We start from the raw sequence: 72,089 nt of genomic DNA on the forward strand, positions 1-72,089 counted from the left end.
CTGCCCTGAGCAACCTCCTGAAGTACAGGCACATTCCCCGCTTAACTGCTGCCCTCTTGGACAAATGTGCCTCAGGCACAGGGCTTCTGGCTATTTGTCTTAATTAGCAAGGGGTGAAAGAGATCCAAAAGGAACTTTCTCTTACTTCACAACTCTGGTAGGAGCAGTCTTCATAAGAGGAAAAACTCAACAGGTTGTCTATCCTCTTCTCTGAATTTCTTCTTTTTTTTTTTTTTTTTTTAAAGAGAGAGTGAGAGAGGAGAGAGAGAGAGAGAGAGAGAGAGAGAGAGAGAGAGAGAGAGAATTTTTAATATTTATTTTTTAGTTCTCAGCGGACACAACATCTTTGTTTGTATGTGGTGCTGAGGATCGAACCCGGGTCGCACACATGCCAGGCGAGCGCGCTACCGCTTGAGCCACATCCCCAGCCCTGAATTTCTTCTTGAATGTGCTTTGACTCTACTTAATACTAATCTAAGTAAATCCACATAGGCAAATGCTTAAAAGCCACAGTCTCATCTTTCACATAACACTAACCTGTGGCCACATTGATTTTGGTCTTAATTTGTGTGATGTGATACCAAAGGTATGCATTCAGGTATCAGCTTAGTCTTATTTCTTGTCAATAAAATTGTCAAAAAAAAAAAAAAAAACATAGGAAAATGGAGTCACATGGCTAAACATATTGCAAAATTTGCTCTCTCCACCCTCGAAGAATTTATAAAGGCTATAATATATCTGCCTTAAAATATAACTGTTTATATTTATATCCCTATGTAACACTGATCCAAGGACTTCTTGAAAGGACTTGGCCTTGAAATGTTTTATCCCTTACCTCTTCTGGCAGAGGATGTGTGCTCAACTGTAGATAGCAGCATTCTGAGCTCCTGCTGTTCTGGTGAAAACAGGAAGGAGCATAAATGTTTCACACAACAAAAAATAGGGGTCCTATTTTATGGATAAATGTGTGCACCAGGAGCTCCAAGTCAGCCTTTGCTCTGGTACCAGATCATCTTGTGGAACAGAAAGCTTCAGGTATTTGAGAGAGGACCCACCTGGCTCAATGGCAACTAGACTGAAACCTAAAGTGACAGCACACCCCGTGTTCTTCCAACAGAAGTCAGCAGGTAAAAGAGGCTGATTCAGGAAGACAACAGACACCTGGAGATGGACGTCTTTGAACATTGGTCATGTATTCTGCCTTCTTTACACAGTGGGCATATATATGCAGGCACATACACACCCATACTAAAACCTTGATTTGGAGAAGGGGTTATTTTGTTTGTTTTCCATGCAATTTGTGTATTATGTAAAAATGAAGATGAATATTAACTGCTTTAACCAAACTATTAGAATTGTTTCCTTTTCTACTTAATCTGAATTTGTATCTCTAAATAAATAAGATTTTTCTACCTTTAGGAGCCATTCCTTACAAATTTCAAAATTTCTTTTTCTTTTTCCTTTACTTTTCTTTCTTTTTCTTTTAAATCAGCTTCAGGATACATTTCAGCACTGATATATTTCCCAATTTTTACACTTTGTTTCCTACGTAAGGCATAATCTTTTTTTTTTCAGTGTAGAAAACAGGGGATCATTATTTTCCTAGATTGTCTTTGGCCTGTGGATTCCATTAGACCTTTCTCTTGGCTAAATAATCCCAGTACTTTTGCTAAAGCTTTCCTGTTTATCAATCCCTTAATAGCTCTCACTGAGGTTCTCTGTTGATATAAATATTCATTTTTACTGCTTGGTTATTTAAAATAGTATTTCTAAAAAAATAAAAACAAATAACATAACTTTAAATGGTTTTGCACTACGTGCATTACAAGTTATAAAGAAATATTCTCAAGATTCAAAAAAGACTGGTGATTACCATTAAAAACTTAGGCTAAACTAGGTAGGTCCAAAAAAATGGGATAAAATAAAACATGTCAATTTTATTTGTCAGAACAAAAAGATTTGCCTTGATAATTATAATTTAGTAAGTCTATAGTGAGGCCCCTGGAGAGGGAGAAAAAAAATAACCTGATTGCCCGATGGGATAATGGAAACAAGAGTAATAAGCAGCATGGGATTTTCATAAGGAACAAAGTAACTCAAAAAGCCTTCTATAACAAAATTAGTAGATGAATAAAATGTATTTAGTTTAATGCACCTGGTCAGCTATAAGGATTTTAGTAAAGTTTTACCTCAAAGCACAATTCAAATTATCTTCTGAGAAAGGAAGTATAACTTTCATAACAACTGAAAACTTTTGCCCAGTAAAGTGCCCACCAAAGATTTTGAAGCTTAATGTTAGGTAAAAAAAAAATACAAAGGGGAACTTGTTTCAGTAGTTAATGGAAAGGAGGGCAGCTGCCACACAGCTCCTGGCTACTCCTCTTCAAAGGCTGTCCTTTCAAAGATAAGAGATTTATGCTCTTGGTTGAGCATGGTAGGGGCAAGGGGGTCACCAAAAAATGTTAGAGTCCTGTCCACCTGGTACATGGGAGGGAGAAGGACAGTGGATGTGGAGAACCGCCCCTGTTCCCTCCTACTTCCCTCCAGGTTTCATATAACCAATCTTATACCTATCTGCTCTGCCCTGCCTACCTACCCAAGACATAGATAAGATTCAGAAAGAAAGAAAGAAAGAAAGAAAGAAAGAAAGAAAGAAAGAAAGAAAGAAAGAAAGAAAGAAAGAAAGAAAGGAAGGAAGGAAGGAAGGAAGGAAGGAAGGAAGGAAGGAAGGAAGGAAGGAAGGAAGGAAGGGGGAGGGAGGGAGGGAGAAAGAAGAAAGAGAGAGAGAAAAAAGAAAGAAAGAATTAAAATAGCTCATAGACTCTGACACATAAAGTTCCCCTTGCATAAATAGCCATGTTGTGAGTCTTCAGCATACACCAAGAGGTTTCAGCCAGGTGTGTGTATGTGTGTATGTGTATGTGTGTGAGTGTGTGTGTGTGTGCACATGCATGTACACATTTGTGGTTTTCTTTGTGTGTATGTATATTTAATTTGTAATTGTGCCTCTTGGTTTGAATGAAAAAACCAAGTAACACCCAATACTTGGGGAAAGCATCCAAGGTGAAACACAGAGTGAAATAAATAAAAACAAAAACTGAAAGAAAGCCAAGGCAATATAAGGCACAAAGAAAAGATCATCCTTAAAAAGTTAAAAAAAATTATTACAATCTTGATGAAAAAAGATATTGCACCTATAAGAAATGGAATGTTATTAGAAAATGTAATAAGCAAAGAACCAGGAGAACAATTAGAATTTAAAATGTGATTACTAAGAAAGACTTTCAGAAGGTTTGGAAGAAAGTATCAAGAGGTTCCAGAGAGTAGAGGAAATAAATGACAACTGAACATTAAAGAAGCTTTTGGGAAAAGCAGAATAAATTTAATTGATACAAAACACAGAAATGAAGACCAAAGAAAACCTAAGAAACAAAATATACATATATATAAAAAATCAATTTAGGAACATTTCTCAGAACATAAGGGCATTTATCTCTAATGGAAAGGATGCACTGAGGCCCATGTACACCAAGGCAGATTGTTATTTTAATAAATTTATTTTGAAAATACTATCTAGAAAATACAAATGAAAAATCCTTCCAGAAAAAAAAAGTGAGGCAATATTAAATCAATGGAAAACAAAAAACTTTGATAGAAAGGAATTTCATAACTGATTCTTGGGCCCAGAAGTGAAATATACTCATTAGTACTTAGGTAAATACTAATGAGTCTTTTAACTAGAAAATTATAACTTCATTATATTGAGAGGGCAGAAGAGAGCAAGTAGATGCGGAATATAAGACAGAGATAATTCTTTACCTCAAAAACAAACAGTCAATATATAATTTGTATGATTATAAAATTAAGAAATGCAACACATACATATTTATGTGGGGGTAAACACCATAAGAAACACCAGAGACATATTTAAAATAGTTGTTTGCAGAATAGAATGGTTAGTAGACTTGGTAAAGAAAGCTATATTGTGGTGTAAGCATTTTAGTAATACAGTCATGAATATTTTCCCAAGAGTTGACCATAATAAAACTAATACATGCTAATAGGAAGAAGTCAGTTGAGAAGATTATACTGATTTCTTTTCAAATCAGGTAAAATAACTGGGTAGGTTAAGTTGTGACCCTTATCTTTTGATGAGTCAGTGTTTCCTTATTTCTGAGACTGGTCATTAATTAGAACCATCTGGACGAATTTAGACTTATCTGAATTTACAATAGGTACATAGATTAGGTCACAATTTGTGAAGCATGCTTTATAAATATGATGTCATTTTATTAGTTATATGCACACAATTTTATGATGTTTAACTTGGTTCTCTGGAGTGGTTTTGTTTGGCATGTATAGAAATACAAATCCCACTTAAAAATTAAAACCACATCAAATCCCTGGAGGTATTAGAAGAGTATATTTTTCATGTAAAACTTTATGTCTTTATATTTTAATGGCTTCACATCTCTACCCAAGACTTTCTTCTTCAGATTTCTGCCTCATTTTTGATTCCTGCTCCTTTTGGCCCACATGGTGACTCTAAATTTCTTCCAGTCTTTCAGACACGTTAGGGCCTCACATAGCTACCGAGAAAAGTTGCCACTAACAGAGGCCAACTGGGGTAGCAGCTGGAAACGTGATTGTGCACTTCACTGCAAATTCCAACCAGCATGAAAGCCTTTAAGACACCCTGAAGATAAGCTTCCCAGGAATGATCTGAGTTGAACATAGACCCAGACCGTTAGACAGATGTCTGCAGGAGTCAAAAAGTAAAAGACATCGTAATTTGGTGGAAAATAAACAGCCAGTCATTCTTGGTCTCTTTGATGGAACAGGAGAATTTTTCACCAAGAATTGCATGATACAGGGCACAATTTAAGAAGCACACAATTAGCTGGTCAATTTTTGCAAACCAAATTAGAAAATTCAAGTTGTCATGGAGAGCAAAATGGTAACCAAAAAGAAAGTGGGGGAGGGCCCAATTCTTTTGCTTTTCAGCTTTGTTTTATTCTCAGTTCAGACATCATAAAATAAACTACTTTATCTCAATTTCTGGAACTGTCTGTGTTCTTTCCAATGACTTGAAAGGCAGCATATCGTTCTGAATTTCACACTGACCGATGAATTTGCAGCACTACCCTACTCTTTTATTCCAGAAAGGAGCTGAAAGCAATTGGGGAAGACTGTATTCATCACAGCAGAATACAGCCTGTTAAACTAATGGGGACATTATGCGCTACAATCTTGGCAAAATGTATCAACTCTGAAGAGATGTCACCATCTTAATGACTCTATGATGGCCACAGGAGGACAAACAGTTGTTGTTGACAAGTGTTTGATCTTCATAAGTCTGCTGCTGTGACAAACTACAAACTCTATTTTACCCTCTACTTCTGTGATCCTTCACCCAGATAAGAACCAACACCTGGCATCTTTTCAAATTTTCTTTTCTTTTTTTTTTCCTTTTACATCAGTGGCAAAAGTTAAAAAGGTAACATGAAAAGAAAGATGAAAAAGGAATACTGTTCAAATTGAAGGACTGTAGTTTCAAGTTTCAATCCTGTATCAAAACATCTCCGCCTTATCTTCTTTTCCAGTCATCACAAATGATAAGTACAAAGAGTATACAAACATCAGTACAATGCTGTGTGTGTACTGTGATCCAGAAATCACAGCTACAAAATTATACCTGACATATCAAAAACTGACAGTCACATCCTCAAGATTTCCTCCTCTCGTTCCCATGGACCTTCTTTATTAATAAATCTGACACATAAAAAGCATCTATATGACTAAAGTGTCAGTTACTGGAAAGACCGTTTTGATCTATTTCTCAACTTTTAGAAGAAATATTCTCTTTTTCATGAATATACGATCCATTCACTGACTGCCAGCTTTCAAATGACCACCTCTTGAAGTTTAATTTTAAGTTTTAAATAAATATTGTATGCATGCAGAATAATTACGATGCTCTAGAGAGATACTGTATAATGACATTGATTCTTTTTATCTGAAAATGCCAAGCCCTTAAGGCAACAGAGTGTGCATATGCCACAGATGTGGGGAGGTTCATTCCTTGTGTTATATTTTAGAAGGGGCTTGCATGGTTGCCTGGTACTTTTATTAAGACTCTGGTGGTATTTCCCAAGTAAACTAGATTTTCATGACTTCAAAACATTTTTTCCTTTAGGTTCATCTGGTGTAAGTGTAGAATGGAACTTGCTGGCTTTCAAATGAATGTTTTACACTTACTTATTTTCCTAAGTGAACAAAACACTTCTTCATTCTAAATTGTAATAATATTACATTTCAAAGTGTGATGAAATCCAGTTTGTGGGTGTATGAAAATCTTCACACCCTTCTGTCATCTTGCATCTTGGTAATTTGCAAACGATGCTTGTAATGCTGCTATTTAAAAGGTAATATATTTGTTAGGTTTGTTTCTGTATGGAACATCACAATGACCTGTCAAATCCATGAGTGGATACTATTGTGAATCTTTTTCTCATATTTAGAAACATGATGAGAATAGGGCCAAAATCTGAGAGAGAAATCAGCATTCAGTCTTATCTTCCAGGTCCTCTGTCAATCTTCTTCAAAACACTGATTATTTAAATGCTGTCCACTCATAAGTGAGCAGGCATAACTTAGGAAAGATGATTCTATGCTGAGGTTACATCCAGATTCAGGAACCTGCTTAAATATATTGGTTCATCAAAATATTTTGGTTAAATCAGTTTGAACATTACTCAGGGAAAATTATTGTTTGTCAGTTTTTAAACAAACTTCATTTGATATATGATGTCTCACAACTTATTAGGGCTGAGCCTTTCCAGTCCATTAGCAAGTCTCATGCCTCCACTCTGAACGCTTTTCTCCAATAGTACTGCTGGTCATCAACTCCATCACTCCATCCTGGTGCAGCCCTAACCTTTGGTTACCAGGACTATACTTTTGGCCTCCTCATTGGTCTTCCTGCTTTCAAACTTGCACCATTATAAGCATAGTTCTTCTGCAGATAGAATTGGTTTAAAAAAATACAGCAGATATTTTTACTGTCTACTCTCAACCTTCCAATGAATTTAGGTTATACTCAAACTAGAGAAAAACCCACACTGCTCTCAGTGGCCAATAAACCCCTAAAATATCCAGCTCTGCCATATTCTCTGAGTTCATCTCCAATAATTTCTCCATCCTCCACTCTCTTGGAGCCTGTGCTGTGTTTCTTTCCTTCAATGTTGGAAGCCAGTTCCTGCCTCTGGGTCTTTGAAATTGTAGGTCCTTTGGACTTGAGTATTTTTCTCCCATATTTTTCCATGACTCCCATTTTTTATCCCTTCCACAAAGACTTCTTTACTGACAATCATTCTTAAAATAATCATTTTTCATACTCTCTTCATCCTTTGTTCTTTGCCTTTACTATGTTTTCTGCAATCTGACATTAAGAAATATTTATCTGTGTGCGTGTGTGTGTGTGTGTGTGTGTGTGTGTGTGTTTGTGGTGAATCTCAACTGCTATAAACTCCATGAAGCCCTGAACTTTCTGTCTTGTCTGATGCTATTTTCCCAGCATCTAAGATAGTACTCAAACAACAAAATAAAGGAATTTATATGTGAAGGAATGTAGGGAAAATAAGTGGTTGAGTTTTGGGTTGACCGGTTTGTATTTCCCAGACAGGTAAAGTTAGTTTATATTGGCACTGAGATAAGGAATCATTTGTCCATGCATATGGCTGCTAACATATATCATCTCAAATGCTTGATTTTCATACTTATAGATCTCTGCTGTCTTTGCAATATTTATCACAGATGCTTTTTGCAGTTTTCCCCCAGGGGCAATATTTTGCATACTAAAGATATTAAAACCCAAAATATGTCTATGTATACTGATTAAACATTACAAAACAGATATAATGTAATTAATGCCAAAATTCTGATTTGGGCTGAATTTTTGAGCCCCACAATTAAATATGCAACTGTGTCTGGATCTTTTCATATATATCTTAGAAGTGCATCAATTTCAACATGTTCAAAGCTAAAATCATCTTTTTTATCCCAGTCTTTTCTTCCTGTATTTTTTAAATTTTATTAAAAGATATTGCAATATGACAGGTTGACAAATCAAGAACATAGGAACTATTCTATAAAACTGTTAGGACATTCCTGCTATATTCCACTAGCCCCTGCAAACTCAAATCACTGTTTATTGTGAAGTTTCCACCTCTCTCTTAAGCTCTCTTCCTATCTTAGCTGAGGGCCTCAAATTCTGGGTAATATCAGATCTCACTTAATTGTCTCCCCATCTTTGACTCTGATCCTTTCTGATATTTACTCCATCTGTATACATGGTTGCTATATAAAAATATAAAACTGGTTTAATTGTTCACCCACTTTGAATACTTCAGTCCTTTCCAGGGTTTAAAAGTTCAAATTTCTCAGCTTGGTCTAAGTGGCCTCTATTGCATGCCACTAAGGTCATCTCCCAATCTTTGCCTTTCATCCAGAGTGGTCAATATGGAGTTTTCTGAAGACACTACTCTTTCACGTGCCATGTCACTATGTATGCTCTCCTTCAGTTGTGGTTTGTATGTAGTTTCCTCTGAAGAGCTTATGTTAGGCAATAAAGTAACGTTCATAAGTGAAATTATTACAGTATGACCCACCATCAGTGGGTCAATCCATTTTATGGATTAATAATCTGAATGGATTACTGTGTGATGACCATAGGCCATTGGGTATAGCTGGAGGAAGTAGGTCACACAAGGAGTCAGAAACAGATATTGTCCAAGTGGGGTATTGGCCATTAGCTGTCCTTAGCGTGCATTCTCCCTCCCTTCCGCTTCCATGAGCTGAGCAGCTTTCCTCCAGCACACCCCTCCACCATGATGTTCTGCCTCACTTCAACTCAGTCAGCTAACTATAGACTGGACCTCTGAAACTGTGAGCCAAAAGTAAAATTACCCTCCGCTATGTTGTTGCTTTTTAAGTTTTAAAATTTATTACTTTTATTAATATTCACCTAAAGTAATATATATATATAATTGGTTCAAAATCAAAAAAAGGTCTTTCACCCCCTTTTGTGAACACACATCTTCTTCTCTTGGAAGCCGTTATAGTTATGGATCCCATAGGAACCTTTTATTAGAAGGTTTGTACATTTACAAACCCATACTGTACCGTTGTTCTGCACCTGGTGATTTTTCACTTAATAAAATATCTTGAAGATCTTTTCAAGGCAGCATTCACAGTCTTCAGTGTAACTTTTTCCACATCCTTTGATCACCAGCTGGTTTCAAAAGTCTCTATCCATGCTCATCTAACTCCTTCACTCTGGGCTCAAGGTGCAGCAGAACATCATGGCAGCAGAGAAGAGACACAATGCCTCTACATTGTTCTTATCAAGTATTTTGGTCAAAGTGATGAAAAGTTAACTAATACACCTTCCATCCTGAAGTAATATTCCACTTTTTATGCCTCTTTAAGGATTTCATTTCTTTGAAATACATTTCTATATCGCTCATAGTCTCCCCAATCCACCTCCTGCCCAACAGAACTGACTATTCTCTGGGTACATGATTCTTATTATAATAGTCCCAGTTTCACTGATTATAATTATGTAATAATGTGCCTCTCTGAACTAAGTCTATGAACAACTTATAAGTAGGTAGCATATTTTACTATTTCAATATCTGGTGTCTAATAGCAGGTGAATAAATACTAGCTAAGTAAATGAAATGAGTGAAAACAAATATATACTCAGGTTTCATGTACTTTAGTGAGTTTGAAATATTTGGCAACTGATAAAAACATGCACTTTAAAAACAGACATTAATGAAGTCAAATAGATAAATGTATATAATAATATATATTCATATATATACATATATAATCAGTTTTAACATTTTCTTGGTTTCTTTAATAAAAATCAGCCACTATTGTTATTCATATTGAAGCTTTCAACATTTAGGTCTTTTTTTTTTTTGAGCATCCCTAATTCATTCCATATCAATTTAATGCTGATTATAATTAATTGTTTTGATCTTCATGTAGATGTCACATGGACTTTTATAGTCATTCCATTATAATTAAGTATACATTAATGGACATGCCACCATTTAAAACATGCCAACATTTTTTAATAAAGCTTATATCTGTGGTCCACTGCTGGTGAAATGACCCAATAATATATCAGAACAGTAGTGTGTAATTTTGATAGAGAACACATTTGGCTCTCAAGTTTTTAAATCAAGGCCCTTTTCCAGTTGGCTGAGTACCAAATGCATTACAGAGATTCTCTTTACATATAAGAAAGTTATCTATTGTCGTGGGCAGATTTAAGTGTAGTGCTAAAGATGGCCTAACTAGATTAAGTCTGGGGTTATTGGCATATGTTAAAGAAGTGTGTTAAATTTCTGTTGAAAAATACAAAATGTAATTTAAAATATTTGCTAATCCACTCTCAAATAAATGTCGTTTTTTTTTCTTTTAATTTTTATCTTCTTGCTATCATTGAGAAAACTCTGAAATTTTCTTAAATATTCTTCATATATTCTATTTAAGATTTTCCTTCATTGTCTCAGATTGACCTAAGATCACACCCAGGTATTCAGCCACTGTCCTCATTTGGGTCTCTTTTATATTTTGAGAATCCATTTAAAATTTCTCTGGGGACAAAAACAAAGGAAGGAAGCGTTATACATCTAAATGGCGTTTTTGAACCATTATTCAACTCTTTGGAAATTGTTTTACTCATTATTTTATAAATTTTTAGAAGGAGTAGAATGGCTGTTATTAATATATATTTCAATAAAGATGCAATAAATTCATCTTTCATTTGGTAAAGATATCTTTATTTTTCATGGTATACTGTTTACTAAATATAATCATCACTTTTCTAAAGTATGTATAAACACAATGTTTGGGCTGGAGATGAAGCTCAGTGGCAGGACACATGAAAGCATAAGGGCCTAGGTTTGGTCCCTAGGATTGCAAAATCAATAAATAATAAATAAATACCTAAACAAGCAAACACAGTGCTTCTTAAAGTCAAAATACTTTCACTCCCTTCATTCATTTGGAAAAATCAAGTTCTCTAATCATTGCTGCAGAGACAAGTTTCAGTATAAGTGGTATTCCAGAAGAATAAGAAAGGATTATCATTTTTTAGTATATCCAAATTCTAGTTTCAGAGAAAAAAAAAACTATATTCAGTTGTCAGAAAAATTGTATTATTTCACCACAGGGTAAAAGAACTAGCTTTTTACTTCTTTTCTGTAAGCCCCACAGAAACTGACTCAAAATGGCTGATATGGATGTGATATTACTGTGAAAGAAGCCTGGGTACCTTTTGTTGGAATTATCCTTCTGCATCCTAGAATTCTCCAAACTGTGGTGACCAGTCAGTTCCAGTGGTCTCAGTTGCTCAAACTTTAAAAGAAGCACCCAGTATGAGGTATGTCTAAAAAGCAAGAAGGCTAATTCTATACATGGATGGGTAGATCAAAAGATATAAATTATCTCTACTTATCTATCATCTGCATAGAGATTATACAGAATGAAAAATGTGTTTCCACTTTTCAGGGGTCTATTTGCCCATACTTAGTGTAGTGGATAGTAACATGACAGAAAGAAGACAGATACTGGATTTAGACCGAACTACCTCTAATTATATGCTTCTGCAATATGACTTTAGAGAGTTTATCTAACTTTCTGAATATTAGTTTTCTCATCTATGAAGAATGTCCAGTACAACATTCTTGTGAGCATTAAATAGGTTAATTTTATTTAAAGATTCTGTTATGTTTCCGTGTGAACTAAGCATCACTCAAATTTATGCAGTCATTGTAGAAGTGGTAAATAGTTGTGGTAACATGCTATAATGAAAAGAACTTGTCTCACTGAAGCACAACTAGAGACAACATATAAATTAGCACATTGCTGAGAAATTAAGCCAGAATTAAAAGATCATATAGTTTCAGGATGAGCTTAGTGAGATATTACACCCATGTATTCTTTTTGTGAAAATAGACTGCTCAAATTATGTACATATTTCTTTAAATATCACCACATGTTCACAAGTCACTTTTTACCAGCTATTTCCAAAAGAATAACCAATTAAAATATTTTATATGCTTGGTTCAATATTTATTGTAATTTTACCTCAGCTCAGTGGACAAAGTTCATGAAGTTATTTAATTTAACTAAATGTTATTGAAACTGGAACTCTGACATGATATTATCTCCATGAAATTAGAAGGATCTTCTGAAAACTATGAAAACATCATATTTATATTTGTGATGGTAAGTTTAAATTTCTAGTATTTATTCTAAATTTTGAAACCAGTCACTGGTAGTGCTTAAGTTTTAAAACACAAAAGCACCTCTAGTCCCTCACAAAAAGCTTCTTGATTAGCAAGACTATTTTGAGTATAAAAATAGAAATAAGAGCTATTAGTAAGAGGTTGTATTCAGTTCTTGACCAAAAACTGATCAATCCTTCCAAATTCAAAGATTCCCTTTTCTCAGATGTCCAGGACTCAACCCATTGTAACCCTGGAAATATTTTCTCAACAAGCAATGAGCTATTTTATAACCACCTACACCTCTTCCTCACCTCATTTACAACCTAATCTCCTGAGACTCATCTTCTCATAGATCCCATGGGTCACTAGTAATAGCTAACTAAAATCTGGAGTAGGTTATGTGATTCTTTTACCCCCATAATACAACACATTATGATGAATCTGAACAGTATTTCCCAGTTTTAGTCCTTATTAAAATTTTATTGTTCAAATAACATCTTACCAAAAGTGTGAGACATTAAACATGAGCTGTTAAGTATTCGAAGCCATTGTACCTTCACTAAGTACTTTTGAGATTTCTCCCCTACTTCAGGAATCTTCTGTTGTACAAGAATCATAGGATATCTTTTCTCTTGCCTCCACACTCCTTAAGTATTTCTAAGAAACTGTTAGATTTTAAAAAATGATGAGCAGTATACGACTGAAGTCATGAAAAAGCGATGTAAGTTTAAATTTGGGTATATCTTCAAGGATCATTGAGGTATTTGTAATATTTAAAGGCTTTACTAAGGACTAAATGAACTATTACTTTATGCTTACTTCATAAGAAAACAAAACTTTACAAACACTCATACTAAAATTGTTATCTTTTCTCCAGTTAATCCCTAGTGACCTCTATCATTTAATAAAAAATTCAAAGCAATTGGGTCACCTGTATGTAAATTACTTATTTTATCTCGAATATTCTTGTTACTAAGCAACATATTTATTTTTTCACATTTTACCACACTAAGAATTTTCTTACACATAAAATGCTTTGAACAACTATTTCCTAAGAAACACCTCTTTTTGTTGTATTTTCATGGAATTTGTGTCTGTCATTGAAATAATACCCTATGTAATTCATCAGAACACACTGAAGAAGAGGAGGTATTGGAGTTCTTTGCAGAAAGGGATTTAGAGCTTGTCTGTTGTGTTTGTGACCTTACTTTTAAAAGAAAGGTATGCTGAAAATAGAATAAATGTTAAAATCAGCTATTCCAGTACTTAAATGGTAATTTGCTAACTCCAAGATATACTACCTTGGAAAGGCTACTTCTAACTTCTGTGCTTACCAGTTTCTATATCTGTGAAATGGGAAGTAAAATGAATACTCCTCAGGAGTTCAATAGGCAGTGTGCTTGGCTTGTAGTAAGCAATTTAAATATGTCAGTTTATTCTCACTCTCGCCCCCTCAAATCCAATACTAATCAACTGACAACAATTAAGTACATTTAATGCTTAAATTTGCCAAGGAATTTAATGTTTTTCAGCTACAAGCTGAAATCATAATTCATAAATGTTTCATGATTAATTTAATATCAATCAAAACATTCTAACAATTAAATTCCCATGGTGACTGTATTTTATTTTAGATGTCTTTTTAACTATTATAGAGTATGTGTATGAAAAATATTCTAGAACTTTAATTATGTTTTCTCAGTTCAAGTGGATTTCTACTGCAACAGTCTCAGTTTTGGCCTTTCTTCTGGATTTCTATGCAAAACTCCCCAAAGGGTCACTTGACTCATCCTCCATACAATAGCCAGTAATTATCCTAAAACATATAGGTTCCTCTCTCTACTGCACCCAAACATTTACAGTGGCCATATACTGCCAACATATTGAGTCCAACTCCTTCATCTGTTATTTTGGAAAATTATTAGCCATTGAGTTCCTATCTAACTTACCTCCATATTCACATTCTCCCTCTTAGCTACATAGATAACCAAATACCTACGCTTCCTGGTACACTGTGCTACCAACTCAACATGCTGAACCTTTATTTCTCAGTATCATTGTACAAACAGCTCCTCTGGTATACAAGTCCTCTTTTACTCACATACCACCATCACCAGCACCCCTTATGTGCCCATGACAAACTTCTCTGGGTTATTGAAATCTTACTGTTCATAGAAAGCTTGTGTTGAAGATCAAGTAAATTCTCAAACTAACCCTCTATTCACCATTAACTTTAGATAACCTATTTAAGAAACATCTCACAAACTTATGGCATTCAAGAGGAACCCAAAGCAGGAAGATCAGATAGGAGGAGTAGGAATAGGAGATTGTAAGTGGCAAGCAACTTCCTGAGCCAATCTTATTTTCCAAGGGGAAAAGAGACAGCACTTCATTACTTTCTTTTTGCATGGCTACCAGCTGGCCAGAGCATAGGCTCTGTCTGTACCTTATGTGAGCATTAACTCTGATAGAAGATTTGTAGTTATGGTATGAAGAACCACAAGATGGAATTCAGAGTAACCATAGCTACTCAAGTGAGGAGGAACTAGGAGGGGAAAACGCCAGAGAAGAGGAACCCCAAATTTTCTATGTGTAATGTATTTGCATCGCTGGTTGAATCATAATCAATTCATTCACTGCAGACTCAGGCAGCCGAGCAAAGCTTTAAAAAAAAAAAATGATATCAGAGCTGTTGCCCACGCATATTAGCTTATAGTTTTGAATCTAAACAAGTTCATTTCCGGCAAAGAAAAAAAGAAAAAAAGTAAAAACTGAGAAAAATATGTTGATAGTCATAAGAGGAATATAATCAAACCCAGAATGTACAGAATATGAAATAAGATATCATGACCCATTCTCAAAAGAAAAAGACATTTTACAAAGACTGACTCTGAGATAATGCAGATCTTAGAATTAGTAGACGGCATTTTGACAGCTGTTATAGCACTTGTAACAACATAAAGAAAACAAACAATGCATAAATTGAATTAGAATGTTTTTCAAAATCTTTGAAATAGAAAATATTTTGAAAAGGGAAAATAGGAAGATTTTATACTACAAAGTAAAATGTATGAAATCAATCTTGCTCTTCTAGAAAACTTTACTAAATCCCTGTTCTTTACTTAAATTAATCTCCTCATTAATAGGTGATCTTTGTATCTTTATTACATCAATTTTCAGGCTGTTTTGAATTAGTTACTTATGTGTATCTCTATTTAATTGACAATAACATGAAATAGTTACCATAGATGGCACTGGAGTCACACACACTTGCATTTGAATTATGGCTCCAACAATTTTGCTTAACCCATTTAATCTTCACAATAGGTATATATTATTATGGTGATTTTCACCATAATAATATATACCTATTGTGAAGATTAAATGAGATAATGCATGTGAAGCACTTAACATTTATTCATTTATTCTACGAAAAAAGGTATTGATCACCCACTATCAATTAGGAACTCTGCTCAATGTCAGAGTAGTAAGAATTATAAGCTCTCCACTTTCTTGGAGTCTATAAATGAGAGAGAAGAAATATATTAACTGAGTTAAGAAATAAACAATTTCATGAGAACAGCAAGGGAAATAGACACAACTGGATAGGAGGAGCTAATTCAATAACAGCCCAGTGAATAGTGGTTATTTTTGCCATTAGTTTATCATAATTGCCCCCATGGAGTTACACCCACAGCAATACAACCATGCTGTGTAAAAAGTACATGCAGAATGATCATTTGCTAAATTTACATTCCTGTCATTTAATTTGCACTGACCTAACCTACAACTTGGGCCAAGTGTTACTCTTTCCCTTCTAAAAGCCTCAGCCACTTTAATAGAAAAAAAAAAAAAAGAAAAGAAAGTATTTGTTTAAATGAAATGCAGTAAGTTCATTAATTAAATCTAAAAGAACCAAGATGTGGCACTCAAGGGAGTGACAAATTGGAATTTGACTAGCCAGATTGTTTTTCCTGGGAGGAGGCTTTAGCAGCTAATCTAGAGAGGGAAATTTGTTGTTAAAAGCAAACATTAGAATATAATAACTAAACAAGTGGTTTGGCATGTGGTGAATTAATTGTGCTAATTGTAGGTTAAGAAGAGGTAGATCTCACACTGCTAAGTGTTGATTACAAGCTGGAAATTGCTGCATAGGAATTGAGTTTTTGTGCCTTAGCCAAGCAGTTTTTGCTTTTATTTAAATCTGTTTGGGTATGGGGTAGAGAAGCATTGCTAGAAAAACAATTAGATTAGGGCTGGGGATGTGGCTCAAGCGGTAGCGCCCTCGCCTGGGTTCTATCCTCAGCACCACATACCAACAAAGATGTTGTGTCCGCCGAGAACTAAAAAATAATAAATATTAAAAAATTCTCTCTCTCTCTCTCTCTCTCTCTCTCTCTCTCTCTCTCTCCTCTTTTACTCTCTCTTAAAAAAAAAAAAAAAAGAAAAACAATTAGATTAGTTTGTGACACTAGACCCCTTAGGGAGAGTTTTAGGGAACTGCTGTGATTAAGCCCTTAGGACACAATTTCAAACAAACCTTCATCTAACACAAGTCCCTAGCACCCAGCCCAGCCCAGCCACAACCCAAGCACACAGTCATGTGCCTAAACCCACAGAGACACACACAGACTTTTTTTTTTTGCAAAATATATACAAAACCTGTGAATGGTTGAGGAAAGTGTAAGCACACATGAAGAAACACAGGAAACACTAACCACGTTTGTTGTTTGTTTGTTTTTTATTTTTCAAAAAATATCAATTTGAAAGCACAACTGCATTTTCTCTGCCTATTTCTCTTTAGATCAATAGGTCTCTGAAAGGGTCTTTATTCGTTTGTTGCTTCTTGTTTGTTTTGTTTCTGGTAGCCAGACTACCCAGAAAATTTATAATGTAAATGTGTGACTAAAACTTTAAACTTTAAAATGGGTCTCAAGTTTCTTCCTAGTTTGTAAGTGCCCCTTTATGCTCTCTGGTTCACAGACATATCTATTGTTCTAAGGGTTAAAAACTGCAGGATCACAATGACAAGCCTTATTACTCAGTCGAAGTAAATGGATCACCATATAACCTTTCAGAAATGTTCTTCCTTAAGCTATTAAAACATTCCCTGCCCTTAGATGACAACAATTTCTCTGCCTTTTGAAATTTCTTTTCTATCCTGCAGAGTTCATAGAGATATGCTTGGTTAAAATCAACTTATATAAAACTATGCACTGTAAATTCTGACACTTCTGTTTGAATCTCTTTTCAAACACTTGTCTTTGCTCACCATAATAGATGTCAGTTCTTCTGATGTAGTTCAAGCATGAGCTTCATATGAAGACTCAGCTATGTCTATTGCATTTCTGAAGCTACTACTCACTGAAGTTTTGTGCGTTTGACATCAAAGATAGGCAAGAATCACCTGCTGAGTTCACATGCATGGAGCAAAACATCTTCAAATCACTTTTGCTAGACAAAAGTTTTTTTTTTTTTTTTTTAATATTAAGCTTTCACTATCATGTGGACTTAAAGACAAATGCAGCCCTCGTTAAGACCGCAACATTGTATTGTTAAAATATGCATCAGAAGCTCTGAATTTAGCTAACTTTTAAACTAAAAGTAATTTGTGTAGTTGCTTCCGATGTGAACTTAGCTGCAAAGAATCCAGTATCATTCAGACATTCAAAATGTGATTTTTATTCAACACGCAGTTATTTTGCTCAAAGGTAAAAGCACTTTGAACAATCACAAATCAAAAGAGACTCTCCCAGTATTTCCAACTTTAATAGATGTCCTTGACATTAATTTGAGTGTTAATTCTATTCAAAATAAATGTGTATAGATTAATAGTAGATTTTTGTTTTAAAATATTCTTTAAATTTTAATTACTATAAATAATACTATGTATATTTTAGAGGAGAAACAAAATATTTTATAATTTTTACTAAGGAATGTAATTTAGTGTTAACTCTTATGAAACATCAACATCGTTCATGATGGTATAAAAGCAATGTTATTAAAAAGACGTGACCATGAAAAATATATTTGCTTTCAAATTTGTGATGTTTTAGATAAAAGTTTTAAAATTTTGTCTACCAAGGACTCAGTAATATATACTCAATAAAAAGGATAAGTGAGTAATATAAAAAAAAATGAGAAAAAGGCCTGGACTTGACCAGGGACAGCCTTTTGGGGTACTTTGCTTTTTATGTGTCACTAGTTCTCAGATTTTGGCATTCATAACACAGCAATGTTTCAAAACTTTGGTGGGATATCATAACATCTCTAAGTTTCTATTTGACATATTTAGTATATGTTTTTAAATGCATGTGGTTTTCCATGAACATTATATATGCAAATCAGTGCATTTTAATAGAAAAAGCTGAAATGCTCTAATTTGTTTTGTTTTGTTTTGTTTTAAGTCACTAAAGTGCTTTATTTTGCCTTGGATGAGAAGTTAGGAATTAATACTCATATTTTTTGCATTCAACCTGCATGTGTCCTGTGCTAATTTGTAATCACAAATATCATGCAGCTCAAATTATTTCAATGAATTGGAATATAGCATACAGGCAGAAGAGAAATGTGCAGGGATTTCTTTTTCTATCTATAAAAAAGAAAGCAATGGAGGAAGATAGAGATAAAATGTCACGTCACTATAATCTCTTAGCTAACTATTCAACCAGAGAATGGCCACTCAAGTCCAGAGTACCTATGCCTCTCTTCATTTCAATCTTATTTTGAGTTATCTTTCTAAGCTATGAAAGACTGATTAGAGAAATGTTCTCAGCTTTATATCCTGAAAGAATATGTGGTTAAGAGTGGAATCATTCAGGCTTTAGCAAAGGCTGTAACAGAGCAAATAGAGGAAGAAAAACACCAGAAGAACTACTATATAACACTTAAATTCTACTTTTAATTTTCTAAACTATCATTAATAGTAAATATATTAAATTCTATTTAAATTTGTGTGTGTGTGTGTGTGTGTGTGTGTGTGCATGCGTGTGCATGTTTGTTACAGAGGCTATTTGCATCTCATCAAAATTTAGGGTTTTCATTTCTTTTTGGGTCTACAGCTATGCTACTGACTCCCTTGCAGTTAAATGTAGCATATTGAGTTGGAGAAAATAAAGTGTGACCAGAAGTAATGTGCACTACATTTTGGCCCATAAAATCCTCCCTTGACTTGTTGCCCGTGATCTTTTTTGGTTCCAACTTGAAAGGCTGTGTTGAAAATCATAGAGTCTTTAGAAGTCTAGGTCTCTGAATGACTGCATAGAAAAAGACCACTCTCCCCCCACCGCCTGCATTTTGACTGACTTACTCACCAGAATAGTTTCATGAGCCTGAAATAGGTTTCTGTTGTGTTTGCCTCAATATACATTTGGGTTGTACTTCTTAAAACTGATTGTCTACCATCTACCTGCATGTTGAGATCCGATCATGACAACAGTTAGCTTACCAGTAACCTACACTGGTCATTTTTATTTTAAAATTATCTAATAAACTTTTACTATTTTATTAGCAAATATGTGTATTTTGTATCATACTGTCTACAAACATTAAGCTGTCTGCCACATAAATATTCCCTTAATCTTCTTCTGTGAAAAAAATGACTTTTGATATAACACTCTACTGACCACAGCTGAGTGAACTGGATATTGATATAATGGGCTAAATCCTCTAAGAAACTTGTCACTTAGATAAATGAAGGAAAAGAATAGATGTTAGCATAGAAAGAAAATTAACATATATTTAAAAATTAGCCTAAACTATCATGCTACTCAGATAGATACCCACTCAAAGTTAAAGTTCAAGGCATTAGAGAAAGTTTCATTTTCTGTTGCTATTGCATCTTAACAAATCACCCCAGAATTTAAAATAATAAAATAATCATTTTATTATGTACATGGATTATGTAATCTAGAATTTGAACAGTCATAAGAATGGAGGCCATTCTTATGTGACTCAGGACTCACACAGAGGGTGTAAAGACTGAAAGTAAATTAATAGCTAGGTGTAAGAATCATTTAGTGGTATATTCACTCTCATATATAGTGACTGCTGGTGACTGTTAGTTGAGATCTCAGTTGAATAGTCAGCTAAAACATTTTCATGTGAAGGCTTTTGTCGTGGGCTTGTTTGGGTTTCCTTCCAGAATGGTGGTTGCATTTCAAGAGCAATAATTCCAAGAGAATCTGGTGAAAACTATGCTGTCTTTCATGATTTAACCTTGGAAGTTACATAGCATCACTTAAACCATAGGCACAATTTTGTCTAGGCTCAAGGAGAGGAAACAAATATTTTTTTCCAGTAGACCGAATAGCAAAATCACATTATATAAATACCATGTTGAAAGGGAAATATTGCAAAAGCTATCTTTGAAAAAATCTGCCACAAGGTCATTAGATGAAAGATTAATACATAGAAATAATACACAGTAAAGGTAACACAGAAGAATTTATGCAGAACAGCTAAGTTAGAAGAATGGAGACAATTTTGCTTCTACTTATGTTGGAGTAACTACAATGAATGAATGGAGTTAGTAAAGTCCTTGGGTACTGAGAATATGTGTATGTGTATTTATGCATGCATTCTTATATGAACACATATGCATACACCCACATGTACATACATATGTATCTATTCGTATATACACATGCATATGTGCTTACATGTGCACAAAATTTATATTCATGATGAATAAGGAACTCCCACAAATTAATAATAAAAATACAATCAAATCAATTTTTAAAAGGAGAACATCACAAATGGGTACTTTTTACAAATACCCAAATATCAAATGAGTCTAATTTTATCAGTTATTAGAGAAACGAACATTAAAGCCATCCATGCAGCCACCTGAATGGCTAATATTTTAAAGAATGACCATGCAAGTTTTGGTGGAATTGCAAAGCAAACGATGAGCACATAGATTGATAGCACATCTGTAGAACATTGTTTGGTAATATCTACTAAAACTAAGCATACATACATTCTATGATTCAGAAATTTCACCCACTGATATATACTAAGTAAAATGCAAGAACATAGTTTATCAAAGATACAAGAAAAACATTTATAGAAGTATTATTCATATTAACTAAAATTTGTGAACAGCTTAAAAGTCCATCAACAATGGAATGGAAAATAAATCACAGTGTATTTATGCAACCAATTTTTATAGCAGTAAAAATGTCAATTATAATTACAAAATTAACAGGATGGATTTCTTAGACATCACATTTACCAAAAGAGGACAAATGAGAAGGTAATGCATGTGATATGACCCTAATTATGTAAAGTTCAAAATGAGGCAAAGCTAATACATGAAAAGGATGGACTTGGGGTATATACCTTACATCTTAATCAATTTTAACTACAAAAAATTAATCTGTACTGATGTAGCTAGAAGAAGCCTTTTTACTTTTGTAAAGATGGAGCAACATGATGCTTCTTTAGTGCTTAATGTGGATGGTGCTTATATGGCTGTATTTCCTTGTAAATTACCTTAAGATTTACAAACTTTTTGTATACTGTATTGCAATAGAAAAAGTTTTAAAATGTTTAAATAGAGTATCACCAAGAGAAAGCAACAGAAACTAATGGAAGCTGCATTCTTGATGGAAATCCAGATGCCTAGGTTAAAACTGCAAACTCAAAGATGGGCTAGACCTCTGTGGGTCTCATGTGCCTCCAAATATGGTGTCTTGTGCTTGTAAAGTAAACCTATAGCTCCCCACATCTGTGGTGACTAGAACACTGCATTGTTTTCTTAAGTTGAAAAAAGCATAAACAAAAATACTATTTTAGGAAATCATGTAAAAAATTGTAAGAGGAAGGTAGCAAAATAATAAGAGGTATAAGCAGCAACTTAGAGGCATAGTCCACAATATTAAATTGCAGCTCTACAATTCTTTTCTGTTTTTTTAACCAGGGATTAAACTCAGGGGCACTCAACAACTGACCTACATTCCCAGCCCTATTTTGTATTTCATTTAGAGACAGGGTCTCACTGAGTTGTTCAGTGCCTCACCTTTGCTGAGGCTAGCTTTGAACTTGTGATCCTCCTGTCTCAGCCTTTCAAGCTGCTGGGATTACAGGCATGCACCACCATGACTGGCTTCTACAATTCTTTGTGGAAATCTAGCATGGTGCTTCCTGATGATTCCACTTGACTTGATACAAGGAGAATATTTACCAACAATGAGCAATATTTCCTTCAATAACAATAATTGCAGTAAGGTACAAGGGTAGACTATGCTCTCTTTCTTTGAGGCATTAGCCATCTAGGTATGAGCTGAACTTACACTTTGAACTTAATATAAAATGTGGCCATGAAGAAAAGGCCAAATCCAATTAGGGGACTGTCAATCATACAATGTATCTAAATGTCAAAATCCCCCCCCCCAATGCAGTTTGCTTGAATATTCAGCTGTGTTCTGTTCACACTGGCCAATTCGTTCATTATTAATTTGGAGCTCACTAAATACCAGGCAGAACACTAACTTTTGGGAATATAAGAATGAACAAAACTGAAATTCTCTGCCTTTAGAGGGCTTGCATTTTAGTTGTATAAGTAGTGGGTGACATACAACAGGTGACATATACAAATTAAAAAAAAAACATACTGATAGCAGAATATGAAGACTTATGGAAAACATAAAATAGAGTCCTGGGGCTGCTTTTGCATCACTAACTCTAGGCACTTAGGTCTTCCTTTGTTTTTGTTTTTGTTTTGTTTTGTTGTTGTTTTGTTTTTTGTTTCCCTTCACCCTGCCCACTCTTATTGAAAGCTTCTTTATTTAACTCTTCTTAAGTTCCCCCCTTTTGAATGTGCCATGTGTTCTCTGCCAGTGTCTTGGCTGATACAAACTCTTCTTTTTACTATCTTAAGTTTTCTGAAACTCTGTTTCCTTAAAATTTTTTTTCAGTTTCCTGAAAATACAAAATAATAATAATAATAATAATAATAATAATAATAATAATAATAAAATATATCTACTAATGTTACTTAATGTCATTGCAAGAATCCAACCAGATGACATTTTAAAGTCCTACACCATGCTGCCTAGAACATGGAATGCAATTTTTGAATGGTCACCTTCATTTTTACTCACAAATATGAATAAGGCACAGTCTCCCTCAGGGAGATCAGCTTAGAAAGAGAGTACAGGTGTGTAACCAAGTCACTTAATAAAAAAACAACCTAAGATCACTACTAGTTTCTCTAAGTTATCTGTCACTTGCAACTACATAATAGCAATAGAAAGTGCCCAAATTCTCAGCACCCATCCCTTACCCATAATCCATTTTCCCATCTGCCTTCCAGAAGGGTTCAATTGACATACCACTCCCCTATGTAAGATCTATTATAACTAATTCAAAATGGGTTAGTATACCAGATCCTTTGAGGTATGATTTTATGTCTCCTACTTCATCTCTTCCTGTTCTCCTCACCCCCTCATTTCATTACAACCTTACAGAACAATTGTCCAGCTGTAGCATGACAAACTTCACTCATCTCCCCCAGTCTGGCATATTCTCCTCCAAGGCTGTCATTCTCTCTTTATCTCTTACTCTTGGCACCATCTTTTCTGAGAAGCCTCCTGCTATGTCCTACTCAGGCAGACTGAGACTCACAACCTCTATCCTCATGACACTTTGTGCTCTCTCTAACACAACATGCTTCACATACCATGGAAACTCTTATCTTCTATCTTAGACTGTTTGGGTTAGCTTTTTCTGCTGTGACTAAAAAGACCTGACAAGAACAACCTAGAGAAGGAAAAGTTTACTTGGGACTCATGAATTCAGAGGTCTTAGTCTATGAATGGCTGACTCCATAGCTCGGTGCCCAAGATGAGGCAGAACATCAAGGTGGAAGGCATGGAGGAGGAAGCAGCTCAAGACATGATAATCAGGAAGCAGACACAGCTTCACCACCATGGACAAAATATAAACCCCAAAAGCATGCTCCCAATGACCTATCTTCTCCAGCCACAACCTACCTGCCTACAATTACTGCCCAATTAATCCTTATCAGAGAATTCATGCACTGATTAGGTTTAGGTTCTCATAACCCAATTTTCACCTTTGAAAATTCTTGCAGTGTATCATACAGGATCAAAATATGCAACTGTCTTTTTTTCCTTTTATATTGGTTCATTTTAGGTTTACATAACATTAGGATTCAATGTTTACATCATTATAAAACATGGAATATAATTTGTTCTAATTAAATCCCCAGTATTTGCTTTTCCCCTCTATTCCTCCCCTACCCACTCCACGTCTAAACCGAAATATAGGTAGTATGTGCCCCAAGGGCAAGGCATTTTCTTGAATTTCTTTATGTTTAGGAAAGAAAAATTGTTTGCAATCTTAAAAAAAAAAAAAAACAGGGAGGGGAGAGCAAAGAAGTTTTTTTTGTTTTTGTTTTTGTTTTTACATATACATTTTTCTAGGTGCAAGACAACTTATATTTCAACTTGACAGAACTAACCACGTGGTAAGCCATGTCTAAGAAGAATAAACTTACTAAATATACTGAAGTTTTTTTTTTTTTTTTCCATAGAAGATTTGCTTTGGGAATTTTGGCATAAAGATTGACACTCTAAATTTAGATGTCTGTCTATGAAGAACATTTGAAAAACTTTGAAAGTTTTTCAAGATTGACCTCTATATTGGATTAATTTTAATTTTTCTCAACCAGACCCTTCGGTGATTCCTAAATAGTTGTTAATAATAATAGTAATAACAATGTGCATATTTAATGTGTATTCTTTTACTTTGCATTGATTTTCAATCACTATTTGGCACTGTGTATGGAAAATCTCTTAGATATATGGAACTTAAAGTTTAGTGAATGATGAAATATAAAAATTATCAACACTCCAAATGATGGTCAGGACAGTGAGTGGAATCCAAGGTGTTAAGTGGTTATTTTGTTCAAGGCAGAGTATTAAATAACTATTCTCATGTAACTTGTGTTTCTTTAACACAAGTTAACTCACAGTTGGATTGGTAAACAGGAAAATGATGTTGGCATAAAGAAAAGGTTACAGGGCTGGGGATGTGGCTCAGGCGGTGGCGCGCTCGCCTGGCATGCGAGCGGCCCGGGTTCGATCCTCAGCACCACATACCAACAAAGATGTTGTGTCCGCCGAGAACTAAGAAATAAATATTAAAAAAATTCTCTCTCTCTCTCTCTCTCTCTCTCTCTCTCTCTCTCTCTCTCTCTCCTCTCTCACTCTCTCTTTAAAAAAAAAGAAAAGAAAAGGTTACAAATAAGTTTATTTGTAATTTTTATTGTCACATTGATATTTTACATTGCACATAGCATTAGCTTAATGCAAGGTACTCTATGAGGAACTGCTAGTGAAGGCTGAGTACAGTGCTGCATCCACAGCTCAGCCCTTCTGCATCCTTCCATTCCACTCAGTATGGCCACATACTCCTCCATCTTAGTGGGACTACAAACATGCATTTTCCTGATTCTGGAGCATTCTGCATTTATCTCCAGAATTCAGCCTCAAATTTCCTTAAATTCTTTCCAACGAGTTGCCTTCACCTTTTTTTTTTTTAATATAAAGTCCTCTGTTGCACTGATACTTCATATATTGGGGTCTAATGTGTCTTTCAAGGTGTGACAGTATGTTTTCAAAGTTATTATGATTGTTGTCAGTGATCTGAAACCAGAATTGTCTGCATTTTCAGTGGTTTACCAGTTCTTCTTTGATTTCTATAAGGAAAATTCTGTTGAATGCAAAGTTTTTCAGAATGCCTAAATGATTTTAATCACAATGCCTAAATTGCATGCATCTTTCCATCTGTACACTGCAGATGAATAGAGATAACTATAGATAGTGACTTCTACAAAAAAGTCAATATTCACCACAAAGATACTAAAAATACTCTGAGAATTTCTGTTTTCTAAGCAATACATTTTATTTGTTATAAGCAAAATATTCAACAGGTTTTTTGTTTTTTATTGATTCATTTTGTTATACATAACATTAGGATTCATATTGTCATAAATATAAAAGCGTGAAATACAATGTTCTCTACTTCAGTCCTCAGTAATGACTTTTCCCTTCCCTTCCTCTTTCCCCCTATTTGCCTCCCTCTACTGATGTTTCTGCTACTTACTTTTAGTGATATTTTATTGTTGGTATTTTATAGTTAGTGTGTTAGGAATATACATGATGGTGAGATTCACTGTGGTATTGTCATGTACGTAAATAAGAAAGATAAGTTAGATTCATTCTGCTATCCCTCCCTTATCGTTTCCCTTCTCCTTCACCTTAGTACCCTTCATCTAATTCACCAAACGTCTTTCTATTTTAATGGACCCCCCATTTTCCCTTTTATCTCTTTCTCTCTTTGCCCACTTATTGTGGACTGGCTTCCACAAATCATAGAAAACATTTGAGCCTTGTTTTTCTGAGTCTGGCCTATTTCACTTAGCATGACAATTTCCAGTTCCATACATTCACCAGTCAATGCCATAATTTCATTCTTCTTTATGGCTGAGCAATACTCCATTATGTTTGTGTGTATATACCACCTTTTTAATCCATAATTTTTAAAATGATTTTCACTGTAAACTTAATTAAATAAACCACATCTGAAATGGTGGGGTGAGGGGGGGGGAGATTTTATAGAAGAGATTCAGCTAAAGTAATTATTTTCATAAGAAAATAGTGAAATATTTCATAATAAAATAATATAAGAAATGTATGGCAATCTAAATCACTCTAGTATAATTTTCATTTAAAATAAAAATATAAACAAAACAGAAAATTATTTTTATTTTATCCCCTTGCCTGGATTAATCTTCACATTTTATATACTTATTTGATTTTGATGTAGTTCAAATTTTCTGTGGAACACAATAATTTACAGTAACTCACTCATTGTGAAAATAAATGTTAAGAAGTAATTTTTGTAAAGAAGTAATCTTTGTTCCATGTGACAAAGAATAAAAATGAAATGAAAATCAATCCTGCAGTCTTGTAAGAGAAAGCAGAATCCTTTTTTTAACCTTGACACTGGCTCAAAATATTGCCAATTGTCCATCTTAAAATCAAGATGGACAAGGAATAGGATATGCAGATTAATTTACTCTAATAATGCCCAACACAACCATATAGACTTAAAGCAAGATAAGCAGTTCCCAAAAGATATGAACTGTCAAATACATGAAAAGGTAATCATCCTCATTCATAATAAGATATAATTTCCCCTCTGTCAGACTGAGGAAATTTCAAAAGTTTGAAAACACACACTGCTGGTGAGGCTGTGTCCTATATTGCTGATCAGAGTACAAACAGTTACAATTCCCACAAACTTGGTGACATCTTAAATAATTATGTATGTCATTTAACCTGAAAATTCTGCCTCTAAGAAATCTATCCTGAAGACATACCTCCACAAAATTCAAATACAAACATTTATCAATAATTTATATATAAAATAAATAATAACAGGCCACTTTTTTATTTAGTTACACAAATATTGAACCATAAAAAAGAATGAAAAGATTTCTATGAACAATATGGACAAACATGACATATGAAAAACATGACATATGACAAACATGTCATAAAACATTCATCGCTCCATACATAATATGCTATGTTTTATGACATGTTTGTGTAAGAAAGAAAAGAGGATGGAACTATGCTATTTTTGCTTACTGCTTTTTTTTTGTAAGAAAATTATTTGATTATTTTTGTAAGAACATTGAACAAAAAACCAGAAAGGGTTATGTGGCAGCACAGCTGCTAGGTTGACTGCAGACTTCACTAATGTACTATTTTATGTCATTTGCCCTGGAACCACACACAAATCCCAAGTTAAGAAGTTGGAAAACAACCAGACTAATTATAAATCAAAATATTAATATGACCACAAAGAAAGATTCTTTGAAGTGTTATAAACAAAAGGCTCTGAAAATATTGTAATGGAAGTACAGTCTAAGCAGAGATAGGAATTCAAAGAAATAAACTTTTTTCACACATGAAAATATGATAGAGTTAAAGCAAATATTTCAAAATGTTTGCAAGTATTGAATGTGGAGTGTATGTGAATTTTTATTGTAATAGTTCTTTAGTTTGTATATCTGAAATTTTTCATAATTAATTTTAGAAAAAATCACGTGAAGTTTTCAGAGACTTTGTGAATTAACATTTTGTTCCAAAGTAGATACTTTTTAAGTAAAATAAAACATTCTCATACCACATGCTTCAAAGCCTAGGAAAAAAAAAAAGAATTTCAGAGATTATTTGTGACCTGGGAATACAATTACTTTATAATTATACAATACTATAGTTTTTATTTTTAATCACTCTTCAGCTACATCAAAAATTTAAAAGGACATAGTAAACATGAAGATGATAAATGAAAAGATATTTTAAATATCAAAAGCAATAAAGTTTTAATATTCAGTTATAAGGAGTTCCTGATAATCATCAAATACAAGAATTTCAATATGAACATGAGCAAGAAAAGGTTCAATTCACAAAAAGATGAAACCCATAGACGCTTCTGTTTATTAGAAATCAGAGACATTAGTTCAGTGTGAGATCACCCTTGAATACCTTTAGGTTCTCAAGTTCTGAAAAGAATGTAAGGATATAACCCAAACCACTGTCAGGAGGCATGTCAACTGGTCCAGCATTCCAGAAAGCATACCATAAACAAAGACACAACAACTGCAATTCTATTTCCATGTTTCCAAAAAAAAAAAATTATCACATAGGAAGTATATATAAGGAAAGCCATAAGTCTGTTCTTGTGTACCAGTATGCCACATCTGTTATTAAAAAAATAGAAATACAAACATATTGCTTGGTGAATCCATCAGTAGAGTTTTCCTAGAGACTGTCCAGATACAAAGATTGGTGTCTGTTCTGTCTGGGCAGGGCTTACGATGCACCAATTCTAAGTATTTTTACATGATGCCTGGTTACAGCCTGATCACAGCATTCTTAGCAGTGGTAGGAACTCAGATGATATGTCCATAAAAGAGAGAGGAAATAAATAAATATGGTGAAGCATCATGTAGCAGTTAGAAACAATGGAGTATGTTCACATAGCAACACAGATGTTATGTGAATGTAGCCTAATTTATCTAATTAGACTACTAGAAGGGGATTTTTATCTTTTCCACTATCTTGCTGTACATATAATCTTGTGTATATGTTAGGATTTGTTCCAATTTGAACTTTCACTACCAATTTTTAGACATGAGCCTATACATATTTGGACTTATGTTATACCAAACTTTCCAGGAAAGGACAATTTGATGTATAATATCTCTTTCAGAAAAAAAAGAGAGGCCAATCTGCAGTGCATTTTAAAAAGTAATATCACCTTGGTAATAAAAAAAAAAAAAACGGGCAATACAGAAAATGACACAGATTAATTTATTCTTCGGACCTCAAATAATCTTTAAAAATAAAATGAAAAAGAGCAAAATAAAAAAAAAAAAAACTGAGCAGTACTAGGGAAAGGAAAGGAACATATTAAAATTAACAATGCTGGTTGGTCTACAAAATAATCATAAAAAATGTAAAGAAAATACAAACTACTAGAAAGTATATATTATCCACATACACACATATAATTTATAAATTAGTAGTATCCATAACATGAAAAGAACTTCTACATATCAATAGCCCAAAAAAATCAAGCAATCTAATAGGAAAATGGACAAAGGACTGTGTTGATAAAATAAATGTATCTTCAAAACTTATATTATAATGTTAGCAGACAGAGGAACAAATGAAAACTACAACAGACCATTTTACTTCCACCAGATTGACAAATTATTAAAATGACTACAGGTAGTGTTAGTTAGGATGTACAGCCATGGAAATTCTTATCCACTGCTAACTACAATATAAAAGAAATGGTTATGACCACTTAAGGAAATAGTCATTATCTAAGTTGAACATATACATAACATTAACACCCTGCATTTTTATGCCTAGGCATATAAACCACCATAGCTATGTTCCTGCATCCTAGAATATACGAACAAATATGTTTGTGGCAGCATTTTTGTATAATATCCAAATGCTAGAAATGGCCTAATGTCCAAAAGAAGAAAGGATACATTCTAGTTCACTTATACAATAGAATATAGTCATAAAAATGAATGAACTAAAACTGTACAAAAAAACATAATGAACCTAATTTTTAAATTAAACTACTGTAGAAATATTCTTACATAATGATTCTATAAAAAATAAAGTTCAACGCCTACCAAAAGACAGTCACAATACACTATTTAGGTATATATGCATTAATGATGAAACAATTAAAAACAACCAGGGATGAGATTTACACAATATTCAAGATAGTGTTTACTTGTTCGGTAACTGAAGGAGGAAATGTGATCTGAGAGGTTGTACTGGATGGGCCTCTAAGGCACTGATCATGTTCTGTTTTAAAAGCCAAGTTGGGTTACAATAGAGTTAATCATATTAATATTTCATAACATCTATTATAAGTCTTATAAATTCTGGTTATGCAAGGCATATTTCACAATGTCAATTGCAAGTGATTATGTAGGAGAAGAGTCTTTATTGGTGTTTTAGTCAGCTTTTTCATCACTGTGACAAAAGGATCTGACAAGCACAATATAGAAGAGAAAACAAAAATATTTTGGTTCATGATTTCAGAGTTTCTGTACACAGTTAGCTGACTCCATATCTCTGGGACCAAAGTGAGGCAGAACACCATGCCAGGAAGACATGGCAGAGGGAAGCAGCTGAGGATGTAGGAACCAGGAAGTAAAGAGAGCTCTACTCACCAGGGACAAAAAATGAATAAGCCTCAAAGTTATGCCCCCAGTGACCTATTTCCTCCAGCCATACCTGAACAGCATACAGTTATCATCCAGTTTATCCACTGAAGTGGATTAATCCACTGATTTGGTTACAACTTTCATAAGCTAATCATTTTACCTCCGTACATTCTTGTGTTGTCTCACACATGAGCTTTTGAGGGACACCTCATATCTATATCATAACAAATGAATAAAAACTGAAATCATCAATAGATTTTTGATGGATCAAAAGCAAGGTTTTTCCATTATATTCCCTTGTACCTTTCACCAACCTTTTACCTTAACACTGAAGTCTGGGCCCCATTGTGTACTGAGATGCCATGTATGACTTTTCTTCTGCTTCAATTGTTCAAATCCTAAAAGCACAGTGTCTATAATTTACCAAGTTAACACAAAATTCCCGACTCTCAGCATTCTGCAAAGCTTGGAAAACAGAAGGTATCTTTTGAATTTGAAAATGAGTCATATGGTAGTAATTGACAATGAAAAGCATACATGTTTTCATAAAAGCATAAGTGCTTTCAGAAGGATTCTTTCCCTTTGTAACTTCTCTTCACAACCAATATCCCAAAGAATACTGTCATATGTAGGGGAATTACTCCTCTCCATCCCTCAATCCTCTTTTTAAAACTTTCCTCTTCTGGAAATCTTAGTCTTTAGCTTCTCTCCAATTGTGACTAGAATTAGAGTCTAGTTTATCTCTCCTGGTTCAAAACACAATCTTCTATTTGTATAAGAATATGAATGTCTCTCCAGTACAATTTCTATAAAGCAAGGCTTGGTTCATCTTAGAAAATTATATGATTTCAAAATGAAGTGAATAGTGCATTTATCTTTTCCAGTAAAGTTTCCAACGTTTGGCTAATTCTACATCTTTAATCAGGTGTTTTATTTATCAGGAGTAAGTCTACCAAATTCCTTTCCAGTTCCATTTGAATAAACATCCAACAAATACCCTTTACTTCCAAATCCTTTGGGCTGTGTGGATTGGTGTGGTTGCTGTTGAACAAAGTGGTTTACACAGATCACATGAGAGTAATTGAAATGCAGGAATATGTGCCAAGGTCCATGTTCTTTTGCCTCAGGCCATGCCAGTGCTCCTTGTTCAACTGTCTCCTTCAAGGTCTGCAGAGCCTTTTGCTGCCTGCTTCAGCAGAGAGATCTTGCTCACAGGTTGTGGGACATCAATTCTCTGTGGTTCTTGTCTACACCTTTCTCCATCTTACAAAATATCACAGAATCTACACTTCTTCTAGATGTCCTCCCTTCTCCATTCACTAAGTGCACTGCAGTCCCTTGACAGTAAGAAACAAGTTTTAATTTTTGTAAATGTGGAAATGCAGTCTTCTCCTTGTTTTCTTTCAGAGACCCACAACCCAAGTATCCCAGTGTTTAGAAGATTTCTATGTGAGGAACACACCTAATTTTCACTATCATGGTTACTTGGAACTGTTGAGAGCCACAGCCAAAGGGGCCCCAGCAAACTTCCAGCTGCCAGCTGATGATTGGCTCACAGTGGCCCCAGCAACATCTAGCTGATTGGCTCCTCTGTGGTGATGTTCATTGGGCTGTTTCCCCGCCCTTCAGACTGCCAGCTGATGATTGGTTCACAGCAGCCCCAGCAACATCTAGCTGATTGGCTCCTCTGCGGTGATGTTCATTGGGCTGTTTCCCTGCCCTTCAGACTGCCAGCTGATGATTGGCTCACAGCAGCCCCAGCAACATCTAGCTGATTGGCTCCTTCACGGAGCTGCTCATTAGGGGACTTCTTTGGCTCTGCCCATGCGACCCAGCCAATCAGCCTCAAGAGCAGGAGGATTGTGGGAGGTGGTGAGGTTTGTGTGGGGGTGAGAGGCTTGGGGAAGCCGGTGGTGGCAGTTGGGCTCTGAGGGTTTTTTCCTGAGGAGCTGTTTTGTTTGGCATTTGTAGTTCTAAAAATAAAGTTAGTTTTTTTTGACAAGTGGCTCCTGAATTGTGCCCAGCCAGACTGCGGCATTTGGTGGCTCGCACGGGAAGCGACTGAGGGTAAGTAAACTGCTCGCCCCTGAGGGCAGGGCGAGAGGATGGGTAGCCATTCTAAGTTTCCTCTTTTGTTTTGCTTCATTTTTGTTTTAACTTGCCTGTCCCTGGAGATGAGTGAGATGGAAGAAAAACCGCTCACATCTGAGGAAAAACTATTTGCGTCTGAGGAACAGATAGGGAGAAAGGACGGATACACATTTCAGGAGGATAGAAAGGCTGATATAATGAATTATTGTTCCATTTTTATTGCATTCTGTCTGGGTTTTGTTTGGCATCATCTTGTTGGGTTGTATTATAGTAGAAATACGGGATCAGAAATTAGTAAAAAAACAAACCGAAAGACTGTTAAGTAAATTATTAGAGGAAGGAGTCTTCCCAGTAAAGAGCAGTCAGGGCATACGTTGATATAATACAAAAATGTAGCCCATGGCTTTTTAAGGAGGAGTTGTTAAATATATCACAATGGAAACATCATGTTGAAGATTTAAAAAGAATAGAAAAGAACAACCCAGGGACTCTGCCAGTTGGCACATTGCCATTGTGGACGTTCGTTTCTGGTTTGCTTAGTCCAAAGCCTTCAGTTCAGACAAAGGTAGAGGAAGGAGAAGACATATTGATTCAAGTAAAAGAGAAGGTCTTTCGAGCTAGTGAGACAGAGGAAGGAAGTTTAGAGCAGAAAAAGCCATCAGGGGAAAAGTTACAACAGGAGACTGCTAATAACACCTTTCTATCAGGGAGCTTAAGTGTCCAACCAACAGCACCACCTCTACAGGAGACTGCTACTAACAGCATTCTATCACCAGAGGGCATAAGTGTCCAATCAACAGCACCACCTCCATATGCTAGGAGACTCCCAACCCCCGCAGTTGATAGTTGGGATCCTGAGACAGGATCTCAAGTATGCCCTGTATTTGAGGGAGGAGGGCAGCGAATTTACCAGGGTTTAAATTTCAAAACAGTGAAGGAGCTAAAAGAGACTGTAACAACCTATGGTCCTCAAGCACCCTTCACTGTAAGCTTGGTTGAATCCATTACCAACTTAAACATGACGCCAGCAGATTGGGCTAATATTTGTAAAGCTGTGCTAAATGGAGGACAATACCTGTTATGGAAGGTTGCCAATGAGGAATTTTGCAAGGAGACGGCTAGGCGAAATGCAGCAGCTGGTTATCCTCAGAGAAATCTAGATATGTTGTTAGGAAAGGGACCTTATGAGGATCGGCAGCAACAAATTGCATATGATCCTGGTGTATATTTACAAATTGCTGTAGATGCAGTTAAGGCATGGAAGACTTTACAAGGACATGGAGGTTTACAAGGTCAATTATCTAAGATAATACAAGGAGCTAATGAACCTTACGCTGAATTTGTAGATAGGCTTATTCAAACAGCTACCAGAGTTTTTGGGAATACAGAGCAAGCAATGCCATTGATAAAACAACTGGCTTATGACCAAGCGAATCATTGGTGCAGAGATATCATTAGACCATGGAAACAGGAAGATTTAAACACATATATTAAATTATGTAGAGACATTAATGAACAAGAGCAAGTCATGGCAGCTGCAGTAAAACAGGCTTTAGATGCCAGAGACAATAATGAACAAGGGCAAATTGTGGCAGCTGCAGTAAAACAGGCTTTATATGCCAGGCCAAGAACATGCTACAATTGTCAACAAACAGGACATTTTAAAAGGAATTGCCCCATAGGAGGAGGGTTTAACAAAACTAGGTATCAAAGGAGTAGAATACCGGGTATTTGCCCACGATGCTGTAGAGGGAGACATTGGGCTAATGAATGCCATTCTCAAACCACCATAGAGGGGACTCCATTACATTGGGCTAATGAATTGCATTCTCAAACCACCATAGAGGGGACTCCATTATCAAAAAACGAACAAGGACCAAGTGTTTATCCACGATATCATGGAGAAAGGCATCGGGCTTCGTTGCCAAAAAATGGACAGGGGGCCCCAATGCTCCGGGGCCCCAAACCATAAATATACGGAGCACTGGAGGAACCCAGCAACCCCATCAGGGTAGTGACCAGGACACATTGTCCATCAGATCCCTCATCAGACAAACCAGAGGGAGTGCAGGGTTGGACATCTGCGCCTCCGCCAGATCAGTACTAACTCCAGAGATGGGAGTTCAAATCATTCCCACAGGGGTAAAAGGACCTCTTCCCAAAGGAAAAGTAGGCTTATTATTGGGACACAGCTCTTCTACTCTAAAAGCACTTTTGATAAGTCCTGGGGTAATTGATCCCGATTATGAAGGTGAAATAAAAATTATAGCCATTTCTCTAAAGGGTATATCAGTAATTTCACCAGGAGATAGAATAGCACAGTTACTAATAATACCAAGCCTACATGATAAATTTTCCAGTCATGCTGTAGAAAGAGGTTCCAAGGGATTAGGCTCCACAGGTGTAGATTGGGCTATGCTTTCTTTAAATTTAGATTCTCGCCCCATGCTAAAACTAAATATTCAAGGACATGAATTTAATGGGCTACTGGATACAGGTGCAGACCTTAGCATCATCTCTCCTCAAGAATGGCCAAAACATTGGCCATTACAACAAGCCACTCAAATGCTTCGAGGCCTAGGAGTGGCGACTAATCCTGATAGAAGCGCAATGGTATTAGATTGGAAGGATCCTGAAGAATGTGAAGGAACTATACAGCCATATGTATTGGATCATCTTCCCGTAAATTTATGGGGACGAGATGTCTTAGATCAATTAGGTTTGACATTAACAAATAATATCAATCAAAATGCATCCAGTATTATGGCTAGACAAGGTTTTAGGAAAGGAAAAAGATTAGAAAAACAAGAACAAGGTACAGCAGCACCAATACAAATAGATCAAGGAACAGACAGACATGGGTTGGATTTTCACAAAGGGCCACTGAGACAATAAAAATTACATGGAAATCAGAAAGACCAGTATGGGTTCCTCAGTGGCCCTTGACTAAAGAAAAGATACAAGTAGCCCATGATCTGGTCAAACAACAATTAGCGGAAGGACATATAAAACCTTCTGTATCTCCCCATAATACTCCCATTTTTGTCATCAAAAAGAAATCTGGTAAATGGAGATTATTGCAAGATTTAAGAGCCATTAATAATGAAATGGTCATTATGGGACCTGCTCAATCGGGGATTCCTCAATTGTCTGCTTTGCCAAAAACTTGGTATGTTTTAGTTATAGATATTAAAGATTGTTTTTTTTTTCAATTCCAATTCATCCTGAGGATAGTCCACGTTTTGCATTTACTATCCCTGCATTAAATCATGAAGGTCCTGATCAGAGATATGAATGGAAAGTACTCCCTCAAGGGATGGCTAACAACCCAACTATGTGTCAAATTTATTTTAACAAAGTAATCCAGCCACTTAGAAATCAAAATCCTGAACTACAAATATTTCACTATATGGATGATGTATTATTAGCACACAAAGCTAAAAACACATTGCTAGAATGTTATGCCACACTTACAAATTTATTAAAAAAATTATAATCTAGAGATTGCAATAGATAAAGTACAATTAAATTTTCCAATTAATTATTTAGGAGTTCTATTATCCTCAACCATGGTCCATCCACCAAAAATTCAAATACGAGTAGATCAACTCAAATCACTTAATGACTTTCAAAAGTTATTAGGAGACATAAATTGGATAAGGCCTTATCTAGGTATTCCAACAGGAGAATTGGGACCTTTATTTGATATCCTAAAAGGTCCATCAGATCCAAATTCACCACGAATGTTAACGCCTGAAGCAAGAAAGGCATTAAAAATCATTGAAACATATATGGAAAATATGCATTTGGATAGAATTGATATAAGTTTGCCTTTATTATTTATTGTACTACCAACAAAAAATATTCCTACAGGAGTATTTTGGCAAGAAGGTCCATTATTATGGATACATTTATCTTATTCTCCTAACACTATTCTTACTAGGTATCCTGAGGCTGTAGGACAATTAATACTCAAAGGAATAAAAACAACAAAGGGAGTATTTGGAATTTCTCCCAATAAAATTATTACTCCATATACTATGAATCAAATTGATGAATTAGCTAATGAGTTAAATACTTGGGCAATAATCATGTGCAAATCTAATGTTTCATTTGATAACCACTTACCATCTAATCCTTTATTGTCTTTTTGGTCATTGCATCCTGTAATTTTTCCAAAAATGACAAGAAAAACACCTATCATGAATGCTCCAAATATATTCACTGATGGGTCAAATAATGGTACAGCAGCAATAGTTACACCTGATCAAACTTTTACATTTTTAGTACCCAAACAATCAGCTCAAAAGGTAGAGCTTAATGCAGTATTACAAGCTTTTGTGACGTTTAAAGATTCTGTATTTAATTTATTTTCTGATAGTCAGTATATAGTTAATGTTATAGTATCCCTTGAAGATGCTGGTAGGATTTCCCCTTCTTCTACTGTTTTCTCTTTGTTTTCCACTATACAAAGTTTAATCTGGGACAGAAAAGATCCATTCTTTATAGGACATATCAGGGCACATACAGGATTGCCTGGAGCCCTTAGTTTGGGCAATGATTTGGCAGATAAAACTACACATGACATACATATTTTCTCTACACTAGAAGAAGCTATAAATTTTCATAAAAGGTTCCATGTCAATGCTAATACTTTACAAAAGTGTTTTAAAATAACTAAGGAACAAGCTAGACAAATAATAAAACAATGTCAAAATTGTGTGACCTTTTTACCACAAGTTAATCTTGGAGTCAATCCTAGAGGATTGATACCTAACCATATTTGGCAGATGGATGTCACACACTTGCCAGAATTGGAAAATTAAAATATTCGCATGTTACAGTTGATACTTCTTCTGGATTTTTGATGGGCTCCCTTCATGCCGGAGAAAAAACTAAAGATGTTATAGCTCATTGCTTACAAAATTTTGCCACTGTGGGCATTCCAAAACAGTTAAACACAGATAATGCCCCTGGTTATACTTCTACCTCTTTTAAACAATTTTGCTCATCATTTGGCATTACTCATATAACAGGAATCCCATACAATCCACAGGGACAAGGCATAGTTGAAAGAGCTCATCAAACTATTAAAATGTATTTATTAAAGCAAAAAGATGGAATTGGGAAGGGGTATATATTCCCCAAAGATAAACTTAAAATAACCCTTTTTACTCTAAACTTTTTAAATTTGGATTCATCAGGACTTAGTGCTGCAGAAAGGCATATGTGTCCAAAAAATGTACATAAGCCCAAGGTACTTTGGAAAGATATTCTAACAGGACAATGGAAAGGTCCTGACCCAGTAATTGTCTGGAGTCGGGGGTCTGTTTGTGTGTTTCCACAGGAAGAACAGCAGCCGATTTGGATTCCGGAGAGATTAACTAAAGTCCTGACCCAGTGATTGTCTGGAGTTGGGGGCCTGTTTGTGTATTTCCACAGGGAGAACAGCAGCCGATTTGGATTCCAGAGAGATTAACTAAAGCGATTTCTACAGACCAAAAAGAAGATGATTTGGCTCAAATCCATAACAGCTGATATCCAAAACTCCAATTTGGCTATCCTTACATCTGTGACAGAACCAGGATGCTTTTTTCAATATCTATTTTATTATTGCCCTTTCCCATATCATGAAGTTCTATTTTGTTTTTTGAGCTCATACAGACCTAGGTTAATGTTTTGCTGATCAGTTCTATTTTTTTTTTTGACTATAGAGTTTTTAAACATTGCAATGGAGATTTCACCTGTAAAAAGTTATAAGGCCTTTACTATTATGTTATGTGTTGTGTGTATTATATTATGTGTGCACACTTGTGTTTTGTGTTATATGTTTGAATGTACCTATGTCCATATATCATATATGATGAGCGCTCATGAAAAAAATGGATCCAAATATTTTTTTTATTCACGTGATTTAAATGGTTTAATTTAAATTGGGTAAATAACTGTTAAGAATTGTTTTAATATGTAAACACAAAAGAAGGTTAACAGATCTGTTTGTTTACTTTCACCTTTCCTTTTCATTATATTTAATAATTCCCTTCAAGATAATGTAAATTGTTAAGAAAATTGTTTTCTTTTCTCTTCAAGATAACGTAAATTGTTAAGAAAATTGTTTTCTTTTAGTGCCTTCTGGAATGTTACATAATTTTTTTCTTTAGCCATTATTGCTAGAATTCCTATCTTCATCCCAGTGCTGGTGAAGACAAAGATAAAACTAATCTACAGTTTCTGCAATAGCCATCACTGAACTGCTTTCAGAACTTGCCTAAACTATGTGTCACTTGTATGCATTGTGAACTCACTTGTATGCATTGTGAACTATCTGTTGGTGCAGCGACTTGTGGTAGTGTTGGAGTATTTTTACTGATGATGTCATCGGTTGTACAATTTTTCCAACAAGAGCCGTCAATTGGCTTGGTGTATCTTCCTCCCTTTTGCTTGTCATGACAAAGACCTCTCCACAGGTGTGGCTGTATACTGGACCGGTAGTCAATGACGGGTAAGATCCAATTACAATGGTACTAACCTAAGACAGGAGGCTGATGCCCTGGGGTCAGCTCATCCAAAGACGGGTAAGGACCATATGTAGTATTGGACAACCTAAGGCAGGCACGGTCCCTAAGCCACATGCTTGTTGTTTAAACAGAGAGGGAGAGATGTTGAGAGCCACAGCCAAAGGGGCCCCAGCAAACTTCCAGCTGCCAGAAAACTTCCAGCTGCCAGCTGATGATTGGCTCACAGCGGCCCCAGCAACATCTAGCTGATTGGCTCCTCTGTGGTGATGTTCATTGGGCTGTTTCCCCGCCCTTCAGACTGCCAGCTGATGATTGGTTCACAGCGGCCCCAGCAACATCTAGCTGATTGGCTCCTCTGCGGTGATGTTCATTGGGCTGTTTCCCTGCCCTTCAGACTGCCAGCTGATGATTGGCTCACAGTGGCCCCAGCAACATCTAGCTGATTGGCTCCTCCACGGAGCTGCTCATTAGGGGACTTCTTTGGCTCCGCCCATGCGACCCAGCCAATCAGCCTCAAGAGCAGGAGGATTGTGGGAGGTGGTGAGGTTTGTGTGGGGGTGAGAGGCTTGGGGAAGCTGGTGGTGGCAGTTGGGCTCTGAGGGTTTTTTCCTGAGGAGCTGTTTTGTTTGGCGTTTGTAGTTCTAAAAATAAAGTTAGTTTCTTTTGACAAGTGGCTCCTGAATTGTGCCCAGCCAGACTGCAGCATGGAACCATTGGTGCTTTCTGTTTTAAGACCTCTACCACAAGGAACTAACTGTCTATTCTCTCTCAGGGTGCCAAAGTTTCTAAGGAAGGGTCTAGCCTCTGTTTGTGTTTTTGCTTATAATCATTTTTTTTTTACATAAAAGCTTTCAATTAAGAGAATAAAATGGAATTAATATTTTTCCTAAGTAAGATCAAGAATGTATTTGGCACTGAAATATAAAAATGGTATCTCTGGTTTCCCTATCTGTATTCCAAGAGAGCTCACCTATTCTCATAATTTTAGTTATCACCTCTACAAATGAATGGACCTATTTAACTCTACTACTCTCCCTTGAGCTTGTTTGTTTCTTGAGAAATCTCTCAATTTATTTAATTATACTATTTTACTTTGAATGATATGCCATTACCTCAAAAATAATATCTACACCCCCTAACTCATGGTCTGTCATTAACCACTTCAAATTGGTTCTCATTCTGCTACTGTAATCAAACCTTCATTTTTCTTATCATCATGACTACTATCGGGTCTGTTTTGTTTTTGTGTTTTGTTTTGTTTATGTGTCTGTGTGTGAAACTAGGGATTGAACCCAGGGCCTTGTGCATGGGAGGCAAGCACTCTACAACTGAGCAATATCCCCAGCCTAATACCAGGTCTTCCTTTTTATTCCATTGATTCACCTCCATTGATTCACCTCTCAGATCTAGCCCTTCTTCATTCTTCCAACTGACAAATTGTAGTTTAAATTTTCCTTATCTTTTTGGATGATTTTCATATCTTCCTTGTTGGATTTCAAGACCCCATTCTTTCTGGGCTCTGTGACAGCATAGTTAAAAGTGGAAGAGGCGTGTGGTATTCTCAGTTCAGGCAGCTTCAGAGGCCAGACATTCCAGGAGTCACATGGCAAGAAAAGTACAAGTGTGCAACCGTCAGTTATGTATTGAGATATATACTGCCATTTTTACTCTTCCCTGTCTTTTATACTATCTGCTGGTTGTAGTCATTCTCTAGTTACTGATTATTGTTGAAGAATAAACAGATTTTTCAAGGCATCCTATTGTTCGTTGAAAAAAGGATAAAGGTACAATTATTTAATCATATAAGTAGTAGTTCCCTATTCTTTACTGCATTAACTCCAAACCTATATGCATCAATATATGTCTGAAAAATGTACTCCTCAAACATGTTCAAACCTGTTTCTTGAAGTTCCCCCAAATGTACCTCTCATCAGATCAAGTCAATTTTCTTCATGTCCCACATGACATTCTAATTTTCATCTTTATATCCATTCATAGAATTTTCTGCAGAATGCCCTGGCCTTTTTGTCTATCTAGATTTATATAGTTTACTCCTTAATGCTCAATTCTAGAACATCTTTCCTACTGAAACTTTAAGAGTTATGCTCAATATTAACCCTCAGCTTTACACGACTCTTTCAATCAATCTCACGTATTGAATACTGTCCTTGTCCACTCAGTTATTCACTCAGATTTTCTGAGGATCTTGTTGAAGATTCTGAGTCTGTATAACCAACAGTAAAATCCCTTTTCTTAGGAGTTAACCATCTCTTGGAAATAGATATTAATACTAATAATAAATCCAATTTTACTTCAAGGGTCATAGAATTATTTATAGAAATATTTGATGAAGAACTGAATATTGAAGAGCAAGTATATATATTTTTTTTTCCTGATACAGCAGAGTAGGAATGAGATCTCTAGGAAAAGTTTAATTATTGTTTCAATGTGCCCTCCAAATGCCCAAATTTCAACTCTTCATTTACTAAAAACTGAACAAACAATTGGTATCCTCTGAGTACTTTTTATATACAATGGAGTCAATTACCTGAACTCCATAGAAAATGAATGCAGACAGTATAATATAAAACTTATTTTCACTGAACTGGCCAATTAACAAACTGATGAGCCAAATCAGTCAAATTAGAAATAAACCTAGCCAAGAGAAGCCCACTGGCCATCTCCTAGAAGCAGGAAGTGGTTAGAGGACAATGGAACAAGAAGCAGTATGCTTGTTGCTCTGAGTCTCTTCTGTAGTAGATAAAAAGTTAGCATTTGCGTTTAAATCTCATTCATTATTATATAATAATTATTCCTTTGAAGACCAGCATGTCAGATGGCTCATTTGGCAGATATGAATTCTGGTGCACATTTTAAAGGTGAGCAGTTACTCCCTGTAACATCATACTGTCACTGAACTGCTCATAAAAAATTAAGAAAAGACTGACCTGCATTATTTCTACATTGTTTACTGGGTTAAGCTAGATGGCATTTTTGGATGCAGAAACGTGTAGGTAGGGAAGTACATGGGAAATAAGGTATGAGTAATTCATGGGACATGAGCTTTCCAGAGGCAAGAAGACACTGCTTACACTTGGGTATTTATAAACAGAGGTACAATTGTTGAAAAAACAATGAGAAGTATATTTGCTTGGTGTACCTCTCTTTATTTCTGCTTAAAGTTAGGCACAATATTGACTTCAGTCATTTGCAAGTCAGTACTTTTACTTCCATAATTGCTATGAGATCACACATTTTAATGATTAGTTTCAGAAGACCTCAAAATCTCTTAAAAACCTTTCAGAAAATCAATTTAATGCATATTTCAAATGATGGGTTTTAAAAAATATGTTGCAAAATATTTTTATGTGTTTAGAAGGTATATTTAAAACCCTTGAATGAAGGTAGAGTGAATATTTTGAGAAATTTCAAAATTTCAACTTGGAGATAAGAAGGTCATGCTTGTGATTAGAGTCTCCGAGGAAGAGAGGAAGATATGGTAAGGAAGAAAATGATTTGAAAAAATGATGCCTAAAAATTTCCCAAATCTAATAAAACTATAAAATTCTATGCTTCAAAAACTCAAGAAATGCCACATGAGAAAAAACATAAATAAAACTACTCTAAAACACCTTAAGGTCAAATTGCTATAAAATAGTTACAAGGTGTAAAATCTAAAAACAACCAGAGTAAAAAGGCACCTACATTTGGAGAAATGAAAAAAAAAAAATCACTGCAGACTTTTGCCCCAAACCAGGCAGTAAAAAAGACGATGAGGAAAAATATTTAAAGATCTGATGAAGGAAAAAATATTAATCAACAAATGTCAGTAAAAACAGCCATTCAAAACAGAAGGCAAAATAAAAAATTTTTCAGGCAATAAACTGAAAGAATGAATGGCACACAGACCTGAATTATGAGAAAATTATGGTAGCTTTTCCAAAAGGAATTATATGGTACCAGAATAAAATCTCCAGGTACACAAAGGAATAAAAGCACAGAAGAGTAAATATGTGATAAATAAAGACATACTTTTTCATTTTATAATTTTTGTTGAAAGATAACTATTCAAAGGAAAAGTAATAGAAATGTAATGTGGGTTTTATAACATTGCTTAACAACATAGATGAATATCAAGAGAATCATTCTTCATTGAAGAGGATATAAACCAGAGGCTACAGACTCTATAATCCCAATTATATTATGTAGTAGAAGATGCAAAGGAAGAGTGAAGAAAACAGATCAGTAATGGCCTGAGTGGGCACTGTGGAGGGGTTTGATTGTAAAGGGGTGTAAGAGGATGTTTGAAATGTTCTATCATGAATCTGGTAGGGGTTAATTGGCTACCAAGACTCACAAGTCAAACCTGTACACTTAAAATTGCATGTAAAGTATACCTCTGAGAGGGCTTATCTGAAAAAAAAAAGGCAGTAAGAAAAGAAAGTCAAAATTTAAATAACATCTTTATATTTTAAAAAGCACTTGGCAAAAATTTTACTTTGATGGACAACACCTTTTGATTGATGTCTCATTTTTAGACTGGTTTGACTGTTCATCAGTCAAATTGTTCAAACAGATTTGTGGAAGTGGATGTGACCTTTATACAGAATGATCTTTTCTTAATGTATGCAGAGATTACTAAGCTATGAATGAACCGTATGTAAATAAAGAATTTAATTTTTCAAATCTGATAGAGGGCACCCAAACTAAAAGAGACAGCTGATCTCCACACCCGTCTTATCTCAGTTTTATTTAGTTACAGCCTTAGTAGAAGAAACTTACACATTTTCTAGTAACCAACTTGTAGGAAGCAACTTACACATTTCAATTGAACACAAAGCTATTGTATGCGGACACAGTCTCAAAAATAATCCTCAAATTTAAATATCAAAATAAAAGTTTGCATAAATATTTCCTACTGTATCCCTTGAAATACTAGTTTCTTTTTAGTTATTAACTTGGTGTTGTATAAGTTTTCAGTTTTACTTTCATACCTCTAACAAGTGTGTAATTAATTATCATCATCATCATCATCATCATCATCATCATCATTATTTTTGCAATGCTGGAGATGGATTGCATGGCTTCACACATGTTACACAAGCATTCTTCCACTGAAATACATCCCCAACCTTAACATCTGTATAATTAATTGCCTATATTAAACACATTTCTTGAAAATACTCAGTTTGTGTTTTTAATTGATTGGACCCTAATTAATACAGGGGAGTTGTATAGTAAAAAGGCCACTACTGATCTGTTTTATCCACATGTCATTGGTGTCAGTGTACTTCTGTGCAAAACCTCCTAGGAAGTGGTTTAACAATACTTTCCAAGTTCACTAGGATGGACAAAATGTCAATTTAGTAATCATGTTTATCGGTCAACCCTTGTTGTAGCAACAAGCAAATCCTTAGTCACACTGGCCTATAGCAATGGCATTTATTTCTTTTCATATTATGTATGATTATATATATATAGTATTATATTCTGCATATAGTCAATGACTAAAAAGAGACTCAAAATTAAAAGAAAGGATGAGCAAAGGATGAATTGTGCATAGTTGTAGATTTTTAAAATTTTTCCTTTATTATAATAATCTATTAATAAATGCTAGTATATCTTATCTTTTAAGAACACAAATTTTAGGGTGGTTGGTTTACTATATATACACTCATTAGAATAAGAAATAATGTTCTTTCAAGGTGAATTTGGAACAACAGACACATTCAATTATAATAAATTTGGAGAGATTCTCATTTAAGTTGAAATCAGAGATTATAGAATGTCAGGTTCTAATTTTCTCTCCCTTTTAATACATAAAAAAAGAAATTAAGTGCATGCAACATTTACAGTTGAAACCTATATATCAGTCATGATTTTTGCCACATGTGTAGTGTGGTCAGATCTGTGTTGGTGCAGAACCTGCCCTTCAGGTGATTCCAAGTAACTGCTTTTCTTTGTTGCTGTGGAAGGAAACCTTAGTGTAACTGCTGCTGTAGTTCTTTTGTGATCCAGGTTTGATTAATACTACACTATATTAATACAATATTATACTATAATATCGTGTCCTTATTTTTATTTTATTGAAAGAAATCAAATTATACACTTTTTATCACAGTGAAAGTAAGATAAAGTAAGTAATGCTGACCTTCCAATGAAAAACAGAACTAACTTCTTTTTCCAAAGTACCCACTCTTGTGGGCTATGCTTTGTTCCAATCAAAACTGATGTTGAGGTTTATTAACCAATGTATCTTTATCAAGACACAGTGGGACCTTTCAGAGGTGTTGGATTATAGTAGTGGAGTCTGAATGAATGTACTAATGCTTGTTTTTCAGGAATGAGTTAGCTCTTTGGGGAGCTCAGCCCCTTCTCTCTCTTCACAGACACCTCCTTGTCCTTCTACCTTCCACCCTGAGTTGAACCACCATATACAATCACCAGAAGCTGACCAATGCAACTGGATCTTGCCTGCCTCCAAATCAATGAGTCCAAATAAAGCTTTTATTCTTTGCAATTTACCTAGCCTCACATCTTTTGTAATAGCCACCCAAAACAAACAAGAAAGTACCTAACCTCTGAAATTTGAAGTACAATTATAGTCTCCTGATGTTTTACATTGAGATTGTTTATAAAACATATTGTTTATTATAAAAATGTTTATTTTAGCAGATAAAATTGCTAGTTCTTTTTCAGTTCATTTATCATGCTGATATTTTTCATAACATGACCTTTGAAAATATGGAAACTACCAAGAATTTGCCAATAAATTATAAATACAGAATTTGTCAAGTTTTTATAAATTAAGTAGGTTATTTTTTAAATCATAATTAATGTGTCTTGTCAAGACCTTGGCAAGGATAAATATTACAAATATTATATCACACATTTGTTCTCATCTTACCAATATAAGTAGACTGTACATTTTTAATTTTTTATGGAGTCTTTTAATTCTTTCTTGTTGCCAGGGGATCTGTTAGTAAATTACTTCATCCAGAGTTCTAAAGTGTTCCTTAGTGGCCTGAGGTAATACAACTCTAAAGTGAAATAGTCCCATCACACCAAAAGGATCAGAACTGTAGTTTTTGTTTGTTTGTGTGTTTGTTTGTTCTTTTGTTTAATGAGCAAGAAAACCCTAATATTATTATTTTGTTTTATAATTATTTCCCATCAAAATATCCTCGAGAGTTCCTCTATTACATCATACCCACAGAAGTTTTAACTGTGAAATTCATCCATATTTTCCCAATGTTGTCACAGGGAACAGAACATAATGAGTTTAATCATCATTCCACTAATAATATTTACTATGGTTTAAAAATAACTAATTACTATTGTTTGATTTGATAAAAAATCCAGGCATCCTTTTATTTTCTTTCTTTTTTTTCTTTTATTTTCATATTGATAAAAGTATGTATATTGTCAAAATTATGCTCACTGTCATGATATAATAACAACTTAATGGGAATTCAGGCAATAAAACAAGTGAAATGAAACATTTGACATGTATTTATCTTTAATTATATAAGTTGTATTTCTAAACAAATTGTATTTCTGTATCTCTCAACACTACAATTAAACACCTTCAGTATTGAATTTCCTTCAAAATATTTTAGTAACTCACAAATTGATTCAAATATAGATTCAACATCAAAATAATCACATGAAAATTTTCCATAAGAGTCTAAATCTTATGAAAATTTACAGATTGCAAAATTCAATGTATATGATGCTTATATAAAAATTTAATTTCAGAAGCAACAGTCTTGAAATTTGTATGTAATCACAAAAACTCTGAATATTCAAAGTACTCTGGAAAAAAATAAAATATTGCTGGAGGGACCCTAGTGTCCAGCTTCAAAATCTATTGCAAAATTGCAGTAATCAGAGGCATATAGTGTTAGTGTAAAGACAGACTTACACACCAATTGAACAAGATAGAGAATCCAGAAGTAAACTCATGTTTTTATGGCCAATTGATTTTCTATAAACATATTCATAATTCATGCCAGAGAAAATCATCTTCTTCAATAAATGGTTATCCATAATCAAAAGAAGGAAATTAGACTTTTATCTAATCATATAAAAAATCAACTCAAAATGAATTAAAGACTTAAATGTATGACCTAAAATTATAAGACCATTAACAAAAAAAAAAAAAAAAGAAAAAGAAAGAAATGGAGGAAATACTTGACACTGGTCTAGGCAAAGATTTGTAGGACATGACTCCCAAAACACAAGCAACAAATGCAAATGAATAAATATTATTACATCAAACTAAAAAAATTCTGGACATCAAGGAAACAATACAGTGAAGAGACAAAATATGAATTGGGAGAAAAAATTTGCAAACTATACCTCAGGTATGAGGCTATTATCCAAAACAAGAGGGAACTCAACACCTTCAATATAATTTTTGTTTTTAATTTAAGAAGTGGATGAAGGATCTAAATAGGCATTTTTCCACAAAAATATATGCACATGGCCATAGATACATAAAAAATGTTCAGCATTATTAGTCATCAGGTACACAAAAATTTAAAACAAAATGAAATGTCATTTCATACCTGTTAGAATGGCTATTATCAAAATAATGGAAAGTGACAAACATTGAAGAATGTGTAGAGAAAATACAACCACTGTGCACCATTGGTGGGAATGTAAATTCAAGGAGCCATTATGGAAAATAGTGGGTAAATTCTTCACAAGACCAAAAAATGGAATTGCCAAATGATCCAGTAATGCCACTCCTGGGTATGTGTTAGCTAGCTCTCTGTTACTATGGCAAATACTGGTGGTAATTAACTTGAAAAGAAAGGTTTGCTTTGGTTCACAATTTTGGAGGACTCAGTTCATGGCCCTGGTGGTACTTTGGGCATGCAGGAACATATCATGGTGTAATTACATGCCAGAGAAAATAATCAATCTCATGGCTGGAGAAAAAGAGAAAAAAAGTCTGAGGTCTCCTGATCCCATTTGAGGGCACAGTGCTATGACCTAAAACATCCCACTAAGCCCCACCTCTTAGTTTGACCACCCTCTAATAGCACCACCCTGGGCATTAAACTGTGAACACATGGGCCTTTGAGGGTCTTTTAAGATTCAAACCATAGATGAATATATACCCAGATGCTGAGAGCCATAGCCAAGTAGGAATGACAAATGGCAATTTCCTTGTCAGCCTACCCAATGTTGCTTAGAGGGAGGACTCTCCATTGTGGAAATGGGCTTGCCTTGGACCCAGGTCATTTTCAGTGACATTGCATGAAAGGTGACCTTGTTCAGGGATTAGGGCGGATCCGGGTTTAGGGTGGATCCTGCTGGGAATAGGGCATATCCTGCTGCCTCAGGTGTCCGCCCCTTGAGTTCCCATTGAGTTCTCCCAGGATTCAGAGGGTATTTGGGATGCAGAGCCTGGTGGAGGTGCATTTTCCCAGAATGTGCGTGTAGAGTGCCTGTGAAAAGAATTGCTGTTTGAATCTACAAGGCTGTGAGTGGCTTGTGATTTTGTGCCCAGCCAGACTGTGGCATCCACCCTAAACCCGGATCTGCCCTAATCCCTAAGTAAGGTCACCTTTCATGCAATGTCACTGAAAATGACCTGGGTCCAAGGCAAGCCCATTTCCACAATGGAGAGTCCTCCCTCTAAGCAACATTGGGTAGGCTGACAACGAAATTGCCATGTGTCATTCCTATTTTGCTATGGCTCTCAGCACCCAAAGGATCTGAAATCTTTATGGCATAGAGACATCTGCAATCTTGTGTTTATCGTGACTTATTCACAATAGCTTAAATTTGGAAGCATTGTGTCTATCTTCAAATGAATGGATAAAGAAAGTGTTAGAGTCTGTAAACAAGTCAGGATGGCGCCTGGTATTTTGCCAGGGGGAGTGGTTTGTGAGGTGGCGCCATTCAAGCCATTAAGTGTGGAGATTCCTTATTGGTTGACTGCTGTATCTATTTTATGTTAATTAAGATAAGCTGTGTGAAATGTATAAATACCTCTCTTGTCATACAATAAAAGGCTCCCACTCCTGCTGTATCAATCTACACAAGTTGCTCGTCAACCCCCCCCCCCCCCCCCCCCCCGTGGTTATTTTTGCTGCAGCCGGACTTTGGCAAGAAAGTATAAACAAAAAGGAATGCTATTCAGCCTTCAAAATGAGGAAATCTTATCATCTGCAATAACATGGATGGCCCTGAAAGACACCATACTATGTGGAATAAGACAGGAACAGAAAGATAAATACTACAGGATTTTGCTTATTTGGAATCTAAAACTGTTGAAATCATAAAAGGAGAATATAAAATCAAAACTGGGAGAGATGGCCCAGATGGGGAAATATGACTAAAGATTACAAAGTTTCAGTTAGGAAGAAAGCACTAGTTATTTAGGGCACAGAATAGTGACTACAATAAGCCATGATGTGTTGTATATTTCAACAGTACGAAAATTAATTTTTAAGTGTTTTCCCCATAACATGTAACGTTTGTGAGGTTTTAGATGTGTCACCTGATTTAGTCATTCATATTGTAAACTTTTATCAAGACATCACATTGTATACCATAATACATATAATCATTATCTGTCAATTTAATTGTAAACAACAAAGTTCAGCTTTACTATTACTGAGAGAATATATATTTCACACATTTGCACACATTTTCCTACCAAATCATTATTTATATATAAATAACAACTTTCACTAATACTCACATAAAAATGTTCTCAGCTAAAATATCCTTGAAACATCAGAAATTAAAGACAGTAAATCTAAATTTAACCAGGCCTGAATAAAATAAAGGTATCTTTCAAAGAAGTATTTCAATAAATATCATTAGTTGTGAATGTCATTTATGCCATTAATAAATATTATATTTGTATGCAAATTTATTTTATTTTATTTCTCATTTTAATAGTCTCATTAAGTATACAGTATTATACTGGAACACATTATAGTATTTCAGCATTATTTCATGCCCCAATTAATAGGTAGGTGTGTGTGTGTGTGTGTGTGTGTGTGTGTGCCCTGAGTGATTTTTTTTTTAATAGTTGACCTAATAACAGTGTTCTCTAGGAAAAATTCTCTCTGGATTAGCTTAGAATAGACATAGGCAAGTCTGCCTTTTGGTCTAGTAACAGATTTAGTCAAAAGCGCCTACTTAAACTGATCCTACACTTGAAGATGTGTGTTTATTTAAAACAATCTGTCTTTCAAATAAACGTTAAAAAAAAAAGAAAAAAATGTAGGTGTTGAGTGACATTTCCTTCTCCAGGAAAGAAAACACCCTATGGAAGACTACAATGGGCCTAATTGTGCCTGCCACCAAAGCTGTAGTCCCAGCATGTTTGCCTTTTCCACGGTTTTCTAGTGTCAGAATATGAAGAAAAGATGACTAAGATGATTTATACAAGCACTGGATGCAACAATGCTTTACTCTTAGAAAGAAGAGACAGAGAATGTTGAGCTTCAATACTGAGCTCACCAGGCAGCCACTGTGAGAGAAGGTCTGCAGGCATTCTTTTGCTACAGGCAGAGGACACAGTTCCCTCCATGCTGGAGCACATACATCAGAGGACTTAGCCAGGTGCCACATGCTTAAGCAGAATAAGTGTACATATCAAGTCTGGAACACTGAAAGATACTGCATTATAAAGAGGTTTGCCTAGCACAGAGGAACATCTTTATCTTTTCATAAAGAAACGTCCCAAGTCCCGGTCACATTCTTAGGCAATTGTGCCATGGTCAAAAGACTATCTATAGATGATTGTCTTTTCCAACAGTAGGTTTGTGGAAACAGTAGAATAGTAGTCAGCAAACTATCTGCCTTGTGCCCCAGCCTATAACTGGCTTTTTTTAGTAAACATTTATCGGAATATAGTGATGCCTCTTCATTTCCAAATTATCTATCCATGGCTGCTTTCATGTGACAGTGGTAGCATTATACAGTTGTGACAGAGATCTCATGGTCACTAATGCAACATTAGTGACTTTTTGCAGAAAATATTAAGTTCTGTAGTAGAACACTATCAATCACACAAGAATGGAAGGAGGGCATATAGTTTTTGCTGGTTAAAAATCAAAGCAATTAAATGTGTATTTGCCAGCAGATATTCTTTTATATAGTGCATATTGCAAGGAAGGAAAACCAGAAGTAAGTGAAGCAGAATAAAAAATATTAAATTTCCAAGAAATATTTAAAGCAATTGCAGAATCTACTTCATGGAGATCTTTGCAAATCCAACAGAAAGGTCTCTCCTCTTTTTACCTGAAAGCTGGAGAGTAGGCCAGTTAGCCTCTTACAGGCTCTCCCAGTCTTGAATCTGTGATTCTTCACACTGAAGAAGAGTTTGTGCTTTTAGTCCAGTCAAATAGGTTTCTGCTAACCACAGAAAATGCTTCTAAATGTACAACGACTGACATTCTTAAAAGTAAACACGGTGTCTTTTCTTGTGGAAGATGCTATTGTTCAAATAATGACACTTCCTCTGACATTGACAGTAGCAAGTGGAGTAGAATGTCAGACTAAGATGAGAGACTGTATTCCAGTGAAAAATTGGATCAAGAATCCCCTGACACCACATCAGCATTGAACAGGCCAGCCTTACCTGCCATCCCAGTGTGAGCTAAAGGACAGGCATAGAATCAATTAAACCATCACAAAACAGGATTCAAATTTTCTCCTTTTGTTTTCAATACAAATAGTTAAAATGCTGGTTCTTACTTAATGGTAACACACAAACAAAAAGAAGGGGGGTAATGATCCTGAGGCCTAAAGCTAAGAAAGAAATTCATTTAATATTATGAAACTAGAAAAATTATTTTCTTCCCCATATGCTTTCAAGATCATACTCTATTTTTCCCCTCATTTTTATTCCTTTGGTGACATTCAAGTCCTAGAAAATGTTTTTGAAAGCAATTATATTTCTAAAGCAAGTTTTCCCAAACTCCCACAGCTTAACTTTTTTTGGCTTAAAATATCATGTTTTAAAAAGGTGTTGGCATTCAGTTTTACCTAACAAATAGCTGGGTCTTGAAAAGGGGAAAAAATGACAGTTTAACAAGAAAAAAAATGTGTGTGTGTGAGTGTGTGTGTGTGTGTGAGAGAGAGAGAGAGAGAAGTAAGCTAATTATTTTGCTTTAAATCATTAATTTATTTGAACAAAATCTCTCAAAAACCTGTATGTGAATTAAAGAATTCCAATTCTGTCCATTTTTTAATATCAAATAACTAAAGAACACTTGATAACATTTATCTTTTCAGACCTCTTCATTTAATTAGGAAGTTATATGTACACCCATGTTTGCTCTTCTAATTGTTAAATACAGTATTATTCTCACATTCATCTACTTGACTAACTATAAATAAGTGACACCCATAAGAATGTAAATTTTCTAAAAATTATATAGGAATTTTGAAATAAATTTTGCAAAGTGTTTTTTTGCCTAAAATACCTTCTACTTTTTGCCTTGATGATATAGCTGGTACCAGGTACTCTCCTGCCATAAATAACTTAAAAACATATATTAAACAGTTCTTCCCAGAAATTGGGCAATAGGCTATGGAGGACTGTTAACTATGAAAAGAGGGAAATAAATGAGGCAATCCTTATGAATATCCTGCCTCTCTACCTGGAGGCATTTTCCAGATAAGGGTGCAAAGAAGGAAACCCCAAACAGAGCAAGCAGTCTTGCTGAGCTGAGGAGACAGATGCTTAAATTTGAAGAGTCTGAGGAATTTAGAATGTGTGGAGCAGAATTAGCAGAGAAGAAAAAAACTGTACAGAAAAGATATTCCAGAAATGTGTGAACGGGTTTCATTCAGTCTTCTCAGAATACCAACAAATTAATATGACCAGAGTGTATGAGAGGCGCAGCAGGGGAAAGGCAGACAGCAGTGAGCTATAAACCAAGCATTTCCAGAACACACAGACCTGGGATCTGTGCAGGTTCTGACCAGGCAATATAAAGATTTTCTTGAACACTTGTGTCATGTAGAAGAACTCCCATGAAAGAATGTCAAGGTAGTAAATAAACCCCTAAATTAAAGGTTACTCTAGGCCTGTTTCACAAAGTTCAAATGCAAGAAATGATGAAATTAATCTACAAAAACCTTAACTTCCTGCTACAAAAAGATTCAGCTCTTCAGAGGAACTCAAGAAAATTTGGACCCTTAACAAAGCATTCACAATGTATTGCAGTTAATCCCAAACTACCTATAACAGAATAAGATGGGAAATGTATACGAGACAGGAGGGAGAAGTCAACAGAAATGGACTTAGAAATGATAACTGTATAGGATTTTTCAATGCCCACCCTTTACTGCTAAAGGATCTAAAGGAAAATATAAACATATTAAAGAAGAGAAGTCTCTTAGTGATGTTATATGAAAGGAAAATATCACTCATGACCTTGCATATTGAACACTGAGAAAGAAAACATCAGTCAAATTGGAAACATACCAGTAGAAACTATTTAAACTGAAGCATATAGGGGGAAAGGTTGACATAAATGAACAATCTAGAGCTCAAATTGTGGTTTATAAATAACATTCTTTATTAAAAGGGAACCAGAGTTCCTTGGAGAAATGTCTGTTCCTGGGAGTGTGGGTAGGGAGAAACAAATATAAAATGAGCTTAGAGCATCTTGTAGTACCAAAAACTAAGGAAATTCTTTAAAAAACACTGGAATGGGAAATATAAGATGGTCATAGGAAGCAACCTCTAAGAAATCCTCATGATCAAAATTGGAAACAATTTTGGCCACAAAAGAGATACTATATTTTGTTCATAGCCCAAAACAAGAAAGTATTTACTAAAGAGTATACTGATATGAATAACTAATTAAAATAATTAAAATAAATGCAAATAACTAATTTTAGTAAGAAAATAAATATTATAAATAAATAAATATATTTTTCCTTACACAGAAATTTCAAAACACACACACACACACACACACACACACACATACACACACACACACACACATATATATATATATATATATATATATATATATATATATATATATATATATATACTTCTCTCCCACAAACATCAGCTGGATTTAGTGACTCACTTCTAAAGATTCAAGGGGAAAAATAGAGAAAAATATCAACTTTCCATGGAGAAACTCAAGAAACTCTATCCCAATCAAGTGACCAAGATTAAGATCCTCAGGAGGGCTGGGATGTGGCTCAAGCGGTAGCGCGCTCGCCTGGCATGCGTGCGGCCCGGGTTCGATCCTCAGCACCACATACCAACAAAGATGTTGTGTCTGCCCAGAGCTAAAATAAATAAATAAATAAATAAATATTAAAAACTCTCTCTCCTCTCTCTCTCTCTCTCTCTCTCTCTCTCTCTCTCTCTCTCTCTCTCTCTCTCTCTCTCCCTCCTCTCTGACTCTCTCTTTAAAAAAAAAAAAGATCCTCAGGAATGTCAAATAGACAGCATGTATACTTGATAGAATATGGTAAAAAGGGTACAACACTCTTCTGGTTTTCTTTCCTAAACTCAAGAATTGTGATGTAATGATGAATGGTGATAATAGACAAAAGCAAACTGAGGGATAGTACAGAAACTACCTGACCCATACTTCCTAAAACTATCAGGGTTCTGAAAAATAAGGAAAATCCGAGAAACATTAAGACCAGGTGAGAGACCAGAGACATAATGGTAACAATCCAAATGCAAGATGATATCCTAGACAGGATCCTTGAGGAGAAAATTATAATAATGAACAAACTATATAAAGTATAGTTTATATAAACTATATAAAATCCAAATAAAGTTTGGACAGGTAGTTATTGGAGTTGTAAGTGCAGGATAGGTCTCCAGGTAGACTTGCATTGATTCAGTTTTCCACTTTTCCTTCTTGCAGTTTTCAAGAAAACTAGAATGCTCTGGGAATGTCTCATCCTAAGGTAAAAAGGTACTGGCTGGAATAGCCTTGGCTTTGTCCAGTCCCCCTAAACAACAAGTGTCCTTCAACAACTGTAACTATAAAGTTCTATATCAAACAAAATGTCCATCAAAAATAAAATGAAAATGTGTCATGCTAAAATTTAAAAAAAAATATCACCAAAAATTTTTCACAAGACGTATTAAAAGGAAGTCTTTGGACTGAAGGAGGATGCTACAAAGTAGAAACTCATATGCATGCCATTAATGAAGTATAAAAAATTAAAATATGTGGCTAAATTAAAAATTTGTTTTGCTTTTAATTATTTTATAATTCACAATTTGCAAAAAGTAATCCAAAACACACACATACACACACTTACATGTAATCACACATACATATTTTTAAAGTATGATAACAAAGCACAAATGACAGTAATTGTATAAATGTAGGTATGCTTCCATATGACTCTATATCACACACTTGTAATATATTTTAAAGAAGATTGTAACAAAATAGATGATGATATATTTGAACAACCATGGGAATAAATTTTAAGGTATAAAATCAATAAAGCCACTTTAGAAGATGAAAGGGCACACTAAAATATATTTAATTAATCAAAAAGAAAAAAGGAAAAGGGAAAAATTGGAAGAGAAATCAAATAAAAAGCAGAAAACCAATAGAAGGGAAAAATGAATATCATCAAAAAGTCAATATGACTTTTTGAGAGAGAGAGAGAGAGAGAGAGAGAGAGAGAGAGAGAGAGGGAGAGAATTTTTAATATTTATTTTTTAGTTTTCGGCGGTCACAACATCTTTGTTTGTATGTGGTGCTGAGAATCGAACCCGGGACGCAGGCATGCCAGGCGAGCGCACTACCACTTGAGCCACATCCCTAGCCCCAAAAGGGCACACTAAAATATATTTAATTTAATCAAAAAGTAAAAAAGGAAAAGGGAAAAATTGGAAGAGAAATCAAATAAAAAGCAGAAAACCAATAGAAGGGAAAAATGAATGTCATCAAAAAGTCAATATGATTTAAATGTAGATATGTGGACTAAATACTCCCATCAAAGACAAAAATTTCCTTATTTGATAAAGAAAAATTCAACAACTTGATTTCTGTGAAAATACCCCTTGAACAGAAAAACATACATAAGTTATAAGTAAAAGGATTTTTTTAAAACAATTCATACTATTCATATACTGTGTAAGAATGCCAGAGTGGATATTTCAGTATTAGCACTTTGGACTTAATGAGCAAGAAATATTTAAAAAAAGAGAGATCTCATAGATAATCAATGACAATCATCAAAATGATGAAACAAATATAAATTAGCATGCATCAGATAACCAAGTTTCAAAATCCATAAGATAAAAATCTCACAGATCTGAGGGAAAATGTATACAAATTCACAATTAGATTGGAGTCTTTAACACTACTTACTCATTAAATAATAGAGCAAATAAAAAGAAAATAAATAAGAATACAAGAAATTTGAACACAAATTGGAAACTTCACTAATTACATATTCAATTTTCTTTTTAAATGCATACAGCTTATATATTAAGAGATATCAAATTCTGGGCTATGGATTTAATTTTAAAATAATTCCACTCTGGCCAGAGTGGACATTAATTAAAAATTGATGGCAAAAAAAAACGATATTTAGAAAACACTTAAAACACTTAGGAATTTAAACAATGTGCTTTTAAATAAGACCATTGATCAAAGAAGGAATTTCAAGGACAATTAGAAAATACTTTAAATTAAATGAAAATGAAGAATACAAAAAGTCAATATTTGTGAAATAAATAAAGCAATGGATATAAAAAAATATAGCTCTAAATGCTTAAATTAGAAATGAAGCAAGATGGCAAATTAAATTTTAAGCTTCCATTGTACAAAGCTAAGGAAATAATAACAAACTGAAATTAAAATGAGTAAAAGAAAGGATGTAAAATGGATAAGAGCAAAGGTTAATGAAAGAAAAACTTAATGACAGAACCTAGTACTCACTCCTTAAAAACGAAACAATAGGGGCTGGAGTTAGAAAGGTATTGTGTCCAACTAAAATATTAAAAAAAGAAACAATAATATGGATGAACATCTAACCAGCATAATTAAGATACAGAAATAATATTGAGAATAATTAAAATCTTCAGAAATGATAGGAAAAAAGGAAACATTTCCAATAATTTTTTCAGAAACAGAACTGAAAAAATTTCTTGAAATACACAAATACCTAAACTGAATGAAAATATAATACTTTAGAAAGTCTGAATTATTTGATATCTATTATAGAAGTTGAAGTTATAATTAAAAGCTGTCTAAAATATAAGTTTTAGAGTCACATGGATTTGCCCGTAAATTTTATTACATTTTAAGGATAATTATTTTTAATCATATATAAACTCTTACAGGAAATAGAGCAAATACTCCATTTTTGAGGACAGTACTACTCTGATATCAAAATGATACAAAGAAATTAAAGAAGAAGACAGTTGCAAAGAAGCAACAATCATGAAGGGAGGCATATATGTTCTCCAAATATTTTCAAAGATGAAGTCTACAATATATAAAAATAGAAATGAATAACGGTTAAATGAGACACTAGGAATTCACAATATGCCAAATATTTTGAAAGGCAGTCCATCTGCATCTCATAAGATTAGGAAAAAATAACCAAAATGAAAAAACCACTTAATATGAAAAAGTATAAACAATCTAGGAATCAAAGAAAAATTCTCAAATTTTGAAGAGCATCTAAAACAAACTACATCTAACATCAAAGTTAATGGTGATGAACTAAATAGTTTTTCTCTGAGTATTTGAACAAGACTCCCAGGACTACTCAGTAATGTACTGCAGGTTCTAGAAAGTGAAATAAGGAAGAAAAATAAATTAAAGAAGTGTAGATTGGGAATATGGAATTAAACATTCTTTATTCACAGAAAACATGATCATGTATTAAAAGAATTCACACAAAAAAGTTGGGCATGGTGGCATAAGCCATTAATCCCAGCAACTCAGGGGTTTGAGGCAGGAGGAGTGCAAGTTTGAGGTCAGCCTCAGCAACTTAGCAAGGCCTTTAGAAACTCAAAATTAAATAATAATAATAATAATAATAATAATAATAAAATAATAATAATAGAGTTTAGTAGGTGACATGATTAGAGGCCAATACACATTAATCAATTATATTTCTATACATTAACCATGAACCATTAGAAAGTAAAATGAAAATAAAACTATGGCCAATCTGAAAAGGCTAGCTACTCTATGATTCTAACTTCCAAAACTACTTGGAAAAGGCAAAAGTATGGAAATACTAAAAGGATCAGAGTTTACCAGGGGTTAACAGAGAGGGTGGGATGAATAGACAGAGTATGAAGGATTTGGATGCATGGCATTATACATATTTCTGAATTCATGGAAAGTACAACACCAAAAGAGAGCCCTCATATAAACTATGGACTTTATGTGATAATGACGTGATGGTGTAGGTCCATGGCAGAGGGGATCCAAAATTTGAGTGGCTATGACAATCTAGGGAAGGGGGCATATGGGAAATTTTTGAAATCTGTTCAATTTTGCTGCAGTCCTGACACCCTAAAATAAAGTCTATTGAAACAGATAAAAGCATGTAACTTAAAATTTGTTCCGAGGAATAAAGTTTTTTTCAATACACACAGGTCAGTATTCTCCAAAATCATCTATAGGTTCCATTTGATCTCAATAAAATTTCAGGAAACTTTTTACACACACTGACAATCCAATTCTTAAATCATATCAAAATACACAATTTCCAGAAAGTCTAAAACAATTTTTTAAAAATAAACAAAAATCTATACTCATGACCAAAATACCTGGCAATTTTAATTAATTAAAGGATAATTAATTAGAGCATATGGAACAATGATAATTGTCCTATATTGTTGGTAAGAAAGTAAAATGCTACTTCACAGAATTATTTGGCAGTTTCTTAAAAAGTTAAACAAAAAATCATCATGTGATTCAGCAATTCCACTCCAATTTATTTATACCAGGAAATAAAACCATTGCTTCTACAGAAAAACTCATAAATTCATGTTTATAAAAGCTGTATTCACAATAACCAAAGAATAGGAAAAGTTCTAGATTTTTTGTACTTATTTATTTATTTATTTATTTTGTGGCATGGGGGATCATATCCAGGCCCTGTGAATGCTGGGCAAATGGTCTACCACTGAACTACATCCCCAGCCCAGGAAGATCTTATGTTAGAGAATAAAAATCATGGCATTCGCAGGTAAATGGATGGTGTTGGGGGAGATAATGTTAAGTGAAGTCAGCCAATCCCAAAAAACCAAATGCCAAATGTTTTCTTTGATATAAGGAGGCTGATTCATAGTGGGATAAGGAGAGGGCACATAGGAGGAATAGAGGAAGTCTAGATAGGGCAGAGAGGTTGGAAGGAAAGAGAGGGGGCACAGGGTAATTAATGATGATTGAATGTGATGATCATTATTATCCAAAGTACAGGTATGAAGACGTGAATTGGTATGAATATACTATGTATACAACCAGAGATATGAAAAATTGTGCTCTATACATGTAATAAGATTTGTAATGCATTCACTGTTATATATAAATAATAATAAAAAAGAGGTGACTGTGGCAATAAACTCCTACTTATACTCTAATGTAATCCTGTTCTGCTAAAAACATGAACTAATCTGACAAACTTTATGCTAAACTGATGAATTCAGAGTCCAAAGGATACACACTGCATAAAATCATTTATGTGAAATTCTATAATGAACAAATCTAATCCTTAATGACCAAAAAGCTGATCAGCAATTGTCTATAAACTCAGGAGTCTGGGATGAGAATTGACTTCAAAGAACCCCAAGGGAATTTTTTTGGTGGGGACGGGATGAACCTGTTCTGAATCTAAGAACCTACATTTGTCAAAAATTGATCATCCAATTTTTATAAGCAAATTATACCTGAAAAATTAATTGGAAAAGAAAAAGGCTAAAGAATGGGTAATATCTGATTGGAGGTATTCTTAACACGGCCCCTCATTTAACCAGCCCTGAATTTTACTGATTTGTGCCCAGAGGACCTACTTTGTCATCTAGGTTCCACAATTAATTAGCTTTGTGACCTCGGATAAGTCACTCACTTCTCTCAGCTTCTTCTCAGCTAAATGAGAGAACTGGACTAGACAATCCCAAAGGTCCATCCAACTCTGAAAACCTGCAATGAAAAAATATATAATGAAAACTTTAATAGGCTCATTAAAATGATCTCTTTAGCTAATCCATATTTAGTTTATTAAAATGTCAGCAACTTATAACTACTGAAATGCATTTATGTGACTAAGAGCTTAAAGCTAGAAGATTTTGTTCCAACACTAAATAATGTTACCAGTAAGGACAGAGGGAAACCTAGAAAGAAGGTGGTAGGCATGACTTCAGGTTCCAATGATTAAGCAAGGGACATGGATATGACATTCTTTCTTTTGGGTGATGCACTAATGAAGGATACTGGAGATGAATAAAAAACTTACTTTGTCTTCTTGATTTTCAGTCACCAACACTAATTATTACCAAATAAAAAATGTGACTATGAAATTATCCAACTTTTCTAAGGATACAGAAACTACTCTTAAAAAAAGAAAAAAATCTCCAGAGTAATTATTGCATTTGAAGAATGATCTATAAATGTGATTGGATATTCAATTTGCCACTAATTCACAATAAAAGCTATTCTCAAAGTTACTTGGAAAGTGGGAAGTGCAATGCACTTTCTATTTGGTTCACCGTTTTCCATTGCATATTAAAATATCATTAAAGACTAAAGTGCTTCAATATCCTTTGGTCATTCAAAAACATATGGGACTTCCATATGTGGCTTAAGGAATTGAAATTCTTAACCAACTACTTAGTAGAGCATGTTCAAGAACTGTAAGAATTAGGGCCAGGCCCAGGGTGAAGCAAGTAAGGTGTTTGTCTTAGGTGCAAAAGTAGGTGGCTTGCCAAAATCTCATGGCCAATAAAAATATTTTAAATACCTTTTATTCATGCATTATAATTATACATAATAGTGGGATTTTAATATACCATATACATACATGCACATAACAAAATTTGTTCAATCTCATTACCCAGTACCTTCCCTTTCTTCTCTTTTCCCTACTCCTGACCTGCTTGCTCGACTCTACTGTTAATACAATATTTTTAAAGATTCAAGTTAAATGTAAAAAATCCAATCTAAGCAAAATATCAAAGTTGTAAGAACATGGTCCATAAGGATATTGAACTGAATTACATGTTTTATTCCTTCACACTGAACAAATTGTGTTGTGAATGAGCTACTTTCTATTACCTTAGTCTTACAAGATATATTTCAGATGGAACCTTTGGACAACAGACTAAAAATAAAAATTTTAAAAAAAATTGATTTCTTCTGATTGTATTCCTAATTTACAAAAATAATGTCCTGTCTTTTGTATGCAATAGTATTGTGTAAGGCATTTCTAACCTGTGCTGATCTAGAGAATATTTATAAAACAAAAATAAATTCCCTAAAGTTCCTGTTTCCAAAGACGTTGAATTGCTTTGGCTTTTATTTACTGATAGAGTTTGACAATGGCATACTCATTCTTTTATATTTAATATGCAGTCTGACCAGCTCAGAGAGATATCTAATAATGCTTCATCCCTATTATTGGGTCTCATTAAGGAAGAAAAAACTGTCAGGGAACTTGTGCATGTGCAAAATCTGTACATTAAGTAAAGGGAGGGAGAGTATTTTAAAACATTCTACCTTTAGAAACCTACAACTGTATTTCTTGTACCATACTAAATTAACTACAACATGGATGTTTAAATGGTGGTCACCATGATCATATTTCTTCTACGTTTTGAACAGATGCTTTGATTGTGTACATTATCAATAAAATATAAAAGGGAATAAGAAGCTTCGTTAGCATCCAGTTACAATAAGAAGCCAGAGACCAATGAGTGTTATTTTATATCAATAACCAAAGTCAGTCAATAATTGTGAATTTGGAGTATTTCAACTCTTGAACATTCACAATCTCCATTTCCCTCTCTCACTGTATGAAAAACTAATTAATAATATGGTGTACTCAGTACATTTTAAGTATCATGTTGGTTCTGAGGCCAGTAACTATAAAATAGTGCTCTGGGCATAAATTTACTGAGATTTTGATGTTATATCTAAAACTGAAGGCATAATATGAAAATAGAAGTGGCTTTATATGAGCAATGTTATTTTCATATTTTGTGTGAAATTTTCAATTTCATTATGTTGAAGTCTGGTGTTTTTAACATGAGCTTTAAAATTGAATGCATCATCTCTGTTTTCTGTATTCAACTTTTCATGAAGTGACCTACCTCTAATACAATGTTTTATGTATTAACCACCAGTAAGTAGTGAAAGTGATGGTTCTCTAGATATGCTCCTCTACACACTCATCAGCATAGCCTAGGTGGTGTGTTTACTCACACAATGTGACTCTGTAGTGATTAAGTCTATCCACAGTTATATTCTATTTGGAATAGATATATAAAAATCACAAGAATAACTGGTGCAGCCTTATAAATCATAAGCTTTTTATAGCCTACGGGTAAAATTTTCCTGTCAGGGAGGTTGGTTAGTGAATCTTCCATTTGCCTACAGACTACTGTGTATAAGAAGAATAGTGGATATCTGCCGCAGTCTGGCTGGGCACAAAATCATGAGCCACTCACAGCCTTGTAGATTCAAACAGCAATTCTTTATTCCCGAACTCTCACCAGCACTCTACATGCACGTTCTGGGGAAAATCCACACCTCCACCGGGCTCTGCATCCCAAAATACTCTCTGAATCCCGCGAGAACTCAATGGGAACTCAAGGAGCAGGAGGGCGCCTGATGCAGCAGGATACTCCCTATTCCCAGCAGGATACACCCTAAACCTGGACCCACCCTAATCCAGCAGGATCCTCCCTAAACTCGGATCCACCCTGGTCCTTGAGCAGGGTCACCTTTCTCAAACATTCATGCAATGTCACTGCAAATGACCTGGGTCCAAGGCAAGCCTACTTCCACAATGGAGAGTCCTCCCTCTAAGCATCATGGGGTAGGCTGACAAGGAAATTGCCATTTGTCATTCCTACTTGGCTATGGCTCTCAGCAGATGTTAGTTCAAATTCTCCCCTGACCACTAGGCTTTTCTGGCCACAGAGGAGGTAGTTCTGAGAGAGGATGTCTAAATACACCCAGCCAAAAAGCTGGGCCACTGACTGACACAGGGAGCTAGTTTGTCATACTTTATTTCTTGATTATTTCCCCTACCTACAAAAATAGGTGATTACCACATTTTCTCCACTACAATTATCACTACAATTTGGTTGTGATTTGGATGTGAGATGTCCCACAAAAACTCATGTGTGAGACAATTCAAGAAGGCTCAGATGGGGAATGATTGGATGGGGAGACTTATCCCAATCAGTGAATTAATAATTAATAATATGATGGAATTAATTGAGTGGTAACTAAAGTCGGGTGAGGTGTGGCTGGAGGAGGCAGAATATTGGGAGTGTGGCTTTGAGGTATATATTTGCATCTGGCAAGTGGAATCACTATCTCTCTGCTTTCTGATCATCATGTTAGCTGCTTCCCTCTGCCATACTCGTCCACCATGATGGAGCTGGCTGTCCATGGACTGAGATCATGAAACAATGAGCCTCCTATAAACTCTTCCTCCTCTACAATTGTTCTGGTCAGATCTTTTAGTCACAGCAGTGGAAAAGCTGACTAAAATAAATTTATTTTATCTATATCATGTTTGGTATCTCTCCTCTAGGTTTTACTTTGTTCTTGCAGGTAAGACTCCCAAAATCTAGATGTTTTTCTTGAATATTCTTTCCTTTCACCCTGAAAGTAATTTGGGGTCTGTACTCCCACATACCACTTAAATAAAAACTATCATTGGAATTCTTTAAAACAGCTATGATCTATGATTCCAGTCACATGAGTTTCAAATTTCCAGAGGAAGCTGCAAAGACCTCTTGGCATCTTATTGCACCATACCAGCTTGGCAGACACCAAAACTTCAGAAGTAGCACTGTTCTCAGCTCAGCAGAGACTCTCTGGCACAAGACCCCTTCTTTAATTCAATAGCCAAACTTTTTGAATTAACTGAGGAATGATGTTTCAAAAAAAATGCAATCAAAATAATTATTCACCATAACCCAGTGGGATTTATATCAGTTATGCAATACTGGTTTAAAATTGGAAAAATCAATCTTGTAGTCCACTACTTAATCATATCAATTGGCCCAGAAAAATAATTTGAGAATATACATCATTCAGGATTAAAACCCTCAACTAATGAGTACGGGAGAACTTCCACAATCTGATACAACATATCCCAATAATGTAAACCAAACACCATATTTAATGGTAAGATACCAGACATGTTCTCCCTAAGATCAGGAATAAGCATGTACTTGCTAACCCATTCTATTCAACACTGTAGTGGAAGTTCTAGCTAGTGCAATAAGATAAGAAAAGGAAACAAAATTGATAGATTGGAAAGGAAGAAACAAAACTATCAATTCACAGATAACAGATCTGTCTAACCAAAAATAATAATAAGAAGAAGAACAACAATAACAACATTGAAAAATTCTTTGAACTAGTAACTGATATAATTGGACCTCAGAAAACAAAATCCATACATGAAGGTACAAGAAAGAACAATTAAATTTGAAATATAAAAATTACAATTTTAATAGTACCTGAAAATATGATACTTACATTTATATAATAGCATATATATATGCATAAAATACAAAAAGCTGATAAAAAATCAAAGAACATCTGAAAGATATCATGCATTTATGAATCAATATGCAAAAAAAATAAGACATTATTTTCTCCAAGTTTCATCCACAGTTTAACAAAAAATCTTAATGAAAATATCAGCAGATTATTTCATGGATATTAACAAAGTGATTTGATGCTTACATGGAAAGAAAAAAGACCTGGAATAACTAACAATACTGTGGAAGAATAATTAGGTAAAGGACATACATGCCCTGCTTTCAAGACTTACTATGAATCTAAGTAATCAAGACAATATGGCATTGGCAAAAGAATCGACAAAAAAATTCAACTGAACAAAACAGAGCATCCAAAAATAGGATTACACAACTGACCTTTGACAAAGAAGAAAAAGCAATTCAATGGAAAAAGAACAGTCCTTTTAATATATGGTGCTGGAACAATTGTATGTCTATACACAAAAATAGAAACATGGACACAGACTTTACACCTTTCACAAAAATAAACTCAAAGTGGATCACAGACCTAAAAATAAAAATTCAGAATATAGCAATTTTACAGAAAATATACCTACCTTTGAGTGTGATGATGAGTTTTACATAAGTACAATACCAACAGCACTATTTATGGAAGAAAAAAAATAACAAGATGGATTTTATTAAAATCTCCACTCTGAAATATAGTTTTAGGAATATGAAAATACAACTTGCAAAATGGGAGAAATTATTTGCATAATATATATGATGAAGGATTTGTCTCTGAAATATAGCAAAAAATACCCAATCAACACTAAGAAAACTCAATATTAAAATGTTCAAAAGAAATGAAAAGAATAAAAATTGCAAGTAATCATATAAATATATTTTCGACATTATTTTTCTTTAGTAAATGGCAAATTAAAACAATAATGAGATTCTACAACATACCTATTAGCATGGCTAAAATCCAAATACTAAAAATAAATAAATAAATAAACTGAGGTGAGGGTGTGGAGCATATTTATTGTCAGTAGGAATTCAGAATGGTACAGCCATTTTGAAGACTGTTTAACAGTTTCTTACCAGGTTAATCAGTCTTACTGAATGATCTAATAACTGTGTTCCTCAGTGATATGAACTAAATTTTAAAATTTTGTACACACAGAACCATGCATGCAAATGTTTAGAACAACTGAATTCATAATTGCCCCAAATTAGAAGCAAATAAAATATTCAATAGGTGAATAGATATACTTTTGCATTGCATGTATTTATAATAGATATACTTTGATAAATACATGCAATGCAATAGTATTCAATGATAAAAAGAAATGAGCTATTGTGCCTTGAAAAGATATGAATGAATCCTAAATGCACATCACTATATAAAAGAAGCCATTCAATTAAAAGTCACATATTATATGATTCTAATTCTATTTGGAAAAAACAAAAATATAGGGTAATTAGAGCAATGGATACTGATAGTTCATGTATAGGAGGGAGAGTTGAGTAGGTGAAGTACCTATTAAGTTGATTTTTAGAGGGTTGAAATGGTTTGGCATGATACTGTAATTGCATACATAAAGATGTAAACATTTGTTAATACCATAGAATTTTACAGCAGAGGGTAAACAATAATATATTCAAGCTTAAAAATCTCATTTAGGAGATTAGAGAGATCTCAAAATGTACTTCAGAGTATGACCTGAGAATGTAAATGTATTCCAAATGTATAAAACAATCTCACTGAGAGGAGTGGGAGAAATAAGGTGCTGGCTGGCATTATAAAAGAAAAAGAAAACAAAATAACAACAACAACAAAACAAAAAAAAAAAAAACTATTGGAAACGAGGGGAGACTGTAAGGCTAAAGGTAAAAGGAATTGTACCTATGAACTAGACTAAATTATAATACTTGTTACACCTGAGGAATTGGCTTAGCAATTCTGAAATCACTAATATGTACACTTGAAGTAAATAATTAACAAATGATTAGTGAACGGTATAACACATTTCTCCTTGTTGGAGTGGAAAGTTACAGAAAAGCAAAAGAAAAATGTTAAAATGATTCATGCAATAATGGATTGGACTTGCATACATCAGTATGAATTCATTTTAATTAACTATATATACAGATGGTTACATATAAAATACATATGCATATATGCATAAACATAAACATGTATATATTTCCATGCTCTGCTAGCTGAGTTGACTCAAAAGAACCACAACTGTAGCAACTAGCATACCTAGCATCCAAAACTTGGTTTCTGATATCATTCTCTTAAAAAAAAGAACCAGGGATTGTGATAGTCACATTTTGTAGTTGTGACCAAAATACCTGATGAGAACAACTTAGAAGAGCAAAAGTTTATTTTGGCTCACAGTTTCAGAAGTTTAGTCCATGGTTGTCCCAGGGTGAGGCAGAACACCATGATGGAAGGGCACAATGAAGGAGCCCTGCCTTGCTCGTGGTGGCCAGGGAGCAAAGGGGAAGGGGCCACAGGGTAGATGAACGCTTCCAAGGAACTTGCCTAGAGACCCACCTCCACCAGCCATGCCCCGCCTTGCTACATTTACCACCCAACTAGTCTATTCAAACTAGGATGGGCTTTCATAATCCACTTATTTCAGCTCTGAATGTTTCAGAATTAACACAGAAGCTTAGGGAGGACACCTCTTATTCATAATATTCCACCACTGGCCTCCAAAAATTTGTGTCCATCTTACAATGCAAAATGAATTTAGTCCATCTTTGCGAGTTACCATAGTCTTAAAGTCCCAGCATTGCCCAAAAATCCAAGTCCATAGCCTCGCCTGAGATTCATGGCAAATTCTTGGCTGTGAGCCCCTATAAAAATCAAAATCAAGGTCTGGGATTGTGGTTCAGTGGTAGAATACCTGCCTAGCATGTGTGAGGCACTGAGTTCAATTCTCAGCACCACATAATAAATACATAAAATAAAGCAATCGAAAACAAAGAAAAAGAAAGTGTCTTTTAAAAAGTTAAAATCAAGTTGTATATATCCAATATACAATGTCACAGAGTAAATATTCTCATTCCAAAGTAGAGGAATAGGAGCATACAAAGAAGAAATGGAACCAAAATGAAAAAACACAGCCAGGCACACAGGTCCCATGACTCCATGTACAGCATCTAGGACACATGGTAACAAGATATGCTCTCCAGAGGGCTTTGCCTCTCAGCATTCCTGCATTAAACACAGGAGGTTTTGAGGGACACCTCATACTATCAATGACAGTGGTTATTGGAAAAAAGTCTCATTGTAGGACTGAAGTAAGAAATTGACAATGTAAGCTTGGAGTACTTCATGCCAAAAAGTCAGAAATTCTTCAAAATAAAGGAAAGGAGAGGGAGCAGAGAAAGAGTTTGAAAAGAAGATATGCTGAAAAATGTTAAAGAGATACTAGAGCCAATAATACAGCTCCTTATAGCCAGAGATGTAAAATATCTGAGCAATGAAATAATGTAGTATTGGATTCTCATCCAAAATATAAAATAAGCATTCAAGTCCATATTTATATAAGTAAATAATAGAGTAAATAAAAGAAAATGGAAATATATGTGTAGAAGTATTCTAAATAATTTATGTAGACACTGTATACTTAAAGTGGTGGAAGATAACTCCCTATTCCTTAGGTCTGATCTGCACATGATGACTTCTTCCAGAGAAGAATAAAAAAGAGGACAAGAAAACCAAACACTGCTTCAGACATGTGGTCAAGATTCACATCATCATCATCCTATCAATATAAGTCATTTTGACAGCATTTGCCCTTGATCTGATATGATAAAAATGCCATATTAGTTCAATCCCACCACCTACCCACAAAAAGAGATAGAGAACAAGAGAGAAAGAGAGACTTTACCTCTGTAATCATCGACAAAAACCACATAACATCAATCTGATCCCCCCAAAAATATCAGACAAACTCCAATTGAAGGGCATTCTACAAAGGAGCTAATCAGTTGTTTTCAAAACTATCAAAGCCATCAGAAATGGAAATTCTGAAAAACTGTCACAATCAAAAGAAACCTAAGGAGATGTGATAATTGATATGATGTAATGTGGTATTCTGCATCAGACTTTAGTTAAAAACAGCATATTGAGATGATCTGGTTAGTTTTGACAAAGATTTCATACAAATGAGACAAGTTCTCAGTAGAAGAAACTGGGTGTGGGTTTATGGAAACTCTGAACCATCTTCACAACAATTATACAGCAAAATCATTCTAAAATAAGAAGTTTTATAGAAAATGTATTTAAATATGTAATGTCTTCAATAGCTAAGTAGTATACTATATTCTAGGCATTAGAGATACAGTAACAAGAAAGATTTAATCCTGGTTTCATGGAGCTTCAGTTCTAAGGGAAAAGAGGCAAAAAAATTAAATGTCTTATAAAAAGTAATGTAGAAAAAAATGCAATAAACCAATGTAAGTCAGACTAAAAATATACATGGGTGGAGGGTTTTCTCTCAAAAATTTTTATGTATTTGCCCCAAATGTTTTATTCTTAAATGAAAGTTATTTACATGTAATTATGGCCTATAATTTAATTAGGACAACTAAGAGAGGGAAAGAAACAGGCATTTTGAAGTTAGAAAGTTTCAATCTCTAATTTGGACTTTACAAATCCTATGTGACTTTGAACTATTCATTCTGCCTTTATGGACCTCAGCTTTCTTGTTCATAAAATTGGACCAAGAGTATCAATTCCCTAGAGTTGGGCTGTCATTTTAAATGAGATGGAATGTGTATAAATTTTTCTCTTAATGATTAATACAGAGTAAACCCTCATTAATAGTAGCTGTTAATTTATATGTTATGAATAGTGGTGGGTTTATATGAAAAATATGGTTTGAATATGCATTATTACAACCTGTTAAATTCTGGGAGTATTTTTTTCAAAGTACATTGCCTAATAACTCCAGGACGCTTATTAGACTTATACTAAACATAGCCATCTCTCTCCCTTTTGCAGCCTGGTTTACCAAGGTTAATCACTTCCAACATTTCCATTTGTTCCTTCTGATGTCTACTTGTTTGTTTCTAAATAATACATGCATAAAGCCATGTTCTGATTAACAAATTGTAGACAGTGTCCACTATCTTTCAATCATGATGAATGAGGATTTTTCACTGTAATTTTCCCAATTTCATTGTCACTGTAATTTTTTTAAAAAAAATCCATATTCAGGTATTTCACAGTTGTAACTATAAACATGTTCTTCACTAATGAACTAAGTGGGGTACTTTGATTACATTTCCATTTTTGTGGTACATTTTTTGTTTTGTTTTCTTGGAGTAAATAATTGCTTTTCAAATTCATTAAGTTGACTTAGTAGTTCTTGAAACTTTTTAAAGTTCTGACAGCACTTTAAAATATCTTTCACTATAGTATTCCACATGGTCAAATTTTTCATATAATTTATAACTTCCATTTTTGATGCCCTCTAATCTCTGGTCCTATGTAGATAGTCCTTTTGCACTGTTGCACAACTGTTACCCATGTAATTCATCTCACTGTCATTCATTGCTCTCCTGTGTTGGATGCTCTATTTTGGGAACCTACATACATCTTTATTTTGAATTACCTACTTTTTTGTTGAAAGTATGCCCTAGCAGCTTCCAGAGAAAACAACAATGAGAAGTGTGTGTTTTGTTCTGAGACTTAAATTTCTAAAATGTCTCTATTCAACTACCATATTTAATTGATAATTTTTCCTGGATATAGAATTACAAATTTAAAGTAATTCTTATATAAAAATTTGAAGATATTGCTCCATGACTTTCTAGCTTCCAGTGTTGAAGTTGAGAAATTTTATTATTTTCAGTAGCTTCTATTTAACAATAAGAAATTCACTTTTGGGGCTGGGGATGTGGCTCAAGCGGTAGCGCGCTCGCCTGGCATGCGTGCGGCCCGGGTTCGATCCTCAGCACCACATATCAACAAAGATGTTGTGTCCGCCAAAATCTAAAAATAAAAAAAACATTAAAATTCTTTCTCTCTCTCTCTCTCTCTCTCTCTCTCTCTCTCTCTCTCTCCCCCCCCTCTCTCTCACTAAAAAAAAATATATTAAAAAAAAGAAATTCACTTTTATTCTACATGTAGTTTAAAATGGAAATCTCAACTCAAATTGGGAATTCCATTTTGATAGCTGTGTGATCTTTTTAGAGTTATGTAATTCCTTCGTACTCCAATTTTCACATCTGTAAATTGGGGGTAATAATAGTACTCGCCCCCCCTACCCCTTTAGAATTGTTGTATGGGTCAAATTACTTAATATATATAAGGCCTTTAGAATAGAACTTGAGTTAATAAATATTCTCTAAGTATTTGCTTTTTCCTTCATCATGATCCTGATAATCATAATAAGTTATTTAGGGGTATTAAACAGGAGGGTTTCATGAATAGATTATCACTGGCTACTGTGCAGTGCATTGCAATTGAGAAGAAGACAAGATGAAGTCCACAAGGGAGTTAGGAATGACCACTGCTAAATGAATCTGCTTTACAAGAATGTTGTGATCAGAAGGGAAGGCTAAGTTTGGTTGGTAAAGGGACAAAAAAATATTTTTTGAATCACCTTATATTTTCACAAATGAGATCCTTA

The sequence above is a fragment of the Spermophilus citellus genome (genome assembly GCF_964194105.1).
Source record: "Spermophilus citellus genome assembly, chromosome: 3".
NCBI lineage: Eukaryota > Metazoa > Chordata > Mammalia > Rodentia > Sciuridae > Spermophilus > Spermophilus citellus.